Genomic DNA, 70,944 nt, shown 5'->3' on the forward strand with positions numbered 1-70,944 from the left:
CATGACAAGAAGCTCTTTGGAACATTTGGAGTCTATGCAGCTCAAGTGTTGCCATCATTAAAGCAAAAGGGAAGCAATCCAACATTCCACTTGAATTGTTAAGCCGAGATGATCACTCTTTCCGAAACATTCTGTGTTAAATTCAAAACGAGCGCGTGGACCCCACCGGACTCGGACGATTTAAATTACTGTGACAAAGCTGGGAAAGAATCGTCCGGTAAGATAATATATTTTGGCAGCACTTTATATTTTATTTGGCAGCAGATGCAGAGAGATGACAGTAAACATGGCAAGTGAGAGATGAGGAGTGACATGCAGAAAAAGTTCATAAGCCATGACATGATCCAAGGACAGTGTGGTTTATAGTCGGCGCATCAGACCCCAAGGCCAGCAATGCACTCAGCGTCCCCTGAGTTTAATTGACTGAATTAATTGCTCCGTTTTGAATCAACTGTCTCTCCCTACACATTTGTCTGCTTGATCTGTTATTCTAGTGGAAACAGCTACATCTTTGTCTAACAAATATACACATAATCAGCCTTAAAAACCAACATGTGTAATGTTTGTATGCTTTAAGAAAGTGAGTTCCTCTTTATAATTGCATAAAACCTTATATAAGATATAAAACCAGCATCCTTAGTCCCTAGTCATTGCAGGCTTCTTTAGAACAATGGTTGATATTTGTAGGCAAATAACGCAGCCTGAATGTAGCTGATAAAAATCAACGTCTAACCTTGCAAAGTCACCATGAAACAAAAGTCTACATTAACAGAATACTTGAAAATTAAGAGGAATTAGCATCCAAAGCCGGATTCATTATGAAATGCTGCTCAGAATAAATGCGAGGCGCGGAGCTCTGTTGTTGCACTTCGCCTTTCCGACACTAGGATGCGCTCACGTTCCACGAGTGGGTGATCCTCCCCCTGAAGCCATGAAGAACATACCTACTGAAGCATACAGCAGGTTGCATCATGATGTCATTTTTCCTGCGTTCTCCCACCTGATAAAATTACCAGGAATCCCAATTTCACAATGAGCCTCCTGCTCGCTCAGTGTCACTGCCCGTCGAAGGGGGTGAGGAGGAGGGGAGGGGAGGGAGGGGACAGTCACAAGAGCTCATCATCATCATCATCATCATCACCACCACCACTACCTTTAAATTTGGAGTCATCTCTGCCACATGCATGCTGCTGCAGCCTGCAATCCTCCCCCCAGGGGCTGCAGCTAAATCGCTCCAATATAAAATGAAGCTATCTCGAGGCGTTTGGTTCGACTCACACATGGGGCACCCTGCATCACCCTGACCTCATCATGAAAAGGTTTCACAGAGCTTTCGACCCACAGATTGACTCCTTGGCTTTTCTTCTCCAAGCTGAGGCTCGTGAGGTCGTGCTTCGTGGGCCTCGGGGGGGAAGTACTGTCTGTTTGATGCACAACATCTACTGTTGGAGAAGAAGTAAGGAGTCATATTATGCAGCAGCAAAACCAAAGCTGCTCTTTTTTTTCTTTTTTTTTGGAGGGCAGAATTCTGACTGGTCTGTGTTCATGAAATCCCTCAAAAAACTGTCTCAGCCTCAAAGAAAGGCACGTCTGGTTTCATTTTTATAGTCTCATACAAAGGTCTTCAAAAATCAGCCGCATGAAAAACTTGACACGACACAGATGAACCAACGATGCCGAGTGCATTTCCTGAAGAATTTTTCTCAAGTACTGCACAGAAGTACATTTTACTTGTATTTGTCCTTCACTTAGGTATTTTCTTTATTTGCTACTTTGCACTTCTACTTCACTGTGTTTCCAGTCGAAATGTTATGCATTTATTTAAATAGCAAAAGATGAGTTTTTCAAGTGATAAACTAGATTACAATATTTAAAGCAGCAATAACAGATTGTTTTTTTACTGCTTGGTTCAACAGAAGAAGCTTTAAATGACACATGAGCAACAAATCATGTAGGGATTGACTGATATAATTTATTTTCAGGGCCTATACTGATTGTTGGTGATCGAGGAGGCTGTAAGGCAATATTTAAAGGCGATATACTGTACAGTCACAGGGAAAATGAAAATTTGGTGTCAAAATTTAACATGACACAAATTCCATCACAAAATTTTGTTGAAACGCCTTTCTTTCTCTGTGTTGTATGCATGTTTATTCATTAGTTGATAGCCTATAACATGCTCAGACAGTGTCAACTACAGATACTGAGAGGCTATTGTATTAGTAAAATTTTAAATTAGTTTGTTTTATAAGGTGTCAGTTAAAAACAACAACAAAGAACAAAAAGCAGGATTCGGAAAAATGCAAATTTTTGGCACAGTAATTAGCCAGGCTGATTTTTTTTTTATCTCACCCTGACGTTATCTTAGAAATAACTCAACTCAAATCATTACCTTATAAAGTAATTGTAGCTAACATATTAGCAAACAGCTGCTTTTTACACAGCTAGCTGTTTCAGAGCAACACTATTTTTTAATCTTCCAAATTGTATACTGTTGGCCATTTGATGAATTTAAATCTAATATTCACTCCACTTTTTTGCTCCATTTTTGGTCTCCACCAGCTAAGGGAAGTAATCGGTCACTTGCTGTGCCAGAAAACCACAACTAGAAGCAAAAAGGCACTAAAAAACACCTTAGACCTGTAATAGGTCTCCAAAAGTTTTCAACTACATGTGATAACTTTCACATAAACACTTGAATTAACATTGTTTTTTTTTAAAAATAAATATTAAAATATTGAAAAGTGCAGCTTTAAAATCTGCTCCACTTTCGCCAGCTGCAACATTAAAATGCTATTAACCTCAGAGATAATAATCTGATCCTATTTGAATAATATAACACTGACAAGAGCCAAACTGTTGTCTAATGAATACTTTTATTTTCCAATTTTCTCACAATGCTGTACGTTTATTTAAAGCTGCAATTACACTTTTGGGCCATCTCAGGTCAATGGATGTTAGCTGTGAATGCATCACTGACAGCTTTTCAGTCGATATAGTGAAATTTTCAGTAAACTGTTAGATGCAGCAGGAACAGAACAGAATCTTGTTTGTTTTCATCTGATAATACTAAGCCTTTGTTTAGTTCTGTTTTAGGTGTCTCCTATCTTCTGAGGGAAATATCAGGTTCCTCATGTTATTACCAATTAGATTTTCTGGACCCAAAAGCAGAACACAAGCGACACAGGTTGGCAATGATGGAAACTGGTCTATTTGCAAATACTCAAGTTGCAGGCGTGCGGATTGGATTTAACGGAAGAAGAATGAGCTGGCAGGAACAGGACCGAGGACGCAGACGGCTGAACGGGCCGAAGAGGGTTGCAGGCGGAGAGTTTGGAGGAGTGAGTGGTGGGATGAAGGCCGGCTGGCGGAGGACAGGAGGCAGGTGAGGCTGGGAGAGGGTGGTGTGGATGGCTACTGGTAGGAGAGGAAGGCTGGAGGTGGAGTTTGAAGCTAGCAGTGGAGCTGAGCAGAAGCTGAGCACAGGAGAGCAACCTTAGCACAAAGCAAAAACATGAGGAGCAAACTATCAACACTGAGCACAGACGCCTCGGTGTAACTACAGAGTAGCATCTCTGATGGAGAGCCGAGCTGGATCTGCTGCGGCTGATGAGCTGATGAACCACAGGAGCTCATGCTGATTGAAGCATCTACAGCTCACACACAGACAGACCACAAGACAGACACACTGTCCAGAAAAATCCATAAACACTGTGAAAATCGAGCAGCAAGGCTCCCAGATGAAATACATTTGAAAACGGTGGAATACTGTAACGTACAAAAACTGTAAAATGGTGAAACTATCTGCAAATATCTGTAAGGTTATGATAGAGGATTTAAAAGTAGGAAAACAGTGGAATTTCACAGACACATATTGTAAAAGAATAAATTGTGAAAATACTGATTTGTGATGTGGACAATATGAACAGTTTTGGCCTGTTGTAAAAAATAGATTTATACATTTTCAATCTTTAATATGTACAATTTTTTCTTGAAATAAGAGCAAATGTGTGTAAAATAATTATATTTTAAGCTGATTAAAAGACAGTCAACTATGTAATTTTATGGTCACACGCTGTATAAGAAGTAATTCCTTTGCCAAACACTATTTTTTGAAGTGTACAATATTTACAGCTTTGGTTAGTTTTCATTTTTGTTTACAATTAACATGTATTTTTAATGTTTTTTTTCTTTTGCTTATTAAAATGTATCTGCAATTTATCAAAACAGGGAAATCTGTAAATTAACAGTTAAAAACGATTTGCCATTTCTCAGTCCTTAATATCTATAATAGTTATTAGCTGTAACTGTAGCAGGGAAATCTGTCAATAAAGACACAAGGAGAGAGGAAACAGAGGAAGAGAGGAGGATGTACAGTGGAATGCTTCAGCTAATCTCTGTGTCTGCTGCTACATGGCCAGCAGGTAGCCTACAGTTCGCTTTTAGCAAGCAGCAATGTCCAAAACTTAAAAAAATTCCAGAAATTGCAGTTCCTTTAATGGCCACTTGAGGCTGTTTCCAAAAACGAGTCAATGTCCATAGACCCCCATGTTAAAATGCAAAACTTTGCAGCAGAAATAATCATGTTTACAGCTGCGTACAAATCCAGTCTTGGTCTCTATAGCTAATTTCTCATTTCATGTAAACTACACAAGGGAATTTTTGTGATATAACTCATCTATATAATTTGTATTAAGCCAAATGCATAATTAAGGACGTGGCCTTTGAGTGGCAGGTGGGTCACAGGACGGACCATGGCCCGCCTCCACTTCAGTTCCACTTCTTTGTTTATTTTTGGATGAGTTGGGGGTTAGGACTCACTACCGAGACAGCCGGAGCCATGACACTGAGCCTCAGTAGCTCTTCAAGTAACCACGTCAGAGAGGTTTCATCCATCTTTCTGTGCAGTCAGTGGTTTATAGAGCAGTTTTGCTGAGTAGTGCTGCCTCCTGTGACTGGAACAACATTACGAGAGGGGACCAAAACTGTAAAGATGTGAGCCAGCAAATAAACAATGAGCTGAAACTGTCTATAAAGCTGCAGATTCTGGCCTTAATTCTCTCTGTTTATTTCTATGAGCAACAAACACGTTTCACATTTTGTTTATTTTTACACTGGGATACTGTTACCTGAAAACTCCTCCAGAGAAAATGGCCGACTTGAATCTTCATTGAACAGTCCAAAAATATGGCCATGGTGATTATGGAAATACATCATATTTTGGTACATTTTGGGAGGGTTGCCCCGCTCAACAGGTTTCCAGGGATTGTAACAGAAAATGGCACAGGACTTGTTGTACTGGTTGAATGTGGCCTCGGGGGAACTCTGGAGAGCAGCAATCTGCTCAGCCTGTCTGATCATTTTTGTGCTTGAGTAGAACCTGAAGAGGAGGATGCTGCTGCCTGACTAAAATCATTTTGCAGCCTGTGCAGGGCGAGGAAATGCTCCGTTAAAGTGTGGACCTTTAGCTGGAACGACTGCCAAACCAGGCTGGGACACACCGGAGCGCCAGACAGTTTTTACTCCAAATGAGAGGTGTAAGAAGTAAAACCGTCTGACAGCAATTACTCCACCTGTGGGGGATGGTGGGAAAAGCTGCTGGATAGTGTCACGGGCGCTGCTTACCTGGACACTTGTCAAGGAAAATCATATATGATAAAGAAGCCAAAAGCCCTCAGGTTTCCTGATACAGAACATTGGCGCGTGTTAATAATAGATGTAGGAAAAGCTCTGAATGCCACATCTCACAATCTGTATGCAGGAGACTCAGACACGCAGTATGACCAGAAAGTCAATTACATGATGGGAGAGTTTGCATTAACGCATTTGCATTTAGTGAGTAAACACAGTGAACCAAGACAAATTTAATGACCACAAGCTCACACGGGGACCTCCACTCTGACCCGCTGTGGCTGCGAGGAATTAAACAGGTTTCTCCATCTGCAGCTATAAGTTGGCCGAGCATTCATTAACAGGCAGCTCATAGTTAAAGCCATAAATATGTTTACAAGACAGAGCAGTGGAGGAAGCAGCAGGCGTGCTGTCTTTCAGTCTCCGTCCTCTGTTATCTAATTTGTCTCAGTCCTGTCTGATCATGTCCCTGCTCCATCTCAGCTGATGAAAAACAATTGTCTGTATTCATTTTCTGCCTCCACTATTCCCTCGTCCTCTCCTCCGCCTTCCTGTGGGAGCCCAGTTGGCTGCGCTCTAGGCTGGTGAGGGATGCGAACACAGAAAATTAGCAAACACGCCAAAGCCAGTAATTGTTAAATTGCAGCAAATGGACCCCATGTGAACCAAGCAAATAAACTCAGAAATCAACAAAGCCTACCCAGACCCAGTTTATCTAAATTCCAGTAGTATGCTCAGTAATGGAAAAACACTGTAGAAATGCCATTTCAAATAGACCCCAATGTAATCCCCAGCCCACTGGGGTCCATTTAATCAATGCTACAGACATGAGCATAGAGGAGGAACAGTCTGCAAATGGAAGTGGAGTTCTGAGTCAGCTCACAGGAGATTAAAAAGTAGAGGTGGATGAATAATGGAGGAGGAGAATGGTGGGAAAATTGCAGAATGTGGCGAATCATCAATAACGCCTCCTGTGAATAATTCTGAAGGAAAAAGACTTCTGCTGAAAAACTGTCTGTGCCCACTAAAATGAAATTGTTCTTAATTAGTTTTTGCTGTGTATTGCCTCACTTCCTGAATGAGCTCTCATTATTTCACACGCATTTGCGCCTCAGATTACCTGCAACCCTGCAATCTCCAGCTGAAATCCCCCCCCCAGTTTGAAAGTCCTATGAAATAACTGACAGCATTCCACTCATTAGTTTGGGAGATGGCGTTTGGTGAAGCCGCTCTCCACGCCTTCACCTGGAGCTGCAGTGACAGCTTCATGAGCGATTCAGCGAGACAAACATGACCGACTCTCCGAACCAATTCATAATCAATCAGCGGTGCACCGAACAACACGCTGACAGCAGTTTGTGAAAAGCCCAGCGGTGCCTGCACCCTTAAGCACCAGCTAACAGCCAGCTCCCTGTGTGAACATAATCATGTATCATTACAGCCCCAATCAATGAAGCAAAATGCCCCTCCTGCACTATTTCATGTCTTGTTTCGGCAGCGCTCATTTGGACTCTCAGCTCTTTATTTCGGCCTTGTTAGTAAACACACACTGACAATGACAGATATTCAAATGTATGCAGAGTTATGTGAGGAATCTTTGGGCGACGTGTTTTCCTGATTGTTTTTCCCTCATTTTCTGTCAGTGTCGTCCCCCATTAACTTTGTCTCCCAGGGTTTGTTGACGAATCATTTTCTGCTTTTCTCACATCAGAAGCCCTGAAAAAAGTAGATTATGTTTCAGGCGTTTAGTGCCGGAAAAGCTGTGACATCTGTGTGTTTTATGGACCGACTCTTGAGCAACTTTGCCGCAGTACAATCCAAAAGCTGATAAATGAAAAAACTGTTGTATTGAAAAGAAAAACGTGACTTTCTGAGAATTATTCTTGTTTGCTCTCTTGCCAGAAGTGACTGATTGCACAATGTGTTCAAAGTGGCAACGTCTAGGGCTGAAAAATGAAATGCCAAAAACTACAGTTCCTCAAATGACCACTTGAGGCTGACTCCAAAAGCAAGTCAATCCCCATAGACTTCCATGTTAAAATACAGAACTTTAGAGCAGAAATAAACATGTTTACTTCCTGATGCAAAAACTATTTAGGTTACTATAGCTAATTCCCCCTGTCATGACAACTACACACGGGGTGATTTTTTTTATATAACTCACCCATTTACATTGTATTAACCCTGAAAGTTCTGCAAAATTTAGATGGGTGTCATCACAAGACAGTCCATGGCCCAGAGACGTTTGCATGACAAGTCTCAACTTCTGGTATATTCCATGTTTTTGCTAATTATTGGATTAGCCAGAAGATAAGAAGAATCAGCAACCCATGGCAACAGCTGTAGCCACCAACGTTTGCTCAAAATCCGCTGTTCAGGAAACCTTGGTGACATCACAGAAGATTCATTTATCTTCGTATTCAGTCAGTGGTCCGTATATCCATATATATAAATTTAAAAATGTCTCTCATTGCGTTAAAACATGCATAAACAAAGACATGGAAGCAGTTTTTCTATGCTAAAACGCTTAAATGAAATAGCCTAGACTTAGACACAAAATGATAAAATTTTCATACATTATGGGATTTTTGTTATTCATTTGTTCAGAATTTAGGGGGCAAAATTTATTCTTTTCCAGGATTTTAACTCTAAAATCACGCAATTTTTATATTGTATTTAAATCTTAAAAAGTCCTTATTCTACAGCTATTTGATGTTATTTAAAGATTTTTTTTACATTTTTTAAATTTTACACATTACTATGGAGTAGTGAGTGCCAAATTCCAAAAATAAATCTATAAAAGAATAAGCAAATAAAAGTGGAAATAAAAAGACGAATAAATAAAATTTTAAAAAATGATGCTGCTATATAAAGCAATATTAATCAAAAAATTAATCCATAAAAGAAAAGGCTAATAAAAGTAGACATATAAAGACAAATAAATAAAATAATAAAAGAAATAAGAAGAAATGTGCTCATAAATAAAATAAAAATAATGTGTCAATATAAAGTAATATTAATCAAAAAATTAATCCAGTAAAGAAAAAGCTAACAAAAGTAGAAATATAAAGACAAAAAAATACAATTAAAAAATAAGAAGAAATGTGCTTTTCCTTTGCTTTTAAAGTGACATTATAATGTTATAATTTCACTTAATTTACATTTATATTGCCACGGTATTTGTTTTTTATTTTATATGTCTCAATATGTTACATTAAAACAAGCATGAAGGCAGACATGGAATCAGGTTTTCTATTCTAAAATGCTAAAATAAAACAGCCTAAACTTACTCACAATATGATAAAATTATCTTACATTATGGGATTTGTGCTAAATTATCATCCAAATACGATCATTTTTGTACATCTTGCAACTGCTTCCTTCTAAACTGAACCTATCCGACTACCAGCTGTAGCTTCCTATTTAGGTGTACATGAGAGTGCTATGAATCTGGACTCCCAAAATGTCTCACCGTTTCTCCAAATATAGCAGTTATTTTTAATTCATTAGCTAATGACTCCATATGTCAGAATGAGAATATTACCACAGTAGCAAACATGTTAAAAGTCAGTCCATGAAACACAGAATTAGCTCCTCAAGACAACTATTCAGACTGAAGGTCATGTTTAATTGAGTTTCTGCGAACATAACTAAACTTTAATGTTCAGCTGAGGTTCCCGCTTGTCTAGTTGTAAAACATCCTCATCTCCAGATCCATTTAGTGGAGCCACTGATCATAACACAATCATCAGTTTCCATTAAGTAGATGAGCAGTTCTTAAAGAAAAAAAAAAGGAGCAAATTTGACTACAATTCCATCATATCTTTGCAAACCCAGTCTGCAGATGAAGGGCATGAAATGATCAAAGGCTCCATAGCTACTGCAATAAATGATGGTGATAATATACTGTATTGCATCGATTTAATGTTCAAGTTCAGCTTGAGCTTTCATAGATTTAAAGTGGAATAGACGCCAGTTTAATCAGACTATATTGATTGTTCTTTTATGGATTGAAAGAGAATTTATTGTAAAGATTCCTATGATTAGCCTGCTTAATTCATTTGCTCTGCACTGCTTGGTCTTGTTGTAAATTATTCATCCTAAGCATGAATATGGTCTTTAGCTTCTCTCTTCTTTGCATTTTCATTCTCATGCTGGATGTTTTTAGGCACTGCAGTGAAAGAAACATATAGACAGAGCACAAGCTCAGCACGTAAATAAGGAACTGGCTGCATTCATGTAAATTTAATACAAAAATGGCTGCATGTGTTGAACATAAATCTACAAGTCTCGCACACAAAGCTCCATCTGCACATGCATGTTTGTTATACACACTGAGTGCTGGACTGGACAGACTCCATAATTCACAAGTAGTTTGCAAGAGACAGTCTGGCTTTGTGGAGATGTTCTGTCATCCCTTCTTGTCAGCTTAACACTGCTGTCCCACAGAGCTAGTTTTCATTCCCTCCACCTCATCCTTGGCTCTTCATGTCTTCACTCCATGCTCTGTAAAATATGTATTTTTCCCCCAGAGCCTGAGAACTGATTTCTCATCTGCAGCAGGATATAGGAAGACTCTCCAGAGCAGCAATTCTTTTTTCCACCTGTCGCGGCAACAACTGAAGCACACACAATCCCAGTCCAGCCTGTGACTGTAAAGCTTCGGATCTGACGGCCGGTTCATCATGTCTGAGGAGGTGAAAGGTCCAACTGAAACAACACCTGGAGATACAGCACACTGTAAAAAATTTTATTTAAAAAAAAAAAAAAAAAAAGGTTTCTCATGTCCATCCATTATACACTGCTTCAAGATTCAAGATTCAAGATTCAAGACCTTTATTTATCACAAACACAATTATACATAGTATAATGTGCAGTGAAATGTATTGTGGACCTGCACAAACCAAAACAATAAGAATAAAATCCTCATTAGGGTGACGGGGAGGGGCTGGAGTCTTTCCCAGCTGACTTAATGTGAAGGCAGGGGACACCTACGGACAATTTAGAGTTATCAATTAACCTCAGCATGTTTTTGGACTGGGCTGCACAGTGGCTTGGTGTTTAGCACTTTTGCCTTGCAGCTAGACGATCCCTGGTTCACATCCCAACCTTCCTGGAACCTTTCCGCATGGAGTTTGCCTGTTCTCTCTGTGCATGTGTGGGTTTTCTCCAGGTACTCTCCGGCTTCCTCTCACAGTCCAAAAACATGCTGAGGTTAATTGGTAACTCTGAACTGTCCGTAGGTGTGAATACAAGTGTAACTGTTTGTCTCTATATGTAGCCCTGTGATAAACTGGTGACCCGTCCAGGGTGTCCCCTGCCGTCGCCTTAAGTCAACTGGGATAGACTCCAGCGACTCCCCTGTGACCCTAACGAGGATAAAGCAATGGATGGATGTTTTTGGAGTGTGGGAGGAAGCTGGAGTACCTGGAGAATATCCACATATGCACAGGGAGAACATGTAAACTCCACACAGAAAGATCCCAGGCCCGGGCCGGGAAGCAAACCAGGGATCTTCTAGCTGTGAGGCGACAGTGCTAACCACTGAACCACTGTGCAGCCCCAATTTCTAATGTGACTTTAAAAAAAAAAACAACAATCTACTCTTATTTTACAGATTTTTCCTGTTTTGTTAAACTATAAAAAATAAGTAGTAAAATGACAGGGGAAAAATAATTAATATACATATTAGCTTTAAAAAAACTAAACAAAGCAAAAAACAGATTAAAATTTAAATAATGTCCACATCTAAAATCTGTATTTATATGAATGGCACAATTCATGCTTTTACATTCTTTGGCTGTAAAGTTACAATATTTTTATTGTATTGAAATCTGCAAAAATATCATCATTTAAAAATGTTAGCTGCTATATGAAAAAAATTATTACAAAAAATTTTAAAATTTTTAAAAAATTTTCAGATTTGACCACTTTCTGTTAAATTACAGATAATATCTAGTCAATTACACTATTTCTTACTGTAATAAAATATCATTGTTTCACAGCTACTTTATGTTATTTGAAAAAAAATCATATATTTTAAGGATTAAAAAATTATAAACAGCTTTTTACCTGTTATTTTACAGATTTTCCCTGTTTTGGTAAATCACAGATACCACCTCGTACATAATGTCCACATCACAAAGTCTACTACTATTATTTTCAAAAATAGCAATTTGTTCTTTTACAGTGTGTGACTGTAAAACTACATAGTATAACTGTATTTAAATCCCAACCAGATATCATGATTTTACACATATTTACTGTTATTTTCATTGTTTTTACAGTTTTTAAACATTACCGTATTCCACCAGTTTTTTATGTAGTTTTTCTGGCATATTTTACCACCAAATTTTCACCATTTTTTACAGTGAACGGATGAACTTGGCGTGACTGCATCTGCAACTTCTGCATTCAAAGAAGTACAATCAAACTCCACTTTCACTACAGATTAAAAGCAAATGGGCTCAGCACATTCTGCAATCACCATCAGTCAAATGTGGGCTTCTCAGGGTATTTCAAAACAAGAGGAAAATGAGTCTGGCAGTTATATTGGATTTTTTTACCCATTAAAAGGTTGAAATTCCTCACTGCGCCATGTACTTTAAGATACCAGGGGGAATTCAAGGACTGTTGCAAAGCGGAATTTAAAAGCAGATTTTTAAAATTCATCTAAAACACTCTCAGTTGGTCTCTTAGGAGCTTTTAAGAGAAAACGCACAAACAATGCAGTCAATGAGGGGTATTAAAGAAGACATATTAAAAAAGAGCTACACAACAGTCAGTCTTTACGTCACACCCTTCATTATGGAAGCACTGATGCTGCCCTGAAGAACACTGTCTTTTTTGTTGTTTTAGTTTGAATATAACTGGCTAAAAGGAGCTGTCCATCACTGGTTTCAGTAGAAGAGGCTGACCCAAGCCTGCTGGGAACTGAACTGTAGTTAATTAGTACACAAAGCCGCAGGAACAAAAGAAACTTTGGGGAGGTTGGAGGTGATGGAGGAGCCGCTTGAAAAGTGGTGGGTGTGAGTGGGTGAAGATTTGGAGGAGGAAAGGGGGGGAGGTCTTAAGGTTGCAGCACAGTGGGACTTTTGAAGGGGGAGACTTTGCATGTGTGTGTTCCTATGTGGGGCGGCAGGAGGGAGGGGATGAAGCAGTGGGAGCAGACGGATGAATTATCAGTGTGAAGGGGAGCCTTGTCCATGAGCTGAGGGCTACTACCAGCCAGCACACACTCTCCCCGCTGGAGCCCGACGGGGGACAAAGGATCTGGTGGGTCTGCTGGAAAAGGGACCTAAAGGGAGACACTGCAAGACAGAGGCTGCAAAAGGTCAGAGTATGACATGAAGTAATGAGGGTGGGCAGGCCATCTAGACGACACTTTGCTCGGAAGACATCACTTTGATGAGAGTCAACTGTATCTTTTTACATAAGAAATGGAAACAACAACAAGTCCAGTATCCAGCAGTATTACTTTAGGGCAAGGGTGTCAATCTGATTCTAATTCAGGTTCCACATACAGCCAAATTTGATCTCAAGTGGGTCAGACCAGCAAAATCACAGCATAATAACCTATAAATAACCACAACTCCAAATTTCTCCTTTGTTTTAGTGCAAAAAAGTTCACATTTAAGGAATTATCTTTTTACAAAACATTATGAACAACCTGAAATTTCTTAAGAAAAATAAATTCAATTTCAGCAACATTATTACAAACAACACAAAACAAAAGATACAAAATTAGACATAGTTACAAAGCGACAACAAAATTCACAGCCGACAAAGATGAAACAAAATATTACACAAACGACACACAAAACAATGAATAAAGCAAAACACAAGCGAGACAAAGAGGAAACACAAAATGAAAAAAACATGAGACAAATGACCAGTCAGACAAAAAAAGACAAAAACCAACAAAACCGAGACAAAAAACTCCAAATATGAGATACATAATGACAAAAAAAAGAGACAAACGTCACAAAACAAAAAAGAGACAAAATTTACAAAGTGACAAAATGGAGAAATGACAAAAACAAGACACAAAACGACAAATAAAGCGAAACACAAAATGATAAAAATCAGACAAAAAGCACAAGCGAGACAAAAAGGAAACACAAAATGGCAAAACATGAGAGGATGACAAAAGTCATACAAAAAAGACCAAAAAACAACAACAACAAGAGAAAATATTACAAAAATGACACACAAAACAACAAAAGAACAATGAGCAATCTAGTATTTTACTTTATGAACAAAGCAACTTGTCAAGTTCTAGAAATTATTTCAAATGTATAATTTTACAAATTTACTATTTGCAGGTAATATCTTCCTGTGGGCCGAAATGGACGCTCTGGAGGGCCAGCTTTGGCCCGCGGGCCGCATGTTTGACATCTCTGCTTTAGGGGCTTATTAATCATAGATGTGGCACTTAGCATTAAAAGTCTACAGAAAGGCAAGACTTTTATTGTGAAATTGACCAAATTATCCATTGTTATTGTTTATTTTATTAATAAAGAAGTTCCTTGAGATTAAAACCTCAAGGCCAAGAAGGCACACCATCATAAAATCACAAAAAATGGACAAAGTTGAGTATGATAACAACAGACATAGGACAAATGTAAGCACATTAAAAACAAGTCTTTAGCTACACATCTTATGATTAAAGCCGTGGACTCTTCCATGGAGACGAGGAGCTGAAGGGTTATTCTACGACCAGAGTGCAAAATAGTAGAAAACAGCAGAAGGCCGCTCTGCCGAGTTCAGAGCAAATCCTGTACACTCTGTTCAGAAGCCATTTAGATGAGCGAAAATTACAACAATTGTTCATAAGTGATAGAAAATCACACAAATGAGATGGGAGTTTACCCAGTGTCGCCTCCTCAGCCTTACCGAAGGCCACGAAACCAGGTTATAAAGTACACAGTGATGCGTCCTTGACAGTGAGTTGAATATAAAATGTCGAGAGCTGTGATGCACAAAGTTGAAGAGTGGAGTTGGCAGCCTGCATATAAATGTCTCCATAGGCTGAAATATTTAAGAATGTAGCCCGAATAAGTGTTTTCCAAACTGCTAAATGAATGCAGGCCTTATAATGACCATAAAAAGCAGTCAAACCTTCAGTTTTTTTCCACCTAGTGGTAATTAAACACTGTGAAAGAGTTTTTTATCCACCCAAATACCAGGTGGATGTAGGATAGTGGAAGCTGGAAGTTTTCCCCTTTTATTGCTTTTACATAATAAATTATCGTTAATTTAATTTGGCTTTTTGGAGAAGAATTTACCCAAAAAAAAGAGTCTTTCGTGTCAAAGTGAAAACACATTTCTACAAAGTAATGTGAATTAACAATCTAAAATGCAAAATATGTAATTGCAATTGCATTGAAGTGACTCATCTATTTTGATACACAGTCTCTCCCATCATGACCCCGGAAACTTATATCTCCTTCAGGAGAGTCATAGCTGTCTTGGTGGACTTTCTCAATCGACTTTTTCTTGCACGGTCACTCATTTTTTGAGAACAAAATGCTCTAGGCAGATTTACTCATGTACCATACTCCTTCCATGTCCTAATGATCAATTTAACTGCACTCCGAGGCATATTCAGTGAGATGGAAATGTTCTTGTGTTCATGCTCTGACTGGTGTTCTTAAAGAATCTTTTCACAGAGTTGCTTGAAGTGTTTGTTGTCTCCATGGTGTAGTACTCATTCAGAAGTGATGGGACCTTCCAGATACAGGGGGTCCTCAACTTACGTCAGAGTTCCGTTCCTACAGATTGATGTAAGTCGATTTTCGCCATAAGTCAGAACTCCGGCAAAAATGTAAACAACGCCATTAGGTGCATCAAGATATTGATCAGTTCTTCATAAAAGTCATGAATAACAATGATTTTCATGCATGCAGGAGTCATCTTATGAGAAGTTAGCAGAATATATTGCACTGTTTTTACAATTTGATCTACTAATGCCGATGTTCATCTGTGTTTCACCCTGTTCCGAGCATTTTATACCTAATTTCACTTCTTCTCTACTTTTTAAATGCCACAGAGTCAATGTCCTAAGTAATTAACTTCATTTTTGGACTTATTGGTTAAGTTTAAAGGATTTATTTGCATGTATTTATGTTGTTTTATTCGGTTTTTGTTGCAATTTTCACTCTGTAATGTGTATCAAGAGCCACAGTAAAGAAGTCAAGTTTGCTACGACTCACTATTCAATTTGCAAGCACAAGTTTAACTAGATGGACAACTGCAGCTTTTACATTGCAGTGAAGACAGCACACATGGAGATGGCTTTCGTTTTCTTTCAATCTCTGCCATCAGAAGAGTGTGATTTATGCTTGGGGGTCATAATGAAGGGCAAAAAGTTGGTGAATGTAGCACAATCCAAGGTGGCATACAACCGGAGAATGTGAACAAAGCCATTTTATAGCGCCACGTGATGACGTATTCATCCACTCCGCTCGCCAACTAGTTCCACGTAACCAGTTCTGACGTAACAACGAAACGCCGTAGGTCGAGGATGTCGTAAACCGAGGACCCCCTGTATATGTGTCTTTACACTGCATTCACTTCAAATTAATAGTCTAACTGTTTGCACCTATGTTTGCATTAGGTTAGTCATTTTCAAGGGGGGCTCGGTGATTAGCATCATCGCCTCGCAGCTAGAAGTTCCCTGGTTCGCGTCCTGGCCTGGGATCTTTCTGCATGGAGTTTGCATGTTCTCCCTGTGCATGCATGGGTTTTCTCTGGGTATTCCAGCTTCCTCCCACAGTTCAAAAACATGCTGAGGTTAATTGGTGACTCTAAATTGTCTGTAGGTGTGAATGTGAGAGGGCTTGGTTGTCTCTCTATATATTCCCCTAGAATAGACTCCAGCCTCCCACAACCCTTATGAGGATTAAGTGGTGTATAGATAATGGATGATCTTTAAAGGGGGTGAACACTTATGCAGTCACTTATTTTGCACATTTTCACTTTGACGTGAAAGAGTCTTTTTTGGTAGTAAACTGAAAATGTATGAAATTGACTATGACTCAGTGTTGAAAAGTAATAGGAGAAAACTTCCCAGGTGGCTGGATGCTTTTTATAGACATTATACTTGATCAATTAAGTCCCCAGCTGAATTCTAAACGCTAACAGTGTGTAAGATCTGTGAAGCGGCTGTTTAAAAGAGCACTAATTTGGTTTGCTTCATGTTACTATTCAAAGGATCTCCAGCATGCTTAAACTGATGAGGCAAATCTCTGGTGTAACTCAAATCACAGATGTTATTATGCAGTATCAGCCTCAAAGGCCACTCAATAACCCGCGGGAGGCGCTGTCTATCCATTGTTATCAAAGCTCTTATTGACGTCCTCCTCAATGCGGCCGCAGTCCATTTAATGCCGCAATTGATTGGCGCTTAGCGGCGGTGAGCGCAGCGTCCAGGCCGGTGGAAGGAACCTGCTGGTCGGCCGGTCAGAACGGAGCAGAGCGGGCTGGTGGCCGCTTCAGTCCGCTAGAGAACCAACCAGCTCCCTCCTCCTCTCCTCCTCCTCCTCCTCCTCACCCCCTCGTCCCCCCCTCACCTCCCTCCCAGCTGCGTCAAACCAAACAGTCGCATCTAAGAGGGAGTCAGTAAAGATGCCCACGTTTCAAAATAAAAGCATCTGAATGTGCCTGTTTTGTTGGTGAAAACGCAAATTGAGATTTAATGAGCAGTGAACAAGTGGAGCTCATCACCCTCAGCGATGATGTCAGACTTAGTATGACAAACAGCTGTTCTGATGTCAATGGTCAGGATGAGGTCATCCGGTTTCTCGCACCTGCGGCCCCCATTGACTTGTCATCTGTTAACATTCAAATGAGGTGTGAAAAACAACAACAGTGATAATATCAATGTTGCGGAATATAGAAATTTGGTTACATGGCAGAAATGAAACTTCAAATTCATCAGCTTATATTTGCAATAACACGTTGCACTTGCCTTATTCAAGAAGTCCGCAAAGATATATCTTTTCAACGCTGCCTACAGCTCATAATCCCCTTTACTATATGCTCCTTTCTCCACTACATTCACTCATTTCTATATTTTTTTGTGTTCTTACCTACTTTGTAAAGCCTCTTTGAGTGTCACAAAAAGCACTATATTATTATTTGTTATTATTATTGCAATGGATGATGAAGATGTAAGAAGAGTGACAATAATACATAAATGATCAAATAAATGATAAAATAATAGATTTATTAGTTATAAAACACTTCCTGTAAGATTGAGAACAACAAAGCTAAGATCCTTAAATTTCCCTCAGGATTAATAAGGTATCTATCTATCTATCTATCTATCTATCTATCTATCTATCTATCTATCTATCTATCTATCTATCTATCTATCTATCTATCTATCTATCTATCTATCTATCTATCTATCTATCTATCTATCTATCTATCTATCTATCTATCTATCTATCTATCTATCTATCCTGACAAAACAAGAAGGTGCTGGTTAGCCAACCTGACATACTGGTGGTGGACAGGAAGCAGATGAGGGCAGTTGTGGCAGATGACAGTAACATCAGGAGGAAAGAGCGTAAAAAGGTTGAGAAGCACTCGGAGCTGCAGGAACATCTGGAACAGATGTAGAAGTTGAAGGCCAAGATTGTCCCAGTGGTAATAGGAGCATTAGGGGCAGTGACCCCCCAACCAGGAGACGGTGGCTCCAGCGGATTCCAGGTGCAACATCTGAGGTCTCCCTGCAGACGAGTGAAATTACAGGAACATAAAAGATACTGAGCAGAACCTTCAGTCTCCCAGGACTCTGCTAGTGGACCCAGGTTTGAGGAAGACACACACCACCACCACCAGGAAAGCTGTATTCATTAATTCTGTCTTTTTCTTTTTTGTCTCTTCTAGGTTTTTACATGGTAAATCTTTAATATTTCAATGCAGTCTTTCGATCATTTAAGTAATTTGAACAAATATACCAAGCATTTTCTAAATATTACTTCACCAAGAAATGCAGTAGAGTTATGTGACAATCAGCATACATCTGTCTGTCTGTCTGTCTGTCTGTTTAGCAACATTAATCAAAAACGGGATAACGGATTTGGACGAAATTTTCAGGGAAGGTCAGAAACGACACAATGACCACTTGATTAGCTTCTGGCAGTGATGCAGCTTATAGTCTGGATCCACAGATTTGTTAAGGATTTCCATATCATTGCAAGATAGCGTCACAGCGTCACTGTAACTATGACAACAAGTGAATGCTACATCAGCTGCCTGCTGACGATCGCATCATTGTGATCCTACTACAAATCTACCACTGCGGACTTATCAGGACGTATTCATTGGAAATCATACAAGGAACAACTGATTAAACTGTGGGGGTGTTTCTGAGTCCCATCAATTCCCGCCGCCCGCGACAGATTTAGGTCACCTGATTTGGTATCCGTACATAACGTACACATGCATAACACACGCCTGTGTAATTTTTTACTAAAGACTTCATCCGTGGAAAATGACACAAAGACTGAGCAACCTTGGCAGAGCACCACCAAGACATCCATGACTCCTCAACTACACACAATGGCCACTTTATTAAAAGAACACTTTTAAATCTAGCATACACCAGTACACCACCACCCACTATGACCTCAGTAGGAAATTAATTTAGAGTTATCACCTTTTTAACATTTTTGACCTTTGACCTTTTACAGCAGCTGATTTCACTGATTAGTTCCTCCTCCCCGGCTCAAGTCGTGCTAATCAGTGAAACAACCTTGTTCACAGGCGCGTATTTGGGCTCGACAACTCAAGTTATTAGCTGCTGTCACTCAGGCGCCTCTGAACACAAGTACAGAAGAATGCATTTATAAAAAATTTGCTGCTTTTGTACTTAAAACTCTGAATGCAAATGTACGTTTGCTTTGTGCATAAATATTAATTATCACGCCAGAGTAAATGGGATTTCCATTGTCAACAAAAATTGAGGCGGCCACTTATTCCCCTTTATATGAAATGATTTTTACTTTGTGCAGCACTAACTCATCTGTTTATTCCACTTTAGCTCCTCTTTACATAAAAGAACTCTGCTTTAACACATCTTTAACTGACGTAGATGGTTCTCCATTAGGAAATGATCAGTTTATGTGATTAGTACGTGCTTAATGAGTCATCTTTTAATGAGTTTTAATTAATGGTTATGTCACACCTTAATACATAAGCTACCAAATTACCAGGAATCCAGTTTCCAGGAATCCAGTAGGAAGATAATTTTGTTTTTACTTTTTTATATTTAATATTATTTTTACATAAAAATATTAACAATACTACTACTTCTAATAGTAATAATAATTCTGGCCTAGGATCTTTCTGTGTGGAGTTTACATGTTCTCCCTGTGCATGTGTGGGTTTTCTCTGGGTACTCTGGTTTCCTCGCACATTTCAAAAACATGCTGAGATTAACTGATGACTCTAAACTGCCTATAGGTGTGAATGTGAGTGTCCTTGTTTGTCTCCTATGTAGCCCTGTGATAAACTGGTGACCTGTCCAGGCTGTTCCCTGCCTTCACCCTATTATTTTGAAAGTCTGGACATTTTTGACCTCTGACCTTTTGGATTTCAATAGATTTCCGTGGCCTATTTGTGCAGTACTCCACCAAGGCTGCTCAGTAGTTGTATAATTTCTGACAGATAAGTCCCGATAAGTCCGTAGTGGTTGGTTTGTAGTAGGATTGTAATCATGTGATCGTCAGCAGGCAGCCGATGTAGTGTTCACTTGCTGTCATAGTTACAGTGACACTGGGCCGCTATCTCACAATGATACAGAAATCTTTAACAAATTCACAGATCCAGACTATAAGCTGCATCACTGCCAAAATCTAACCACTTGGTCCTTGTGTCATTTCTGATCTTCCCTGAAAATTTCACCCAAATCCATTTGTCCGTTTTGAGTAATGTTGTGCACAGACGTAAGGACAGATTGACAGTAAAACATACACTGATTGTCACATAACTGCACCGTTTTCCTTGGTGGAATAATGATAATAATATTCATCATCATCGATAGATACTTTATGAATCCTAGGAGAAATTCAAGAAAGGTACTGCGTTGGCCAGGAATTGAATCCGGGTCAACTGCTTGGAAGGCAGCTATGCTAACCACTATACCACCAAGGCTGTAGTGTGTCATCATCATCATCATCACCATCATCATCATCAGATTCAAATTCAGAAAACTTTGTTTGTCCCCAGGGGGCAATTAAAAAGGCACGTAGAGCAGGCAGTGCAACAATGATGTAATAAAGAAATAGGGATAAATATATATACAAATCTAGAGCAAGTAATATAGGAATAAAAATAAAAAAGAGAGAAATAAGACAAAAAAACACAGCTTAGTAACATACCAGTGCAAATATGTCATACATAGTGCAAATACGAATGAAAAGTAGGTGCAAAATGGCAATGAGGTAGATACAAGAATATTTCACGATAGATATAAAGCGCAGAGTGCAAAATGGCATAGTTCACAGCGGTCAATGTTAAAGTCTGTGTGTGGTGGTGGTGGGGGGGTGGGGGGGTCATCATAATAACAACAAGATATTTAATAGTATTTTCATAAAAAAATAGTCACAATGATACTACTACTGCTATTGATAATGATGATACTACTACTAATCATAATAATAATTATAATAATAATAGAAAATCTGGTCAGGACATTTTTTTACCTTTGACCTTTTGGATTGCATTAGATTTCAGCTGTGTATATGAAGAAGAAGAAGAGTGTGGTGATATTTTGAAAGTCTGGACAGGAAGTCTTGTGCTACCGTGGTGCCTCTTGACGCTCCCTGAGCCCCCGCCCCGCCCCCCTCCATGTCTGTCTCTGTCCCAGTGTTGCCATTCCGACGCACATCCCTCACAGAGGAGCAACAGCTACAGTGACGGAGTTGGTCTGCGCGGACTTCTCTGGTTCCTCTGCGGGCGGACGACACCTCTCGGCCGGTTACCCGTCGCTTTCCCCCCCCTGGAGGGCAGCAGCCCCGGAGATGCGCCCCTGGACGGAGGCTCGGTGTGGGTAAAGTCACATAAAGAGAATAATGAGACTGAGATCGGGCGCAGTGTAGCGCTTCTTCCTGCAAGCATCGCATTCACTCACAACTCCGGAGGAATAAAAAAAAAGGGGGGAGCTGAGTGAATGCAGCTGCGTCTCCGTGTGCAGGATTTGGGCTGAGCGGGGCGGTGAGAGCCCTGATCACAACTAAAGACATGAGAACCGGGAGAGGAACCAAAAGCTCGGCTGTCTGAGTCTCCATCCATCCGAGGGGGTCCAGTCTGCACACCTATATTCATGTTGCAAAAGCCTGTTTTATGACAATGGATTACTTGCTGTGGGTGTGCAGCCTCGTTGTACCCGTGGTCCTGGCTGTGGAAGGTATGTCGCTTCGTTTGTTTTGTTTATTTATTTATTTTCTACTTTTGCCTCCTGCTCGTGAACAATGGGATGTTTGGATGCGTTAGAATAACAGGGGGGAAAAACACACAATTAGCAGCAAGGAATATATGGGGGCGGGGGTGTGGAAGAAGGAAAGGAGGGAGAGAGGGAGGGAGCACAGTGTGTGTTTTCTTCTCACAATTTGAATCTTATTTACCACATCACTAATTTATGCTGCCATCATAGGAGGAGTTAAATCTGCAGAGCAAGACTGCACTCCTGTTTTTGCCTAATTGGGGGCTGTTAATAAAAAGGCAGCTCTGGTTAAGTGAGCTATTGTGCTGGGTGTGTGTGATCCACATGTACCAGCAGTGAGTGTGTTTGCCGTGTGATGACATCCACAGTGTTTCCATTGCGGCTGAAGGGGCTGCCCTGTTGCTATTGTCCTTGTTTGTCACACCCACAAGATGAGCGAGGATGCCCACCTGCCCCACCTTTCCTCCCCTGGTTAGAGGTTAGATCCAGTCCGGGGAGGCAGCATGATGGAGGTGGAGGTGGAGGTGGGGCGTCCCCTTCACTGTCACTGTATAAAAAAAACGGGGGGGATTTAGAAGAAGCCACCATCGCCGCCGTGGATGCTTAAACACACAGCAGAGCGGATCAATCTCCACCGCCTGATGCTCCACATGTGAAACATATTAGATGACAAGTGTGAATTAAAGGTCAGCGACTTAACAAGTATTCTGCAGCCATCAACAGGGGAGTGTTGCTCCAGGGAGAAACCCACCACCACCACCACCACCACCACAGAGACTCAACCCCAACCGGCTCCCAGCCTCCTCCTCCTCCTCAGTCCAATCTGCCTCGGCTGGACCGTGGCCAGCCCCGATCCCCTCATCAATTCTGGTGTCAGCAAAGTAAATCAATGCAGCGGCAGCAGCAGCTCTCCGAGTCCCAGTGGGCTCTCACGCCGAGATGATCGCCCCCATTTCCCCCCCTGCCGACAAAGCCCCGGCCCCGCTAACTGTTACTCAAAGCTCAGGGGTTAACTAATGTTTGTCCTCTGAGGATAAACATGAAGGGCAGATCATGGGATGGGTTTAAACTGGGGATATGAGGAGGAGCGTTTTATTCTGGCTACTGTTGGATTTCAACACATGGCTTGAATCTGTTGGGTTTTTTTTGTTGTTGTTGTTTCCCACATTGGCAAGTGTTTTGGATGATGGGAGCTGGAATGCAACCTAGGGGTTATTTAGGAAAGCTACACTGATGACTTATCTGCAGCTCGCACCAACAGGCAGTAAAAGCCTCAGCGGACGGTGACGTTTTTATGCTGTAATGCTCTCATTTACAGTCAGCGTTTACTGTACTCTTACTTTTAAAAAGCTCGTAAAGCAGACGGATGTGCGCTCAGGAGGCGTTTTATAAAACAATCTGCAGCATGTATAGGTGGGATTTCTGCTCCAAAAAAAAGCAGGATTTTAATTAACAGAGAGCTTTTCTTGCTTTCCATACATGAGAGTATCAACAAGAATTATTATTTGCTGACCCGTGAAAGCAGACGCAAGCAACCCTGAAGAGAGATTGAATTAGGTCAGCTTGACTTGTTTCAAAAACTGCTCATCAAGCGTCAAGCTGAGCATCCTACTCGATTCTGCAGAGAGAGACACATGCCACGAAGAAGAAGTTTCCTCAGCACCTATTTATAGCTGCACATTTGATCATCCTGATGCCGATGATGATGATGATGATGATGTTTGTCTGTTAATATTTCATATGTTTGCTCGTTGGCAGCCAGTGTCAGGGTAGTACAAGGGGAGGCCTTTCCTTTCATGATGCAGCCGCGCTCTCAAAGTGAATAAAACATTAGCATGTGTGAGCTCCCAAAGCGCCCAGAGAATGCAAAGTTGTGTGGCGTTTTGGCTCCAGCGGGCGATCAAAAAAAAAGTAAAGAAATAAAATAAAGGTAAATGCCATGGGTGGTGATGCTCTAAAGTTCCCACTGCAGCATTGTTTTCTTACCCCAGGGGCCGCATGACTCCACCGCTGCTGTAGTTTTATGGGAGAGGGGGGAGATTTCTGGATTTGAGTTATAGCAGCGATGCGATCTCCGAGGCCCCGTAAATTTAACAGGAGAGGAGGGGAGAGCTGTGGAACAAATGGGATCTTTTTCAACCTTAACTGGTTTCTGGGAGTTGACGGTAACACACTTAGGTGAGGGCGAGCTCGCGAAAAGCTTTTTCATGCCGCAGGTTTTTATTGTTTTTTAGCTCGGATGCTAAGCTCGAGGATGTGCGGCGTGTATTACGCCTTTGCTGTAAGGAAAATGTTTGCAGGCAAGTTTTCTTGCTGCACCCGGAGGTCAGAGGTGAAGCCTGTTCAACCCTAGTGTTGTCCTGCGGGTCAGATTGATCCGTTTTAAAGTTTGAAAATGTGGAAAATATATATATATATATATATATATATATATATATATATATATATATATATATATATATATATATATATATATTCACAGTGATGAAACTTCTGATGTCCACATTTTCAACATTTTTGGGAAATTTTTGAACATTTTTTGATGGAAAAACAAGAAATGTCAAAAAAAAATATCTCTAAAGAACATTGTGAATGTTCTCTGTGAATGTTGTCCTCATTTACGGGCACCAAAAAATACTGTTTTCTTGTCTGAAAAAAATCCAAAAATTCAGCAAAAAAACTCCCCAAATTTTTGAAAATTTGCAAAACCTTCAGGAAGAAAATTCCAATAATTCCTTAAAAGTTTACCTTAAAAGTTTTATTTAAAAAAAAAAAAAAAAAAATCCCACAAATTTGGCAAGAAAATATTTTCAAAAAATGAGTAAAAATCTTCCAAAAAAATCCTAAAAATATCTAAAGTGATTACATATATATCAGTAAAACTTTAATATTTTCTTTAAGAACATTCACATAAAAATCAACCAAAATCCAGCGAAATTCGCTGGATTTTGGTTGATTTTTATGTGAATGTTCTTAAGAAATATTTATAACATTTCTTTTTTTCCACCAAAAAATGTTCAAAGATTTCCCAAAAATGTTGAAAATGAGGATGACTTTTCCGCATTTTCAAATGTTGAAACAGGTCAATTTTGGCCCGCAGGACGACACGAGGGTTAAAGAAAATAGTCAAAGTTTTACTGATATATATGTAATCACTTTAGATATTTTTAGGATTTTTTTTGGAAGATCTTTACTCATTTTTTGAAATATATTTACAAAAATTTTCTTGCCAAAATGGGGAATTTTTAAAAAATAAAACTTTTACGCAGTTATTGGAATTTTCTTCTTGAAGGTTTTGCAAATTTTCAGAAATCTGGGGAGTTTTTTTGCTGAATTTTTAGATTTTTTTCAGACAAGGGAGCAATATTTTTTGGTGCCCGGAGATGAAGACAACAGGAGGGTTAAAGCAGCCTCAGCTCAGACCTGAGGCTGACTGATTCTGTCTCTGATGCCTCTGGGAGAAAAGAGTGGAGGGGGTGGGGTGTGAGGCGACGCAGCGGATCAGATACTCAGGAGGGGGGACTGGATCCATGGATCAGCAGCATCACCCATCTGTGTGCCGCTGAGGGCCGAGTGTGGCCAAGCAAACACAACAGCAGCTGATTTCACTGATTAGTTCCTCCTCCCCGGCTCAAGTCGTGCTAATCAGTGAAACAACCTTGTTCACAGGCATGTATTTGGGCTCGACAACTCAAGTTATTAGCTGCTGTCGCTCAGGCGCCTCTGCACACAAGTACAGAAGAATGCATTTATTTAAAAAAAACAAAAAAAAAAAGGTGCTTTTGTACTTAAAACTCTGAATGTTAATGTACGTTTGCTTTGTGCATAAATACTAATTATCACACCGAGGTAAATGGGTTTTCCATTGTCAACAAAAATTGAGGCAGCCACTTATTCTCCTTTAAATGAAATGATTTTTGCTTTGTGCAGCACTAACTCATCTGTTTATTCCACTTTAGCTCCTCTTTACATAAAAGAACTCTGCTTTAACACATCTTTAACTGACGTAGATGGTTCTCCATTAGGAAATGATCAGTTTATGTGATTAGTACGTGCTTAATGAGTCATCTTTTAATGAGTTTTAATTAATGGTTATGTCACACCTTAATACATAAGCTACCAAATTACCAGGAATCTAGTTTTATGGGAAAGTACCTTTACAGATTTCTCATAGAAAGATGAAGCCACTGTCTCCATGTTGCTGCATGACCCAGCAATTATAGACGCTAGCTGATGGCCCATCAAAAAAATCACGTAAACTCAAAGCAACAGGACTTTGTGATGCGTTAAATCATCGTCAAGCTTTAGCTTCTCTTCCCTGCTTCTGTTCAATATTCACTGTGTACTGGATTTAAAACATGTGATGGAGCTTCATCACATGATTCCACAGAAAGTGTCACACCAGGAGGAAGGCAGTGATTTGTAAAACCCTTGACACCGTTTAAAACTGAGCTACTAATCGATTTCGCAATTTGAAACAATGAAGTTTGGAAATCACAAAGGCAACAGTGGAGAATACACAAGATATGGCTGTTAAATGATGAGACAAATGCTGGAACTCGGGTTTTCTTTGGATTTAAACAGATTGAAACTTTCAGCAGTTGTTGTCCATCCATCAGTGTCCTCTGCATGGTTCAGGTTTGATTTAATACATTTGGCACCGTGTCTGGTCCAGACTTTAAACCGTCGTGTCGTTTATTTTACAAATTTATACTGTCTTATACTTGCATGACTGTCACACCTTTTATGGTATCTCATGAGGTGAATCTATTATCAATTTGTTTTTAAGTCTATAAAATCTCATTTAACGTGACATTTAAAGAGCCATAGTGGTGCTTCTATATGATTTGCATCTCTGTTAACCATTTTTCAGTCATTTTTTTCTTCTTTTTGGAATTTTCAGGGTATTGTTTCCTCCATTCTATCAGTCAGGACTACAAAAGTTAACCAATCCACAACTAAAATGTGAGAAAATGCTGCTTTTACTCCTCCTTTTCCAATTATTTTGATGTTTCATAACATTATGATGGACATTAAGGGCTGCAACTAATGAGGAATTCTATTGCCGACTAATCTGTTGATCATTGTCTGGATTGATCGATTAGTTGTTTGATCTCTAAAATGCCAGAGAGTGGAGAAAAATGTCCACAAATATTTCACAAAGTCCAACATAATGAATGTATTATTTTGTCCACAACCCAAAGATACTCAGTTTACAGTCAAAGAAGAGAAAAGAAACCAGAAAATATCACATTTAAGAAGCTGGAATCAGAGAATAGTACTCAAACTCATCAACTGATAACCATAGTATCAGATGAATTTAATAAAGTAGTGAAAATACAGTGAGCACTGAGCTGATGCTGAACATTAAATATTTAAATCCCAAATCGCAACGTCTATAAAATAGATGTTTCCTCAAAATCATTTCAGACATGCTGCACAACATCCATCCTAAATTGGCGCCTTTGTGATTCACTGATTGCTTTGTTTCGAATAACGATTTTGATTTGAAATCGATTAATTATTCAGCCCTACAGAGCACATCAAACACCAGCTCCTGTATCCTCCTGCACACCGGCAGCTGACGCGTCTGATTACTGGCTTCTGCTCTGTAGAACTCTGGTGCGACCGCGTCCACGTGAGCAGACACGAGTCTATTTATCTGTGTTTTGCAGACTTTAATTAGAATTAAAGCTCTCTTGCTCTTGACTCGTAATGGTGAACAACACAGAGAAGTAATCGAGTCCAGTAATCTATCCTGCTGGATGCACAGATCTCTCTTCATCATCTCCCACCCTCCACAAAGAAGAAAAGCCATTGTGGTTTCTCTAATGAACACACAGCACACACTGTAAACCCCGCTCATATCTCTTGCTCAGCGGCTACAGATGGACGAGTGATCTATCCACTCAATCAAACAACTTCTATTATTGACACACAAAAGCCAAGGACACGCTGTACTGTAGCTGCACTGTCTTCAGTCTGCCACCAGAACAAAGCCTGTGTTTTCTGCGAGAGAGTGTGTTGCTTCTACGCAGGACATGCTATTTGTTTTAGCCTCTCACACCCTCCTTCAGCACCGTTATCAACAACTTGTGAGCAAATGGCGCACAGCAGGCGTCGTGTCACTGAGTCTCCACGAAGAAAGTGTAATTGTTGCAGTAATTATGTGCCGACAACAGCAGAACAATGGGCGCCGGCTCGGCCACAGCTGTATGCCGAGAGCCCCGGAGAGGGTTTTTAGTTCCTCTGAGGTGCGATGAACTCGTCTGACCGCTCAGGCGACATCTCTCTGACAGGCTGACAACACCGCTCATTGATCCTGATGTTTATTCCCCGCTCTCCGTTCCAGGTGAAGAAAACATCTGCCCGGATCACTTGTTAACTCAGATCTCAGCTGAGAGCCTTAAAATGTGTTATATTAAATTTCCCCGTGCTTATATGACCCCACTGAAGCAGCTCTGGTTAATGGAATATTTCCCCTCTGAAGGCATCTTGGAGGATGCTTTGCTATTAGTTCCACAAATGAATATTGAAAGAAGTGCATTTGCGAGTGCCAAACACACACACACACACACACACACACACACACACACACACACACACACACACACACACACGGTGAGAGAAAGCCTTAATTAGGCGGCATCACAGATACGCCGTGATTGTCAGCGCTTTCAAAAATTGAGTGCCTGTGGGTGGAGGTTATGAAAGAGGGAGAGTAAGTTTTACCTGCATCCTTTTGTCAAAGCACTGGGAGCTTTAGTGTGTGTGGCCCTTAATGCGCTGCAACAATTTGGTTTTTCTTTCCTCACACCATTTAATTCCAGTTTGTGAACCTTCCTCCTACTCTTAATTTGCAGAAACCCTTATGGACAGTCGGTGGGCTACCACAGAGCTGGCTTGGACCACGTTCCCAGAGAGTGGGGTGAGTTAATTCGTGCATGTGTTTAGTTTTTGTTTTTGTATGTGTGTGTGTGTGTGTTCTTTCTTTTTCTTTTCTTTTTTTGTCTTTAACAGCATTTGTTCCATTTGCTTGTTAATAGAGCCCAGTCTGCCTTGAACAGCACACCTCCTACTGTTTTATATCTTTGTTTTTGCAGTGTATGTTTGCTTTCTTGGATACTATAAAGCAAATGAGAACCACACTGCAATGTGGTGTACAACATATCAAAGATGTCAGTATTTAGACCACGTAAAAAAACAAAACAAAAAAGTGCACAGAATCCCTGCATATTGTGCTTTAAACATACAAATGAGCAGAAACACAAGACAAATCCCCACAGTGTGTCAGAACTATTAGGTAGGCTTTACCTTGCGTGTCTCCCAGGATAGAGAGGCTGATAATTGAAAGCATGTGCTTGTGTCTTTTATAATACGGGCCCGAGAGCACATTACAGGCAGAAATTAAGGTTTTCAGTTGATACCCCCTATAGGAATTGTGAGAAAATAAAACAACATGAATTTGACCCCAGGGCTAACAGCCTGACAGACCTCCCCCACACCCGGCCAGTGTAATTTGTCTTCGCTACGTGAGCGCAAAGTCAGTCAATGGAAATGGTGGGTTTCCATGGAAACGATCTTCGGCAGGCCCCGGCTCCTTCTTTTCCCTACGAGGGCCAGCTCTGAATGTCCTAGCATCCATGAAGTCATATGTCACGACTGGCGAGGCAGCCCCTCTCCTCAGCACCTGACAAGCCCATACGTTCAGGGGACAGCAATTATCATATTTGTCAGCTAGTGCATCAACGTGTTGCTGGTGATTTACGACGCCTAATGCTGACTCTTGGGCTCATCGTTTGGGAATAAATTGCACAGGAGCTCAGAGACGTGAGATGAGTTATGCATTATTTTCCTCTAGTTGAAATAATCAATTTCGTGGATGCTCATTTGTTATGAAAACGAAATGTTCAGTCCAACAGGGAATTAGGGGAAAAATCAAAAAAAGATTGACTTCTCACAAGGTTATATCCTAATGGACTAAATTTATTAGCCAATGACGCCATTTATCAGAGATTCAAATGTTAGTTACCGCATACAAACACATCGAGAGCTGCACACAAAGACAGAAGTCATTTCTGTGTCACTTTTTTCAGGGCTACATGCTGTGGAAAGGCTTCAGTCTGGCAGCTTTATAAACCACAGCAGATGCAAATATGTGCACTCTTGCTGTATGTGTAGGCATGAAGGATGTAGATAATACAGTCTACATAACGTGAAGTGCTCAGGAGTGCTGCCATGCTGCAATCACACCGAAAGCATTGCATTTAGATGGTCATTTTAATAAATAACTCACTGTTTGCATTATAGATACACGGACAATGTTTCCACTTAAAACGTACAGTTTGTTGCTCTCATCTCTTTTTCAGATTACAAATTCATATGTTATAGAAACCAAATCTCCTCTTGAGGCTGTTTCGATTGCACTGCAACAGACATAGACTAGAGCCCAGTTTTCCTGTCGGTGCATCTGCAGTTTATTTAATAGCTACTAAACTTCAATAAAGCCCCATAACCACCGCATTTGTGAGAATCTCGGCTGCAAAACGTCCCTCTTTTCTTTTCAAGCCTACAACGCGCCATCGGCACACAACTGGTCGTAATGCGTGAAATGTGTTTTAATCGGAAAATGTTTTCTATTAATAGTCCATAATGATTGGAATTTTCTGAATGATTCATGCAATTAGAAGCGTTTTCACTGCTAATTATTCCTCACAGGCCGGGTTGTACGCAGCACACTGTGGGAACGTGTTTTTAGTGTTGTGTTGGGTTTTTATCATCTGTTTGGAGCATCCTCTGTGCTATAGTTTGCATCAGAATGCACTGCATTTAACATTAGTTAATATTAATTAACTGCTTATTAAATGAGGGAGTTCATGCTGAATGATGAATAGAATTGTTTTCACATTAGGAAAAAGCATTGGGCAATCAGTTTTGAGTTTGTATCTTGAACCTATTATTCTGTCTGCGTTGTCTTCATTTGTGCTCACATTTGTTGTTTTTTTTTTCTTTAAAAGCTGTTGCTGTTGTCATCTCTGCCTTTATCACAGTGTGTCCTTGTTGTCTCCACAGTGGGAGGAGGTTAGCGGCTACGACGACTCCATGAGCCCTATCAGAACCTACCAGGTGTGTAATGTCAAACAGCCCAACCAGAACAACTGGCTGAGGACAGACTTTATCCCACGTAAAGGCGTGCTGCGCGTCTACGTGGAGCTCAAGTTCTCGGTCCGCGACTGCGCCAGCATCCCCAACATCCCCGGCTCCTGCAAAGAGACCTTCAACCTGTTTTACTACGAGTCCGAGGGAGACATGGCTACAGACACCAGCCCTCTGTGGAGGGAGAACCCCTACGTGAAGGTGGATACTATAGCTCCAGATGAGAGTTTCTCTCTGAGGGAGGCGGGTAGAATCAACACCAAAGTGCGCAGCTTTGGCCCCCTCTCCAAGGCGGGCTTCTACTTGGCCTTCCAGGACCTGGGAGCCTGCATGTCCCTCATCTCCGTCAGGGTTTTCTTCAAGAAGTGCTCCACCACCATCGCTAATTTCGCCGTCTTCCCTGAGACCGCCACGGGGGCAGAAGCCACCTCCTTAGTGATCGCTCCAGGGGCCTGTGTGACCAACGCCATGGAGGTGTCCGTCCCCTTGAAACTCTACTGCAACGGGGACGGCGAGTGGATGGTTCCTGTGGGCTCGTGCACCTGCGTGGCTGGATTTGAACCTTCTGCAGACAGCACTCAGTGCCAGGGTATGTGTATTTAACAGACATTTAGACTTTTATTTAACCAAAGCTCCTTTATATGCTCAGCGCAAGTCACCTCAGTCTGTGCCCTCTTCTCTGCATTTATTGTGTGGCTCCTGAAAGGGGGTGAAGGAGGGTGGAGGAGAGTATGAATTAATGAGGTGTTGCAGAGAGGAGCCGCATACAAATATTGTGCGAGCAGGACAGGAGGGAGAGAAAGATAGCGGGGGAGAGGCACAAAACAGAGAGCCAATAGATTTTGCACGAGGAAATGCAGATAATAGAAGGGAAAAGACGGAGTCCGGAGAAGAGAGATGTTGCTGAGAAAGAGAGATAGTGCGAGTTAAAAGGCGTGAATTGCCAGAGATGGGACGGAAACAGCAGCGAAGGGGAGAAGAATGAAAAGGGAGGGAGGCTGTAGGGAGTCAAAGAAAGACAAGCGAAGCCTCCTCTCACCTGGCCGTGAGAAATAGTGTCTAACATGCGCTGGAGAGCTCATTCGTTGCCATTTGGCTGCTCAAGGTTAAAAGCTTGCCGCCAATGCCTGATAAAAAGCTCTCCAGGGCTTCAGCCAGCAGTTGCGATGAGGAAGTGTAATTTCCTCCGCGGCCCTCCCGTTAGTTAATCTACAGGCGGCCACACTCATTAACACCATTCAGACCAACGTGAGCCAACACTGCCACGCTAACATTAATCACTCAGACATTTCATTTCTTACCTCTGTCTCACCGCTCGCTCGCAGCCAAACACCGCATGAGATGGAGAGAAGAGGAAGAAGAAGAAGGAAGAAAGAGGACGAGGAGAGACAATAAGAGCATTAGTGTATCAAAAACAGGAAAATCATTGTGCCCTCCAAAGAGGTTAATGGATAGAAGGGGGATGGTGGGGTGATTCAGCACCCTCTCGAAAAAGAGAAGTGAGGAAAACAAACAAATAAAAGAAGATGATGATGATGATGATGCGGCGTGTAACAGGAGAAAAATAAATCAGATCGGAGGGCCCGAAGCTATCAGTGAATTATGAAAGAACAAAAAGTCCATTTTCATCCTGGCTTCTTTGGCTTTTTATTGCACGTTGCTACCGTGGGGCCATTAGTTGTGCTGATTTTCCTAAAAGTGCCATTGTTGGGAATTAGCTGGAACTTGAGTTCAAACTGAAAGACCACTTAGCCTAACTAGTTAATCATGCTCTCTCCCTCGCCGGCTGCGTTTTATGAGCCCTCACGCTGACAGGACAGATGTTTGCCAGAGACCCCCACTTTTTACACCACCGGTTAGGAATGTGGCAAACAGTAAAAATGTGGGGCTCTGGAGCTGATATATCCAGACCTTTTGCTGCTAATCCCCTTTATCTGAATCCTTCTTTAGTCTAGGCTTATGCTGGTTTATCCTTAAGACTCGATATCAGCCAACCTTCAGCACGACACTTTGGAATTCAAATTAATCGCATGGACACATCGTCTGAGATTACCGTACTTTGTATACTTTTCTAATAACTCCGCTCAGCTAATTTACGTCTCGTCTGATGTCCCTTCATTTGAATTGATTTATTGGCTTATTATGGAGCTGTTCTGCATGCGTGTGGAGGCCTTGTTTGTATTCAGCGGCGTGGTTTTGGAGAGCTGAGGACCGAGCCGACACTGATTGATGGGTTTAGGGTGTATCCCTTTTCTCAGAAGCATTCTCCATCCCTGTTTGTCTGACAACAGCAATCTCCTGTCAGCAGTCGGTCTTCATCTTTATCCTCCTTTTCCTCCTCTTCAGCGTGAAACTTTGCTGTCACTCTCGCTCTCTTTTTAGGGAGATTAATGTCACCTAGTTGAGAGTGAAAATGAAAGTGCAGATGCAAATGTACAGATAAGCCCCTAACGCTCAAGTGTTTGCCCATCTCTCACATACATATCAACGTTTTCTCAATAAATACTGGGCTTTTGCAGGTACTTCACAGATACAGTTTGTGTTCTGTGACAGATGTGACAGCCGCTGGTCTTTTGAATCGCTGACAGCCCAGCCAGTTGTTTTTTTATTTCATTTTTTGGTCTTATTGTTTTTTTTATTTTCTCCTCCATCCAGCCTGCATCCCGGGGACCTTCAAATCCAAATTCGGGGAGGGATCATGTGCTCCCTGCCCGTCCAACAGTCGCACCAATGCACGAGGAGCCAATATTTGTCCCTGCCAGAATGGTTTCTACAGAGCTGACAGCGACCCCCCTGACTCTCCCTGCACCAGTAAGTCATCCTCCACCGCTCAGGCCAAAAAAACTACCACATTTTTCATGTTGAGCTGCTTTTGAAAAGTTAGAACGGGCTCAGGTAACGTAGTAAATTGTAATTGTAAAAAATCAGCTTTTTTCCTGTCGTGATGGAGCCAATGGCATTAGTGTTGCGTAGGGAGTCTAAATTTCTGGTTTCATAGTCTGATAATGTCATTTTACGGGAAAAAAATAAGCAGAGGGATGAGAAATTGAAGGAAAAACCAACATGAAGTGTCTTAGTATGGTGCTGCCACCAGAACAGCGTCATTGCATATATTTTGATTCTCAGAATCTCCGGAGCTCTGCTGGAGGGATGATTGCCATTTTAAGATACTCCCACATTTGGGGTTTTGATGATAGTGGTGGAGAACATTGTTTAACATGCTGGTCCAACGTCTCCCATAGTTGGGTTGCGATCCGGTGACAATGAAGGCCGCATCATAGGATTCACATCATTTTCACCAAGCCATTCCGTGACCCCTTGTAGCACTGATATCTTTAAAAAGACCACTGCCATCAGGATAGAAAAGCTTCATCGTGGGATAAAAGTGACCATTCAGAACAACTTTGTCTTGATTTGCGGTGACCCTTCCCTCTAAGGGAACAAAATAGGAGATTCTCAGAATCTCTGGAACTCTAATGTAGGGATGAATGCCATTTTAAAATACTCCTACATTTGGTGTTTTGATGATTGTGGTGGAGAATACGGTCTAACATGCTGGTCCAACATATCCCATAGTCAGGTTGAGACTGTGAAGGTCACATCATATGATTCACATCATTTTTATTGAACCATTCAGCAACCCCTTGTAGCCTATGGATGAGAGCACTGATATCTTTAAAAAAGACCACTCCCATCATGACTCTACCTCACACACACATGTGCCTATGTTCAGCAGCTCAGCACCGACTCATCAACAATTATCACTATTTTTGCACTACAATATTTGCACTATGTGGTGGCCCCCACCACCTGCTGCTACTGGTCACTTTATTCACTTAGTCACTTTTTTGTTGTACAGTGTACTTAGATGTTAGTTTTTATTATAGTAGATGTTAGCTTTTATTATAGTATTTACTTTATCTTTATTTTTATCTCTACTATTTGTTAAATGTTTAATGTAGCAGCATTGCACCGAGTCAAATTCCTCGTTTGTGAACCTCATGAACAATGGCAATAAAACTCATTCTGATTCTGATTCTGATCAGGATAGAAAAGCTTCATCATAGGATAAAAGTGACCATTCAGAACAACTTTGTATTCATTTACAGCGACCCTTTCCTTTAAAGGGACAAGTGGGCCCAAACCCTGCCAGCATAATGCCCCCCACAGTATAAAAAGCCACTGGACCCCCTTACTGTCAGGGTCAATAGTTCAGATCTGTGCTGTTCCCTTACTGTGCACCACACATGGGTCATCCACTTGTCGAGCATATGGTGAAGGATGACTCATCTGACCATATCGTGTTTTGCCACATCTCTGTGGTTCAAGCACCACTCATACCTCAAATATGCATTCATCTTTGTAATAAGGGGCTTTTACACTCCCTCTCTATGTAACTGTCAGCGGACAATCATGTTGACAGTCTGATCACGTCCTGCATTGACATTTTGAGGAAGAGCTGCTTTTGTTTTTGGCACTAATGTGCAAGCATCACGGTCATCAAATGCGCTCCGCTGACCGCAATTTCTAATCCTATTTATGCATGCATTTGTCAGTTTGGTGCCTGTTTCTATTGAAACGGTTGAGCCATCTTTGTAACTGAAGCTCCTGCCATCCGTCCCTAAAAAGGAACTCTCTAACTCCCTTCTTAATGCCATCTTGGTACAAACTCAGAATTAACTGGGTCTGCTCAGCATGAGTGGTTAATAATTACTTAATTCTACTGTGCAGTGCACCAGTGTCCAAGCTTCTCCATCCACTGTGTTCCTCCACTCATTAATTCAGAGTTTCTTTTAATTTGTCACCTGTCTGTATGTGTGGGCAGCTGCTAAAAATGATTTGTAACATCACCTGAATTCTCGTGTATACAGGCTGGTGGGGAGCGCTGCTTGGGTACTGCATGACGCTGCACTTTTTTAATCATGTTTCAGATCATGGAGTGGCATATAGGCTGCTGTGGTTGTGGAACTGTTGGGAGTTTTGATGGTCTGTCTTTTTCCATCATCGGGACAGGTAGTGACTCAGCATAGATGTATTAAGAAACCTGAATGCAGTTTAACCACTCAGCCTTGCTACCAATTTGTCTCAGTGGTCAACAAAAAAGTCCCCCGTGGCCCATTTTCTCCTTCGACCACAGTGGACGTCTATAAAACTTCTGATTGAGTCCTTTCAATGACAAACAAGGACAGTTTTTACTGTTTCTCTTATGAATTTTAAAACTTCCCAGCAGCTTGAAAAGGGAGTTTAATTTTCGTGATGGGAAGTCTACGGACCGAGTGGGAACTTATGGGTGGGGCCAGTGGGGGAAACACTAGAGTGTTTCAATTGGACACATACATGGACTGTATGAAGATGGATAAATCCTCAATGAAAATAAACAAAACAACTGCTGATTAATCCAACAATGAGCATAATCATAGCATGTGAGTGGAGATGAGGTGGTCATAGACTGTTCTATGATAGCACTGATCTGCTACTTAAAGCTTTTACAAGTTTAATTATGCATAACTTTAAGCTTTATATGGGTGAGTTATATAAAAACTCAACCCCGTACAGTTGTCATGAAGATGGAAATTAGCTGTAGATTCCAAAACTGTCTTTTGTGCCAGGCTGTAAACATGTTTACTCCTGCTGTAAAATTTGGCATTTTAACATGGGGGTCTATGAGCATTGACTCGCTTTTGTAGCCAGCCTCAAGTGGCCATTTGAGTAACTGCATTTTTTGGCACTTCACACTGGCTCCATTTTTCAGCCCCGGAGGTTGCTGCTTGGCTGTAAAACACAGAAGCAAAACATTTTTTGGCTGCCAGGCGAGCAATTTTTATTCAAGTGAGCAGGCACTAGGGCTGAATGATTTGCAAAACAAGTCACTTTGCAATTATCTGGACAGATAGTGCGATATGAGGGTCGATTTTAGTGGGAATGGCAATTTTTGTATTTCTTGTGAACAAAAAAAATATCTAAAAATAATGATGTGATTTTTGGTCCGGTCTGGACCAAACAAGCAAGTTCCCTTACATCTGGAGACTATGATTTGTAGGCCAGGACATCTTTGTGGCGCCACAATGCTTCATTTATCATGATTTGTTGTGACAGGTATATCCTTATGTAGAAAACTGCAGCTCCTGCAATGTGTATGCTGCACTTGTGATAGTGATTTTGATGAATTACTGAGCCCTAGCGAGGTCCATCTCTGGTTCCAGTGACCAGTTCTCCCTAACATATCCAGTGAGTTGAAATAACATAAACCAAAAGTAACTTGTCTGACTCAGAGCTAATATCAGAGTTGTTTGATGTTTTAAAGAAATGCTGCCAGACCAACACAATGCAGGAATGATGAAAAACAGGAAAATGTTCATATAACAATGTTCGTAAGCTTCACGGATCTAAGACATGGAATTGACAGCTCTTGTCAGTCAAACACTGGCCCCCTCCAGAGTCCTGAAGAGCACTGTTTCCACAAATACCCAACAACGGTTTCATCTGCTTCTTAAATATGTAAAATTATGCAAAAGAGCTGCAGTATTAAGAGTTGAGAATTCAGATTTCACTTTAGCTTTGACACGATAAATCTGCAGCTGGGTGTCAATATTTCAAATGGAAATTGTGCATTTGGTGGTAGCTGGTCCGGGCTAGTGTGTTGACCACAGTGTCGGGGCTCTGCTCTGCGTGGACAGGCCTCTGAGAGAAGTGCTGATGGAGAGTGACATGTGCTGCGTTCCCTGTGTAAAGTCAAGCCCCAGGGGCCTTTCACCACGTTAAATGACACACATGGCCTGCAACTGTCCTCCCCAGATCCTCGTCACAGGAACACTGTGGACTCTGACACTGACCAGTGCGCACAGACAGTCGGGCAGCGACACAAGCGCCACCTTCCACTAAACACACAAACACACAGGCCTGACAGTTCTGTCCCTGCGGTCTGTCAGAGCTTGTGCCAGGCAGCCTGTGCTTTGTGTTGGAAGCTGTGTGTTGCACAAGAGAGGCTCAGCCAGTCAATAGCCGGCAGCTTGGACTCAGCGTGTGTTTTAGATGGGTGTCCAATTAGAAGAACCTCCACTCTGAACTGTGTCTGCCTAATTAGAAAGGACAGGGCGAATGAAAACCCAGCTCAGGGCGAGCCGGCTGAGGAGCTGGACAGGCAGTTTTGGCCATCAAGAGCTGATAGCCTGAGAAGTTTCCCTTCTCGTCCCTCTCTCTCTCTGCTGTGAGACAGGTTAGACTTCCTGCTGCTGGAAGCTCAGAGCCCTTCTCTTCTCTCGATGTAACAGGATGAAAAGCACATTTGCCGAACTGATCCTTGCTGCCTCCTTGTACGGTTATCATACTTTATCCATGTTTCAAACGCTCAAATCATAGCCCTGCTTAATGGTGGTCTTTGGTTTTACTGACAAGAACATGAATTCATAAAAAGAGTAGATTAAGTTCCATAAGCAGCGAAAGTGGTTATGCATAGAAATGGACTGTAGAGCTGCTTTTCATATTGTGATGGATTCATGCTTTGCAAGTTGCTCTTCTCATCCTTTTTCTGAATATACTGATTTATCTATTTGCACCAGGAATGTTTTTTTCCTCTTGTTGCATTGTTTTCATGCCCTTTCCTCCATCCTAAGGATTTTTTGAAACATGCCAAGCAATTATACACATATATCTGTGTGATAGAGCACAACTGCCATCTTATAGAGATATTAAAACATTTCTTTTACCTCTGGGGAGGATAATATCGGCGCTGCATAGGGAGCATGACTAAAGCCTCACTTGTGTGTTTTTTTTTAATACTCTGCCTGCCCACCTTCTTAAACACCTACGTGTGCGTCTGTGTTTGTGCAGCGATCCCCTCAGCGCCTCGCAACGTTATATCCAGCGTCAACGAGACCTCGCTGTCCTTGGAGTGGGAGGAGCCCGAGGACACGGGTGGGCGGAGCGACCTTGTCTACAACGTGGTGTGCAAGAAGTGCCTGCGAGACCGGAGCCCGTGCACGCGCTGCGACGACAACGTGGACATCGCTCCTCGCCGGCTGGGGCTGCGGCAGAGGAAGGTGGTGGTGAGGAACCTGCAGGCCCACACCCGCTACAGCTTCGAGGTGCAGGCCGTCAACGGGGTCTCCGGGAAGAACCCCACCTCGCCCAGCTACTCCACAGTCAACATCACCACCAACCAGGCCGGTTAGTAGCAGATCCGTCAATGACACCGCACGTGTCCACGGGTTAATTCATAGCACAGCCCCGATCAATACCACTTAACATCACGATGAAACAGGCTGGTTACTGGATCCTACATTCAGTCAATGTCAATGAGCATCTTAATGAGGTTTTGGTATCCGGAGCAACACCAAGAGTAAACAATGTCGAACAAGCTCATTGAGAGCGACAGATGGACCAACTCTCAGCTGCTTTTTCTGCCAGAGTTACAGGAAAAGGCAGACAGTATTCTTTATATTTCCACCGTCAGCATTCAGCACACTGTCAACCGGCCGTCTAATGTTACATCACCGGCAATGTCACCTTTCAACATCGCCACTTAATATTTGCCGCGTCATCATCAACCAAACTGCTCAGCGCCTTTCACAGCCCGTAATTACTCTCCCAGTTAACCTGCACTTAATCCACCTTACTGCAGTTTATGGACCCGCGACAATGACTGTCAATTGAGCCACTTTCAGGCCTCACAAATCAATAAACTGCAGAACAGCGAAGGTGAATCATGCGGCGCTTTTCTTAAACCGTTCAGGTTGGAGGATTTTGAAAAATAATTGTCTTACTGGGCTGCTTTGTGACTTCAAAAGAGAAAATCTTGGCGTCTTGGAGTGACGATGCACCAACTTGAATATGAAGTAACTTTCCCAGTAGCAGTGTAGTAACAGTTTGTCTTCTCTGGTGTCCAACCACAGCACCTTCAGCAGTCCCTACAGTCCATCTGATGCGCTCCACCTCGGACACCCTCAGCCTGTCATGGCTTCCCCCCGAAAAACCCAACGGGGTCATCCTGGACTATGAGATTAAATACCACGAAAGGGTAAGCACTGATTTTGTTGCCCCATGCAGGTCAAAGTGCATGCCTTATCGACCCATACAGAGAGTTATTATTATGGATGCTGATATAATATTTAAATGTGATGTGTGTGGGCTGCTCAGATTGTATGCGTTATCATTAGTATTGATTAACCCCCCGAGGAAAATCCTGCAGATACAATACGACCAGTTTATAACCTTTGATGGTTAAACCGTTGACCTTTCGACCCCTCCAGCACTGTATTAAAAGAATTTAAGGGTCTGCGTTGGCTCCACCGGGGCCAGATTTCAAACCTTCACAGATACAAAAACATTACAGAACATTTTCTCTTCATGTCAGAGAGAATTTCATGAATATTTCACTGCAGCGTCATCGCTCCCTGGTTTAAAATTCCATCTCAGCAGTTGTGATGCAAATGGTAGAATTACTTGATTCATGTGCACAAAGTAATATGCATGCATTTGATTAGCCTTCCTGGATGACTTCATGTGCAACTGTGGCAAAAGTTGAGCTAGGTTCAGCTTTTTGCTGAATGCATTTTGAAATTGATGAGCCTCAGAAGTTCAGTGCAGATATGAATAAGCTCTCAGTTTGACCAAATAGTAGCTGCTATCAATAATAATATGGATTTTTTAGCATTAATTAACAAACTATATAGTCAGCTGCTGTGCCTCTTTGAACTGAACTGGAGGAAAATGTATTTAAATTTGCAACATGATTCATACTTCTAAAAGGGGTTGCATTTTGTCCATGCAGTGCTAATGTTGGTATGAATACTGCCTTAAACCTGGACTTTGTAAGTGACAATTTCAATTATGCTAACATGTATTGTAGCAATATACCAATTGGAAAAGAATCATAGACTTGGAAAGTTGTCTCTGTTTGCAGGATCAATATTGTTCGCTAACATTAGCAGCTTTAGCCACCAGAGGTTACTGTTAATTTTAATTAATGGAAAGCAGCAAAACCCGTCAGACTGTATTAACGAGTAAAGGTGTTTTTTTTTTTTTTTTTTTGTTGCTTGTGAATGTGACTTGAGCTGAATTTGAGTTTTAAAAAGTTAACTTAATTCAAACTAAGCTTGTTAAATGAGACAGTCAGAGTCAGGAGGACTTCATATTTGTGCTACCAGCTATTCCCGCCCTTACTTGTGTGTTTCGGAGCACTAGCGCTAATAACCTTGACTACCAAAGCTAACAGTCCAGACATTTCTTTCTTTGTTTGTTTGTTTGTTTGTTTGTAAAATGGTATAGTGGCGAAAATTGAAATGTACCAGTACTTACCTTTAGAAGTGTAAACTTAAGCTTTCGAATCTTTGCTTGTGGAGTCCGCAATTTTTTCAAAAATCCCACCGTACTGAATCTTGGGGCAGGTTGGCTAGGCTGCATTTGAAGGAGCTCTCACAATGGATCAGCCTTTGTTGCATTCGGCTTTTGCATCCAGACTTAAGCCTTGATTATAAAGTATTCCACGTACTTGTATAATGGAATGCAAAGTTGTTGTGATTATACTACTTTTTTAGTCTGCGTCAGTCCGCTTGGAAGACTCTGTTGCATACATAGGTAATAGGTCGGACCTATGGAAAAACGAAAGCGCCATGATTTACCTCTGCCCAGTGTCCAAATCAAAGCTTTTTATGCTGTCCAAAACCAAAAGTACAGTGCTCTAATTACAACACCACCTTTTAGGCCGTCAAAAGCTGGTATAGCGCCGCTTTTTATGGTGCTCTAGAAAGACGTATCAAGACACCACATTTTATGCCGTCAAAACCTGTAACTACATATACCACACATACACACTACTGCTGAGCATGCACACACTACTGTCCTTGTAGGGTTGACACAAATGGACACACTTTGGGCTGCACAAGTGCGAAGTTGTCCGCCTAAACTCTTGCAAACTTGAAAAGATAGGGAAATTTCCATCGCACAGACATGGATAATATAACACTGGCCTCAGAAAAATGCAAAACAGCTAAAAGCTAAATTTGAATTTCTAGTTTTTGCCAGATGTCTTCCTTAACTTATTAGCACCACAAGTTACTTGTCACTCTAAATTGAAGGAACCTGCAGTGGCAAAACCTCCTTTCATGAATTCATGAATTCAAGTTTATTTGCTTTTTGAAGTTATTTTACATCTAACTTTTGTACAATCAGGCAAACATGCACACAGTGGGCATGAAGTACCCAGTATCATTACACATAGCAGAAAGACAGACATCAAAATAGGAATCTGCCCCTTACAGAGAGTCAAGGCTACAAATAAACAAGCAAACAAGGGACACAGTTTGTGCAAGAAAAAAAAAAAAAAAAAGATACAACATAGCAGCTAAGCTCATATGTTATAGTTCTATAACTGGATCTCATCAAGCAAAACTGAAAATCTCTGTGACACCTTCTGGAAATAGTGTAGTGAATCCCCTTAGCTATAAGAAATCTGTTTTATCTTGGCAACAGAAAGCATCTCGTTGAGCCACATGGAGCTGATGGAGACTTCCAGTTCAGTAACAGTGTTTTTTTTAGCTGCAACCCTGCTTTGAGAGCCTGCTTTTAATGCAAGAGAAGGTGCCTTGTCCTGTCAGAGCAACCATAAATAGCCAAATTACAGTCTGGCTAAAAGTCCGTTCAATACTGTTTGGAAAACCAATGAAATACCAGAAATTTGAGTATTTAAGAGAAAGATTGTGATATTTATTGCATAATGCTAACTGAGGATCAAAAGACCGTGTTGTACCATGTTTAAATCAGCGACAGTGCAGCTTTGACGGTCCTGTGTTTTCCTTCAGGGCCAGGCGATGTCTCACACTGTAACATCCCAGCACAGCTCAGCTAAGGTGGAAGGTCTGAGGCCCGCCACCCCCTACGTGGTGCAGGTCAGAGCTCGAACCGTCGCTGGGTATGGACGCTACAGCAACCCCATGGACTTCAGCACCAGCCTCCACAGTACGGACACATTCCCTCCTGCTTTACAGTCTGTTCTTGATCATCTGCTGCCACGGTTTTCTTAATGAGGGTTCAAGCTTAATAGTTTTTATGGGCGCCTTAATTGGTAGCCATTACACATGCAGTACAAGCCACCCTTTAATCTCTGTGCTGTTATTTATTCATCTGTGCCTGTTATGTGGCCCAGGTGACCCTCAGAAGTCGGTGCAGGACCAGCTGCCTCTCATCATCGGCTCGGCGTCCGCAGGTCTGGTGGTCATTGTTGCCTTGGTGGTTATCGCTGTTGTCTGCCTTAAGTAAGTGCTTGATTTTTATCACTGACAGGCTGAACTACATGTTTCATTTTGTTCGTTAGACTTTGAACAAAGAGCCTCATTAAATTTTAACATGCTTTTAAAGGGATTTTATACTTTTAGCTACTCTAGCAGATTTAGCTCCAAAAAGGAGAAAAAAAAAACAGCTGCTGTGTGAGTTTCTTCTTTGGTCTGTGGCTGTATCTGATAGTGGAGTTAGATGTCGGTTTGATTCGCTGTACCTGCAAAGGGCCGAGACTGATTACGTGAATGTGACTTTGTTCATGTGCTGCTTGTTTACAGGAAGCAGCGCAGCGGGTCAGAGCTGGAGTACACCGAGAAACTGCAGCAATACAGTAAGTCTGTGTGTTCAGCTTGGGAAGCGTCTCCTCTGTGCTCCTTTGGTCATGCCTGCACAGTTAGCCATGATTCAATCAATTATCCAATCACCTGTTTGAGGCAGGAACACATTTTCCTGTTTGCTCAGAGGAAGTCCGACCACGTAGATCAGCTGAGTTGAAAAAATATAAAGCAGATACTTGTACAGCAGGGAGACAAATCAATACTGGAAAAAGAGAAGCTGTCCGTGCACTGAAATGTGAAAGCATCTGCATTTTTGTTAGTGCAACATTTTTGCCTACAAGGTCTTCGCCTGACAACATTTTAGTGTGCAGAAAGCTTCAACATTTCCTTTTTCTTTGTCCGATACCAGCCCTGTGTTAGATGTGCACGCTTTCCTCCTTTGCGCTTTAAATAATTCAGCATTAGCAAACACTGAATTTCAAATTCAATGTTGGAATCACAATAAATATATAGAAATATATCAAGTATTATTTGTTAAAATGTTTGCAAACAAATTCTGATTTAAAACAGGCAGTTTTTGTGGAAGTTGAATGGCCTTGGGGCTGTAATATGAATTTCATAAACACTAGATGTTCTTAGTTTGCATCCTGCCAAGGATCTTTTCTGCATCTCTTCTACCGTCTGCCTCGCTGCTTAATGCTGTCAATAAAGGCCAAAAGACAAAACATTAAATAATGAAACTTCATTTACAGAGGTGGGTAGTAACGAGTTACATTTACTCCGTTACATTTACTTGAGTAGCTTTTCGAAAAAAATGTACTTCTGAGAATAGTTTTACTCTGCCATACTTCTTACTTTTACTTGAGTAGATTTGTGAAGAAGAAACGCTACTCTTACTCAGTTACACTGGGCTACACTCGACTATTTGGATCTCAAAATGAATATTGGGATACCACCACGACGACCGAATATTCGGATATTTTTGTCCAGCCCGAGCTGTAACGTTATTTTCTATCTACTGAGCCTGTACCATTTGGAGGGAAGTGAAATACAGTATATCTTGTCACCGGAAGTAGTTTGCAGTGTTCAAGCACACAAACGTTACCTTACTTCAGGTATTTGTTTCAGAAGCTTCATGTTGTGAAAAACTGATCTTTGGAAATTTGTGTTTCTTGTGCCTTAACTTGTCATTTTGTAAAGATGTTATTTATTTTTGCTATTTTTTAATTTTATTATTTGCAAATACCAGAATTTGCACATTATTTTACATTTTTGTCTGTCTGATCACATCATTCCTAAAAAATAAATTGGACATTACAATCAAACAGTTAGTACTTGAGTAGTCTTTTCGCCAAATACTTTTTTACTCTTACTTGAGTAGTTTTTTGGATGACTACTTTTTACTTCTACTTGAGTGATACTATTTTGAGGTAACATTACTCTTACTTGAGTACAGTTTTTGTCTACTCTACCCACCTCTGTTCATTTATTTCAAATAATATAATGCTAGCATGTATTAGCTTTAGTGATAAGCGGGTCATCAGTCTTTTTTTTTCCTTTAATAAATTGACACTACTTTGTAGAAATCTGTTTTCACTTTGACATGAAAGAGACTTTTTGGTAAATTCTGCTTCAAAAAGGCAAATTAAATTGACCATGATTCATTGCTGGAAAGCAATAAAAATGGAAACCAATCATATCATAGTTCAATCATGAACCTTGAAACAAGTCAGTCATGCCAAATGTTTAGACAATTTCAACCAAAGGTAATTTTCAAAACAAATGAACAAATCTTATCGACAATAAATCTCATTATGCAGTAATTAATTATTTTCGTGTAGAGTGTAGTCTGATTTATTGCATGAAAACGCATCAGTGTTGATTGTACAAAACACTGGCTTGATTGCATGCAAATGTTAAGACATATGCTAACAACATTGCAACGTGGTTAACAGTCCACTGCAATGTTGGCAGGTTTCTGAAGCTGAACTTAAACGCAGCGATGGCTGGAACTAAAGTCAGCATGTAAACGTGCTCACAATGACAATGCCAGCATGCTAATAATCACGATTTTAGTTTAGCATGTGAGCACGCTACATATGCTAATTAGCGATTAAGGAACAGTGCAGCTGTGGCTGATGGAAATGTCCTTATTTTTGCAGGTGTTCTGTTCTCAACCAAAGTATTGGGCCTTAAATTTGGATTTGATCATGGTGTTACATGAAAAACTGGATTTATCCTCTTAAAAGCTTAAATGGCTGTACAGAATTTTATGGCAACACACCCAGCCAGGATTAGCATGGCTGCAAACAGGTCTCATTTATAGCTGGATATTGATTTAAGTTATATTACTTCTATCTTTTAATAAACAGATTCATATCATACACATTAAAGGTGATGATTTCTCTTTTCCCTCTCAGTTTCTCCGGGGGTCAAAGTGTACATCGACCCTTTCACCTACGAGGATCCCAACGATGCCATCCATGAGTTCGCCAAAGAGATAGACATCTCCTGCGTGAAAATAGAAGAAGTCATCGGAGCAGGTAAAAGACGTCGCTGTTTTTGTCCGAGAGGACAGAAAATAATGCAAGTTTATTAATCATTTATTTGAACAGGAGTGTGCCATCAAGCCCCTGGGTCTGCTCTGTAAGAGAGGCCTCTCTGGGAGAAAGAGGGCTGGGATTCAGTGTGTGCATGAGAGCTTTGGGTGGGAGGGATTGAAGAGAAAATCTTCTCTGTAGCTCTTTCCTCCCTAGTCTACTTTTTTTTGCTCTCTCCAGCAGCATGTTGTGTCCTAACTTTACCTCAAATGACAGTCTGCTCCTGCTCGTTCAACCTTCCTCCCTATCTTTTCTTTCTTTCTCCTTCTTTCCCTTGTAAACATTCGCACTCAGACACCAAATACAAAACCCTCAAGTACCTCGCCCGTCCTCTGTCTCCCTGCACTGCTCCCAGGTTGCACAGTCGATCGATGCTGGTTGCTCCCTCCCTCCCCAATATCTTTGACCTCTGACCTCCCGTACCTCCTCGTCTCTTTTCGATATTCTCTCCCACAGTTGAAGCCGACCCTCAACTCTCTCCAATCAGCTCCTTCACTCCCGAATCCGACCAGTAACTCTCCCTGCATTTCCCCCCCTCCACGTCCCCTCCACCTCTTCCTCTTCTTTCCTCTGCTCACTCACCCACCCACCCCTTCCTCCACCCCCCCGCCTTGTTGTTGTGTCGCTCCAGGTGAGTTCGGCGAGGTTTGCCGCGGCCGTCTCAAGCAGCCCGGTCGCAGGGAGATGGTGGTGGCGATAAAGACGCTGAAGGCCGGCTACACCGAGCGCCAGAGGAGGGACTTCCTGGCCGAGGCCTCGATCATGGGCCAGTTCGACCATCCCAACGTGATCCGGCTGGAGGGCGTCCTGACCCGGAGCTGCCCCGTCCTCATCATCACCGAGTTCATGGAGAACGGAGCGCTGGATTCCTTCCTCAGGGTAAGCTCGGCGGGAAGTGTGCGGCGCAGCACCTCTGACAGAGAAGATTACTTTCTGTTTGTATCAAAGCCAAAAAGAACACACACACAGACAGTCGTTCACGATACCTTTGGGTTATCGGAATGTTTTACTCTCTGTAAAACACCCCGAGGCGCTCGCTCGCTGAGTGATAGAGATTAAATGTGCAATATAACGCCTGGAGACAGGCAGAGTGTCTCTGCTTGACGTGGCTGACTGATGCTGACAGGCTTTCCACAATGCACAAACTGCTGGTGGAAATCTGTCACACACACACCTTTGGATAGGTTTGCTTCAGTGTATTAGAGAGTCTTTGTACAACCGGAGAATAAATTACTGATCAAGAGTTTGCGGTTCAGACCACACCACCTACACAAAACACTGAACAAAGGCAGGATGAGAAATGAAGTGTCACAAGGTACATTTCCAGCTGCGTGGTGGCTATTACATGTCATTTACATTCGACGAAATGTGTTTTCTTGCGTGGCTGCGCTGCGAGGAAGTGTACTTACTGCAGCTTTTAGGCTGAACGAGGTTACTCGGGGCTTGTGATGAGTCAATTCTGGGGATTAATAGCAGATTCAGCGAGCAGAAATTGTTGAGAGTATCATCATTGATATTGAAGAGCTCTGATATTAACCAACTTGTCCTGATATGTTGCTGTTTTAGTGGATTTGATGCCCTGTAGCCAAATCTGCAGCACTTGTGCCAACAGATTATGATTTGATAACTTCTGAAATGTTAAAAATTTCCTGACAAAAACTAAAACCAAAATTGGCTAAATGAAGACTGAATCTGCGAATGTATGATTGAATAAACAGTAGATCTGATTATGAATCGATTTCTCGCCAGTTGTCAGTTCAGTGCTAAAAGAGCGGAGGTTCAGGACCCACGTCTGTCATTTCTGCGACAGGAAATTAATTGACAAGCACAAGTTTACCAGCTTTTATCTGTGTTCAGTCCGTCTGTATTTAATATCTCTGGGTTTTGGATTGTTTACAAGAAAAAAATAAGCAATTTGAAGTTGTCCTCTTGGGTTCTGTAAAATGGTAATTGGCATTTTCCCTTATTTTGTGTCATTTCATAGAGCGAGGCTTCAACGATTAATTGAAAAACAAAATGAGCGATTTGTTAGTAATGAAAATGTCAGTTTGCAGCTCTACATGTGAGAGTCCAGATGGAGCTCCTTCCTTCTCTCCTTTTCTCAACGGACAGAAAATTCACCTGTTCTGATAATTATTAAGATAATTATGATAATAATTGTATCATTCATTTATCAAGCAGTATTTTTTTGCTTCTCTCATTTTCTCAAGATTTATTTGCTGCTTTTTTGTGTTGTATCATTTTAAATTAGATATCTTTTGATTTTTAGTTGGACAAAAGAAGTAAAAAATTATTGTCTGTGGTTATTTTTCGCTCCACAATTATTCATTTGTGACTAATATTTAAGCTGCAGTGTAAATTTGAGGCGAAGTTGAGTTTGAACATATTATTAAAGAGTGAGTGAATGAAACTAATCACACATTCACTGCTGAATATTGACACTTAAAAGTTTTTAATATGTGGTGCTGAGGACACAGCGGATGAAGTAATGAGAAGGGATGTCAGTTACAATTCAATTTTGTGACGGTAATTTTGATAACCAATTTATGTTTTAAGTAATTTATGAAGCTAAATTGCTTTGGCTGCTTTCAAAGTATTTAAAAGTGCTGATTTACTAGGTTTTAAAAAATATACTCCTACTATCTTTGTGTTTTGTGCTGTTGCTTGTACCAAACAAACAGGGCTGCATTAAAAATATTTTCTTTATCAATTAAAGCAACAGCAGTCAAATTGATTGGTTGAAGGAATTTCTTTATCCACTGATTTTAATTGTTAAATGTGAATATTTCCTGCTTTCTTTTCTCTTCTATGACAGTAAACTGAATATCTTTGGGTTTTGGAGAAAACAAGACATTTGAGAACATTGCCTCAGACTTTAGGAAACACTGATTGACATGTTTCACCATTTTCCGACTACTACAACCAATTAATTTTAAAAAATAATCAATGGATTTGTCAGCAATGGAGTTAATAATTTCTTGCAGCCCCATTTAGATTGTTGATTTAAAAAGGAATATCCATCATAATGTCATGAAGCATCCAAATAATGTATTGACGGAGTAGAAGTAGAATTGAAAAATCAACCATTTGCTTGAGAAAACAATAGACAGATTAATCAAAAATTTAAAAAAATCATTATTGGAGTTCTGTTGTCATTTATGTCATTTATTTTCTTGTATAATTGATAAATTGTCTGCAAAATGGCAAAAAAGTGGAGCGCGAAACAACATCCTCACACATTTTCAGTTTATTAGCATATAATGTCATACAAAGACGAGAAGAAGCTCATTTTTTCTTTAGTCAACTGTGACAATTCTGACAATCTGTCAATCAGTCGAACAACTATCTGCTTCCCTTTTAAGTGCAAACCAGTTCTTGTAAAGCCTAATGAACACTTTCACTCTATTTTGTTTTATTTCTACCATGATTTATTTCGAGCTTCTAAAAAGATTAATTGAAAATGTAAACCATCATCAGTTGTAGCCCCACATCTGATGGTCCAGCCGGAGCCTCTTCCCTCCTTCTCACCCGCTTCTCTCAGCCTGCTGTCCTACAAATAACAGAAGAAAAAAAAGAGCTGGCTGGTCTGTGCTCTCGTCACCCCCGCTCTGCCGCCGGTGTCACATCGACTGTGACTCAGAGGAACTCAGAGTTCTGCTCTAACGAGGAAACTATAGAGTTAACTCGCAAACACACACACACACACACACACACGCACAAACTGTCTGAGTGTGTCAACCCACATGAGAATATGAACTTGAGCTCCCTGAGGACATGAACACACACTCACACGACGTATACACATGTCGATGCTTTACAGATATATAGAAATAACACACACACATGCATACATGCCATGGTGGCTTTGAAGGCCTGCTGTGAATCATGGCTGTTTATACATCCATCCATCCTGGCTTGTTTGGCTGTCAGGCTTCATTGGAGTGTGCAGACTACAAAGCAGCGTGTTTATGGTTTTGTCATGTCACGTCTTGTGTTCTTTGCCTTCTCGTTGTGAAGTCAAAGAAGGAATTGATTATGTCGAAAATAGCTCTTCCCCCTCCCCCTCCTGATTCTGCTCGTATTAGATATTCAGGTCATGAGAGAAAACCTCGCAGCGTAGCTTCATTCAATTTTGCAGAATTTTCTATCCATTTTTTAATTGTATATTGACATTCCATTGATTCGTCTTAGTTCAGCTCTCACACGGCCCGGTTCACGAGGCTGCACAGGTCGGAGCGAGTGCCGATTTATTATGATTTTGATTTTGTGGTGCGCCTCACAAATGTGGAGAATTGTAAGTTAAACCTTGAGGGCTAATCTAAGCTTTGTTTCATGCTTCTCAGATGTTAACACTCACAAAAAGCAAAATTCTGCAAATCAGGGACTTTCAAATGAGGAAAAATAGCTCTGAGCAACACGCCATTGTAATCTAGTTGACAGCCTGACTTTGCTTTAATGTTTATAAGCAAAAAAAAAAAAAAATGCAAGGAAAGCTTTTAGTGTGAAAGGGTCCATGTTTACAGCCGTGTACAGCCTGTACCCGCCACTAGTTTGTCAGTCAGAGAGTGAAATGGATACCTGCAGAGGCCTGGTTTTGATTTCGGTTTCCGTGTGGAGTCAATATTGAGCCCTAATAACTTTAGTATGACAGTAAAGAGTCTAATTAATCAGCTAATTGGACAGCATGCACGAAAAGGTCAGCTGTCAGTGACTGTCAGGAGCAGCCGTGAAGCATTTTGACAGATGTCATGTTTATGTGGCCTCGGTGACTGATTGGCTCCCTCTGGTGCTCCTCTTATCTCCCGTACTCGTCCCAACCGTCTGCTTCTCCATATTTCAACACATCTTTTCTCATTTTTCACTCCTGTGCGCCCCTCCCTGTTCATTAACCGCCTCCTCCTGCCTCCCTCCTCGTCTCTCCGACTGCGTTCCTGCAGCTGAACGACGGCCGCTTCACCATGACGCAGCTGGTCGGGATGCTGCGCGGCATCGCTGCGGGGATGAAGTACCTGTCAGACATGAACTACGTGCACCGAGACCTCGCCGCCCGGAATATCCTGGTCAACAGCAACTTGGTCTGCAAGGTCTCTGACTTCGGCCTGTCGCGCTTTCTGGACGACACATCCGCTGACCCGACTTACACGAGCTCCCTGGTCAGTGAACTGTGTGTGTGTGGGTTCAAACTGTGCTCCTCAGTGTTTGTATACTCTGTTCGTGCTTAATTAAGCCTGCTAATTTGATCCCCTCCACTTGGTTCTCGTGTGCATATGGATGTATGTGTGAGCGATCATGTGTGCCAATATTTGCCTGCGAGACCGTCTGTGAAATTTGCATTAGCTTTTTTCTGCATGTGTGTGTTGTTCTAGTGTCCTCCAGGGTGTTGATACCATCCCCCACCTCTTTATGTGTGTTTTAGGGAGGGAAGATTCCCATTCGGTGGACGGCACCGGAGGCCATTGCCTTCAGGAAGTTCACGTCTGCCAGTGACGTGTGGAGTTACGGCATCGTCATGTGGGAGGTGGTGTCCTATGGAGAGAGGCCATACTGGGACATGAGCAACCAAGACGTGAGCTTGCTTGACACACATCTACATGCCAAAATGCACATGGAAGGAGTTTTATGTCTAAGTTTAGGGCCAGCTGAGAGTTTCTCTGAGCTGCTGTGGCTTTGATTTCCAGCGTGACATGTTGGACCCGGGCCTGTTCTGCTGTCTTTATCTCCTCGCTGCAGATGCTGGTGCAGCTGTGTGCCTGTGTTCTAGTTTTTACCACCTTATTTACAGCCCCAGTCTGCCCACCCCCCTACAAATCCATACAGCAGAGCCTCCCTCCTCACACTCACAAAGGCATACCCAGGAAAGGCTTCTTCTTCTTTCTTTCTTTCTTTTTTTTTTTATTTTACGGGCGTTGTTACCTGTAGGCTATCTGCACTGCACAGACATTGTAACTACAGCAGTGAGCTGTGAGGAAAGAAAAGAGAAATCTCTCGGTTCCCCCTCCCTGAACAAAGTGCTGAAGCAATGTGTACACCTCCACTTAATTCTCCGAGGAATATTTGCTCTGTATTGTGCTTCAAAAAGAGACTTGTAACGCTGATAGCAATAAAGCAGCCAAAAAGATAGGAGCCAAAATGAAAGATGCCAGTAATGTATGTATAACTTTCAAGACAAAACCCACATGCAGTAATGAAAGCATCAAAGCAGAGGCCTTCTATTGTTCCCAATAGCCTTTGTGCCACAGTTGTCGCTCAATAAGCAACAGAGTCAACAAATACGAGATATAAACAGAGGTACTAGCAGACTAGAAGCACGACATAAAAATCAAAGGACAAGCAGCAGGAGAAGAGGAGTGCAGCAGAAATACTTTATTGTTCCCAAATGGCAATTTTTTTATTGTTGTGGGGAGTTAAAACCCATACAGAGCTTATGGAGGCAAATGCAGTTGCTAGGCAAAATCAAATCAATGAGCCAATGTGTCTCTCCTTAACGTATTGTTCCTTCCATCAATCACTCCAGCTCTGAAGTGACAAATTTGAGAATATTGTTTTTATAGTTTGTAAAGAAAGAGTGGAATATGTGACAGCATGACATAATACAGTCACCGGTGATTACTCTTACACCACGCTAACAAAGGCCAATCAGAACGAGCATAATACGAATGAGTCAGAGCCAAATGGTGGCGCTTTGTGGAGCTGCCACATCAAATCTGCTGAAGTCCTGCGCGACTTTCTGGGTTGATATCTAGTGTAGTAAATGAAATGTAAATGCTCATTCAAATGTGTTCATGTTGCTAGCCAATGCGACGGAAGAACTCTGTGGACGGCAAAGCTAACTTCTATTTTTTTTATTATTGAATTGGTTGCTGTAAATTTTGGTACATTTTATACAGATAATCATCTTTAGAGAATTCACTAAGGATTTCAGTGATTTTTTTGGTACTTTTCTTCTGGTGCCATCATGAAGTTCACAGTTGATTTTGAGTAAAATATAATTTCAGATACCGGATGAAATTAGCCAGAGTTACTCAACACCCTTAGTAGATGACATTTAATAAGCGATTTTCATATTTTTTTCCACTTGACAAATCTGAGTTATAATCAGATACCTGCCAAACTAATGGCCCTCTCATCAGCCTTAAATGCTAGCATGTTAACATACTAAATATGTTTAAATAGCCCAAATCATGTTTTTTGGGTTTCTCTTCTATGAGTGTATTGTAGCTTTTCTGTGCACACCAAAGTTAATTATTCTCTCCCATAGAAAACAAAGCTCCTTACCTGTCTGAAATGCGTCGTTTAAAGTTCGGGTTTTTCTTTTGTTCCATATGGACATCACCATGTAACACATTTACATAACACTACTGTAGAACAATGAAGAATGAGCAGCTTCCTCAACTTGTCCACCATTATTTTATTACTAGAGATGCCTCTGCTAGAGATAAATTTCTCTGCTTTTACTAAGAGATCTGATAGTTACGGTATTAAACTTTCATCAGGCCAACTGACCAATCAGAGCTGACTGGGCTTTACAGGAGGCGGGGCTTAAAGAGACTTTCAGACAGAGAACAAGAAGAGGTGCTGCAGGATGTGCCATGTTGAAGTTGAACGTTAAACCCTGTAAAAACAATCTAGTTAAACCCAAAAAGTAATAATAATATGAAATCTTTAATATTATGTAATTATGACATTATCACTGTGGACATGTTAGCATTTACCTCAAAGCATCACTGTGTCATAACACACTGTCACAAAGATGTTGCATTGCCAAGTCACACTCATGGTAGGTTGCTGAGTGATCCACAAAGGTTTTTCTAATTCACACTGAAAGTAAATGTAAATTTAATGTCCGTTGATTGTCACTTAATTTGGTCATCAATAGCTTCAAAGAAGGATTTAATGCTTTTATTTTGTTGGATAAAGATTTCTTCTTTCCTCTGACCTCTTATCATTTTGCAAAAGTTGCCCACAAGCAGCCCAAGCTAAGTCCCTCCTGCAGACCTTCACCCTGTTAACAATGTCTCGCTGTCCCTCAGGTGATGACGGCAGTAGAGCAGGACTACCGGCTGCCTCCACCCATGGACTGTCCCATGGTGCTGCACCAGCTGATGCTGGAGTGCTGGATGAAGGAAAGAAACCTGAGGCCCAAATTCTCCCGTATCGTCAGCACCTTGGACAAGCTGCTCCGTAACGCTGCCAGCCTCAAGGTGGTGACCAGCACCTACTCAGGGTGAGTCCAAACGCAGTTTAAAGGTGTCGGCAAACCGGTCTCTGTGACACGTCTTCCCGCCAAGAAGACCTGAAGGCAGGTGTGCTTTAAAGGGCTGCAGCTGAAGGTGAAACTGTTGACGAGTTGGCTTCAGATGTGGTGTCTGTAAAAACATTTGTAGTGCTGCACTCGGCTGTGCAAACAAAAAGAAAGTTCCAACTCTGCGTCCTTCCTCTCCTCCAACAACAGTGTGTTTTGTAAAGTTGTTCCATTGTTGGAATGGTTTAAAGGGTGTCTCAGATGCTCCTCAACCTTCCAACGAACACTTCATGTGAAACATATTGACACCTTGAGTCCTCACTGTGAGCCTTAAGTAGCTTTTCCACACATTTTTTGGTTAAAAAAAAAAAAAGAAAGACCAATGTCATAAATTGTGCCTTAGCATTGATCGGAAACTACCTTTCTGGCATTGAAGTGAATGTGGAGAAGCAGCAAAGTGGATGGAAAGGGCCTGCTTTTGGAAAAGTGTTATATCTCAATCTTTTTTAGAAAGCACTGCAATGTTGCCACCTTGGCAAGTTTGCTGCGAGATTTCGCAACTTTACAGAGAAACTTGCTGAATTCAGTTTCTGCAGCAAAATATGTCACAGGGTAGAAAGTTTGACCAAGTGGGCATGTGTCTGCAAAACTGTCCTGCAACTTCTTGTCAATTTAAAGTATCTCAGAGTCGAATTGTTATGATATTTGATAACAAATTTGGAGGAATTCTAATTATAAAGCCATTTCATTTGTCTGTGTTGTGCCTAACTTGGCGCCTTCTGTAGCCGACCTTTGCTGAAAATATATTCATCATGTTATTGGCTTTCTCATACAGGCATCGAATGATTTTCAGATTTTTCTACAATAACAGCAGAAATAGAGCAAATAAAAAAGCAGTGATGCAATCCCTTGTCTTTCACCTTGTGTGAAATTGTCCTCTGTATTGTATATGACGGCTGTGGAGTGCAGGATGAAGACGACTCCTGGTACAGAGACGAGCAGCGTAGCGCCTCTGGGTTGTTGGAATAAGATGTCACGGTGAAAATATTATGGCTGGCCTAAAGAGAAGCACAACAAGGTTCATGCTTGTTTGGTTTGGTTTGTTTTATGCTTTCGGTTGACTTGGGAGGATACCTCTTTGAGCTGAAGGGTTTTGCTGCCAGACAGGCGTCTGCCTCTTTCTCTCTGGCACTTCTCTTGGAAGTGTAGAAGTTGACTTATTCATAGGTAGCTGTCTTCGCCTTGATGAGTTGTTTTCCTGCTTTGTTTCTGAGCGCAGTGACTCCAAATGTTCCAGCGATTTTTTTTTTTTCCTTCACTGACATGTTTGTTGTGAATTTTGTTAGCCTGGCATCCAGTCAACAGTATGATTAGTTCTGGTTTAGATGCTAGATCCTCAGCTCTTTTGTGATGTATAATGAATCAAGCGCACATCCACAACTCTGTGTCTCCAGCGCTGGCGATGGTATCCTCTTTCCGACAGACGCATAAGGCAGAATTCATACATGGAGCATCCGGGTCTGGTGCCAGCTCCTTGGCTCACAGTTCCACTCTAACACCAAGCCCCAAGGGCGATTCCTATGCCAGGATTTGGGCTCAGTGAAGCTAATTGTGTGTGGAAATGTAATGGCTGACCTCGGTTTAATTCCCCCTATACTTGGCTGGATGCTGGAATGTAGGTGATAGGACAGACAGCAGCAAGAGCTGCTGATGTGGAAAAGCAGGAGGTGATGAAGTGTGAGTAATAAGGGAGATTGAGGAGAAGCTAAAAGAGAGGAATGTGTTTAATTAGGTTGCTAATGAGCTTTTTAATGCATCAGGGGAGGGTGCGTCCAATGCTGTGATGGGCGAATAGGAAAGGGATGTGTGTGATGCCTGTGTGTGTGTGTGTGTGTGTGTGTGTGTGTGTGTGTGTGTGTGTATGCATGTTATGTTGTCGTTGTGTGCAGATGACATGCCAATGATTAATTTATGGCCTCATCAGTATGCTGCAGAAGCAGATAGATGGAGAAGGAACAGGAGGAGGAGAAGGAGGGAGAAAGGTTCATGTTGTCAGAGCATGATTTAGTGAGCGTCTCCTGTGTTTGCGTCTGAGGCGGCGAAACGCTCGCTGCTGCTCACCTGCCATTGGCTGCTCAATGATGTTGGGGCAGATAACGGAGGGAGAGAGAGGATATGAGATGCGGCGCTATCTGTGGAGTATCTTCAGCCACGAGGGCCTTAAAAACAAGGACACTGGCCGAGGAACAAAGGACACTCGGAAGCTGCAGCGCTTTTCTTCCCAAGATAGCAGAGAAATATGTTGAACTTTTATTAAATCTGGACATGTGATGAATAGATTTGGCTTGGCGTTTCAGTTGTTTATAGCAGATGAAGCTCCAGATCAGCACTTTTGAGCTTATTCTCCCGCTGCAGTATTTTTATAGTTCATAACCGTGAGATTTAAGCATATAGTCTCTGCAGAATTTAGCTGCACTGACACTTAGATGGATTAGACCTTTATCCACCTTCAATGAGAGCACTTAGTGGAGTAATAATGACTTGTACCTTTTGTTTAAAGTGGCTGTGAACCTGCTGCTGACCTGTGTGGCTTTGTGTTGGCAGGGACCTGCTGCGGCTGGGAGGAACGCTGCCCGGACACAACAGGAAGAGTCCGGACAACAGTCAGGAAATCATTCGGCAACAGATGAGCCAAACTCTCCCCATCAGAGTGTGAGCCGCCGCGCACTGGAGGATACAGAGCGAATGAAAAAACTACCTAGAAACTCTGACCAGAAGAGCCCGATGTAAAATAAAAAGAAGAAAAATAAAAAGATGGAAGCTCCGGCTGCGCAGCGAAAGAGGACCGTTTTGGAGATTTCTTTCCCACTGGAGATTTAATGTCTGTTTAAAGAGAACTTTCCATTGCAGTGTGTGTGTTCATTACTTGACACTTGTGGATTTGTGACTATTGACATAAAGCCAAACTTCTTCTTGCTCCCTCTCAGGTTGTGTTTGCATGTCTGCATGTGTTTTCTGCTGGTTGGGAATCGGTCTTTTCCTTCTCTTCACCCTCACACGGAGGACGGGCGAGCTCACGGAGGCGACCAGATGATGCAACAGTGCCAAGATAAAGCAGACATTTGCTTAAAAACTAACTCTAAGACAGCTTGACCTCTTTAGACCATCAATCAATCGTTTCTTTTTCATTCTTTTTTTCCCAACCCAACCAAATATATTCTTTTATCCTCCTCTTTTTTTGTTTTTGGAAACAAGAAAAAAAACACACTTTTCATCCGCTTCCTCTTAAATACTGTCTTCCACATGTACTGGGAGATTTACGTGTTACAAATCTGTACAAAGCATCCGAGTCTTCACACCGTCTCTCTGCCAGAGGGGAGATGTAACTGACACTGTGCGGGACACGTCATGTGCATGCCAAAGTGGAAACTTTTGTCCATAAGAAAAGTACAAATAAGTTCCACATTAACTGTTGCTTTGGTGGCATTTCGCTGTATGGACTTTAACGTCCATGTTTTCTTAATCTTATTTGATTCATATACGCATTGTTTTGAATGCTAAGTTATTATCTATTACTGCAAAGAGGTGTTTTTTTGTGTTTTTTACGAGTACCTGGGCTTAACTTTTTTATTACGATGCTTGTTTTTTCACACATTAACGAACCAGACAGGCATGAGTGAGTGAATTAAGGTGGAATTGCTCTGCTCAGACAGATTAATTACCTTTAAAAACACTGTAAGATCGCTGTTAGGCCTTTTAATCTGTTTTTTTGTTTTGTTTTTTAAATGAAAAGCGCCCGTGGTAGTGCTGTGTTGTACATTTTTTTTTTCCTTTTGGCAAACGTGTTGCAGATCAGTGGGATTTTAAAAGGTCACTATCCAGATGATAGCTTTATGACCTTAATATTGACCTGACCTACAAACATCCATGTAGAGCAAATCACTCGGTTCACTTTTCCTCACATCTTTTCTTCAGCACGCCAGCTGTCAGTGCAGTTTCCTATTTAAAACAACTGCCTGTATATAATACTATATTTGTATTAGACCAATCCGCTCAGCATTTACAACTATCAGACCCGACTTTGGCCTCTCTATGACCCTCGTTTATATGCTTGTTTGTTTATTGTTGCGGAGCAAACAGACGGAGAAATTACAATTAAACGGTCATTACATATCTGAAACTATATGTCACAATGAAAGAAGAAAAATGTGTCTGTTAGGGCAGACTTCTTTTTTTTCCTCTGCAATTAAAGGTGTATTAGATTGTAAAAAAAAAAAAAAAAAAAATGCCAGAAAACTAGAACAAAAATAAGCATTTCTCTTTCAGTATTTTTACGATAATCATATGCAAATAAATTATTAAACGGATCTCTGGTATTCTCTTTGATTCCTCCACGGGTTCACTAGGCCGAAGTTCCAGGTCTCCTCTCATCCAGCCGAGGGATGAAAAGAGGGAAAAAGCGAGCGAGTTTTACCTCCTCAGTCGGAATATCACAGCAGCTTTGGATGGACTCATTAAGATTTAAGATTAATCAAAGCCCGGTCCACACAGCTCGCCAATTAGCGAGACCACAGGACTATTCTGGGGATTTTCAGCCTCTGTTGCTGCTGGAGAGGCTTTAAGGAGGTAAAGTTAACGATCGGCCACCAAAGGGAAGACTGGCATTGTGTTCTCTGCATGTTCTCTAATCATGCCTGCTGCTCTCAGAGGATGTACACTCACCAGGTCAACACCGAGCCACTTGGCATTTATCACAAGTGTCGCAGCTCTGTGGGGAGATCCTGGATAAATGCTTGGTGGTGCTACGGTTTGTTCTTTCTCTTCATGTATAGCGACTCTTGACCTTGGAGGACACTATTATGCAGGAAGAGGAGGAAATCTTTCACTAACAGTCTGCATTTTTCGAGGGCCTGAGCTTTCAATCACGGTTTCACTGTATTTGCAGTTACATCCGAGATCCGACACAATGTCAAAAGTGAGAGTTTTCGCCCTGTTTACCGCCAAACATTGACATTGAACCGTTTCCAGCTTTGCAGGCCTGCTCTGGCTCGCTGCTCTCCACAGACAACACTCCAACCCTCCATCTCAGCACAGCCGAATGTGTAATATTTTTCACTGCTGCATCTTAAAGATGATGCAAAATGGCAGCAAAGCCAAAGGAAAATATCTCATTATTTTATTACGGACCATTAAGTGATGAGAAATCAGCTGCGACACTTCCTCGCAGAGGTTTTCGTGAGCGGTGGAAGGGAAAGCTGAGGGAGCGATGGCAGCGTGACAGACAGTTTTTATTTCATGGCTGCTGGTTGCTCATCGTTGACCAGACAATCTTCGGTTCAACATCAAATCCCGACATCGCCGCGGTGATCCCAGACGATTACTGCAAGATTAACAGCAGCTCGTCCGTTATACTGCCTGCACATAATCGCTAACACCCGCCAAGACAGATCCCACGGAGGGAAAAATGAAAAAGACTAGCAGCACATTCAAATGCTCAACTATGCCCCCTCCACTCACGCACAGATCTGCTGGATTGGCAGTGATTTGTCAGATTTAGCTGCATCTACTGGTGTACCCTTTCTGAATGCACCAGTCAGTTCTCTTCCAAGCTCAAAGCACTCATTTGCCATCCTGTCCAAAGCGAGTTTAATGCCTCCAATTACAGGGGGTCTGCAAGCAGGCAGATTTGGAGCGAGGAGGCTTGGCAGGAGAGTTTGCTACGCATCAGGGCCTTTTAACAGAGTAGTGATTTGCTGCTGCTGGTGCTGAAGCTGCCTGCGCCGGCTCATCAATGGAAAACTACCCTCTTTATGGTGAAGCGCATGCAGCACTAAGCCGAAACTGTGAGGAGGAGACACAAAAAATCTCGGGCTTTTTAACGAGGTGTTACCGGCTTCTTTTACTCGCTATGCCTGTGTGTGTGCGTGGAGGAATTTCTGCATCTCTGCACCGCAAGCACAAATGGAAATCAAAGTCTTTTCAGCACTAATTTTTATGTAAAATGGCTTCTATTTTAATTGAATATTCCGAGAGATACCGTATGGCGGAGTGTTGAGGGTGGGAAGGAAGCACATGAAGGAAACAGTGCATAGAGACCAGATAGCTGCAGTGTTGCTGAAACGTAGCATGTGACGCTGTGCTTTAATTATATATGACAGTCGAAAGGAAACTTTTTATCTCCAAAATGTTCCAAAAACAGCCTTGATATGGCTTTGACGGTCATGCATTTTTGACTTTATCATTAAAAAGGTCAACTATATTATCTGTGAAGCCTTGTTTGCATAAAGATTTGATTAATCCACATCCCTGTCATTGATTATATCAGTAGGATTATAGATATTTAGAATATATTCAGCTCAGCCTCTACAGGATCACCTTCAGTACTCCACAACTTAATTGCAGCAGCTGTATTCCATTATTATAAGAAAGCAAAGTGTATGTAACAAATTACTTAATTTAATTTTGCTTCCTGACACACTAATTAGCCATTAAGAACCTTTAGAAAATATATACATATATTTTAATTTGCCCATAATTTTACATTTCAATCTGCAATTCCCTACAAAGCCATAAAGTTATGAGACATTCTTCTTCATTTAATCCAAATTAATGGATTACATTTACCATTTCTCGTAACCAGATTATTGTAATCTTGTTAAAGATAATCCGTTACTCTCTCACCCTGGTCTTCAAGTATTATATGTGAACATTTCTGTGAAGCAGCTGGCACTAAATGCAACCGTAATCTTTGCTGCAGCTTCACATCTAATGGAAAATATAAATGGGGGAGCTGCGGAATGTCTCATTACGGAAATACTCAATTTTCCCCTCAAATGATTTGTTCACATTTAATTTTTTAAAAAAGCCACAACACAGGAACACTCTCACATGTCTGCGGTGGTAAATAACACTTTCCAATTTCGCCTTTTTTACCTCCCAGCACTGTCCTCGTAAAAGCCCTCAGTGTTGCAGGGACGGGCCGATTAGCATGACAGTGCATTTTGTGCTCAGAGAGGCTTTGCCCACCTCCTCCTGTTGGTGGCTGGAGCTCTGCAGCGTGTGCGAGCCATTAAATGGCCTCTAAAGTCACGGCCATTGATTAACGGGTGTCAGTACCCTGTTGGATTTGAAGGACGGGATACTGTGCATCAGAAAAGTGGCTGCTAGCTGCTAAACCACCCCTCACTCCATCCCTTCCTCCCCTCCTCCCTCCTCTTCCACGTCCACCATCCTGATACAGTTCTGTTGCTGCCAGGGCTGCTGATCTCTGGGCCACAGCCTCCACAGTTTGAGGAGAATCAGCGGGGACAGAGCAGCGATTGAGGTCAGGAGGACGAAGGGAGCGAGGAAGGAATTAGGAGAGGATGCAAGGATGAGGAGGGATTTGGGATAAAGCACTGCTGCCTGTTAGTTTGGAGCTCTGTTGTATTAAATTGATGCATTTTGGAAAACATACTTATTCACTCTGGGAGAGTTAGATGATTTATAGTACAGATGAAAATATGCCATTTTAGGGCAGTTGTGCATTAAAGTATCTAGCAATCTGGCAAAATAGATATTGTTTATTGAATATTTTTGTTTATGTATGTTTCGTAAGCTGCAGACAATCTTGGGTGAAAAGTCACAGCAGGCAAAAGATGAATGAGTCCAGAGGTTGTGGTTAGTCCAGAAATTGTCATACGAGTTGCTGTTTGTTTTTTTTTAGTAAATCCCACTGAATAATCATTCAAAGCCCCTCTCTGGTCTTTGATTAAACCTCTAAAATCCCATCTCTGTGTATTAAAGTTACACTTTCGGAAGTTTTTGGTTCAGCAGTATGCTGCAGTTTCAAAGAGTTTTTGTTTTTTTTACTCACAATGTGTTTTCCAGCATACACAAACACCATATGGACAGTTAATAAGGTAAAAAAAAAGATTTTCACTGGAATGAGTCTTTCGCTTTTCAAGTTGCTTATAGAGAGTGATGAAATGAACACCAGAATGTGTAAAAATGAACCACTGAACATGCTTTATTTTTAGAAGGAGTTGAAAGAACTTGAACTCAGTCATGTGGCACATAACTGCAACTTGCATTTACACTTCACATTTTTGCACGGATTACTCAAACAAGGTCTAACTTGTCGTTTAGGGAACGTTAGGGGTGGCGGGAGTCTTATTTGTAAAGAACCAAACTGGGTTGTCTTCTTGTTATCAATGTTTAGCTTAACACAGACACACTTTGCATTCAAATTCTCTTCTCTTATTCTCTGCTGAATTGCTCTTAAAGTATTTACTGCAGCGAGGTGTAACCATCAAATGAAACCGCATGACTTGACCTTTCTAAAAATACCAGCTGGTTGCCTGTGTGACAAAGTGCTGGTGGGAAAAATAAGACTGAATCTACATCATATTTAATCATAGTTACCATCCGCATATAGCTCTGCATCCATCTCCACACCCATTACTCTACGTAATGCAATCCCTGCATTGCTGCATAGATATTAACATCTCTATGTAATGTTATGTTAATGTCATATCGCTATAAAGAGGCGAGCAAGACCTTCGTAATCATTACATATGTGTACACACTAAAATAATACCATAAACATGAAGCCCTGATAGTTTATTAATGCAACACATATCAAAATAAAAAGCAGACATCTATCATCCTGGTTCAAGTTTCAGCAAAAAGCAAGTAGACTTCTATTTCTTTGGTTCTTGAAGACCTCCTCCTATTGGTTGTCTGTTGGATGAAAGGTAAAATGTCTTCAAGAAGCATTCTCAAGACTCAAAAGAGAGAAGTCCAGTTGCTACAAACTCCAGCTCTCAGGATAAACAGTAGAACTGACTCTGTTGGATGAAGCTAGATGCTTCCTGTGCGACAGCGTTGTCGAGTAATCCGGTTTTGAAATTACAGCAAATTTCAGCATAGTTTCTGACACTTGAAAATGAAACACAAAATAATGGATTTACTTTTCAAAATCATACCAATCTCTTCTACACAAGTATGAAAAGACTCCTCCACTGCCAGCATTTTATGGTAAGATACATGAAAACATTTCCTTGAGAAGAAGGCTAATGTAAAATCTGCACGTATTATCATATCAAATCATGTAAGATACCCAGACTGCTCTGGAAAAAAATACAAGATACAGGAAGTATGGCTTGTCCTTATAATGACCAAGATAGGAGCTTTAAAGTGAAGGTAATGAAATTACCCTGAAAGTAGCCCAGAGCTCATAGAGCTGAGCTAACTGGATACCTGCTCCAGTTTCGTATTTGCCTCGCAGACATACAGTGATATCAATCTTCTTATCTAACTCTTTGCAAGAAAGTGTACTTCCTGAAATGTCACACTAATTGTTGGCTGCTAAACATGACTCTGACAAGACGAGGACGTGACATTTCACAGTTGAGTTTTGCGCCTGCTTTGCCCAGGAGGCCATGACTGCGCTGTCATGTTGCCATGAAGGGTGGACCGTCACAGAAAACACTGTAACACTGTCCATTGTAGGAAATATAACAAAATCCAGCCTGATGCAGAGTCTAAAAGAGCACAGCCTGTCTGCCAGGGTGCGTTTCAAAGCCCCAAAGCAGTGAGCTCTGAGTGAAAAGAGGGGCCAACAGAGATCATTAGCATGCATGTGAATGGGATGGAAAGAAAGAGCAGATTATGCATTTGTATGTTTGCTGATGAGATAGAGGGGTTTAGGTCCCTCAGCCCAGTTTGAATCACAAATCCTCACCAGGGGAGGGGAAAGGCCATGGATAGAGAGGGGCAGGAAGAGACAGACTTTAGGCTTTTGAGCAAACGTAGTGGGGGCGTGTGATGCCGTGGTCTCAGAGCAGATGTCCCAAACTGGCAAAGAAAAGAAAAGGAGACCAAAGGGGGATTGGTGGATCCTGAGCTTAACTCCTATCTCTCTAAATCTGCAAAGTATCTGTGTGGAGCATCGGGGCGGATCGCAACCACCAGGCTGCCAGTCAAAGTTTTGAGAGCTTGTTTTCAGAGCCTCCTTTGTTGTGGCCTGTGGGGCGTGTTAGTAACAAGGCCGTGAGTGAGAAGGCTGGCTGGCTGGCTTCAGGGACTCTTCTCTACATGTGGAGGGCTTTACAGTTCGCTGGCAAGATGAGGAGAGACAAGGAGCAAAAACACTTCCTCGCAGTCCGAGTCGAGAGCAGGGGCGAGCCAGTGTGTCGCACTGTCTGGTCCTGTTACCGAGGTCAGCGGCGCCGATGCTGACAGTGATATGTGTCACTGCAGGTTTGTAATTAAATGGGAAGAGGCTGTATGGCTGGAATTCAGTCTGATCTTTTTTTGTCTACATCACAAAGTGACACACACGCACGCACACAGGCTGATTCTTATCGCCTGAAACTACCTGTATATTCGAAATAAATGGCCTGCCAAGCATTTGATGGGTTGGCTAGAAATCCCAAATGCTTATACTGCCTTGGCTGCTTTCAAGTAATCATCCCCATGGTAACACCTGACACCAGCTATTCATCATGCGGCCCATATAAACTCCAGCATATTCACAACAACAAGTCACACTCTCAACTTATTAGACCCGCTGCTGACAAGTAGCCACACAAAACATGTCAGTGCATCATGATGCATTCAAAATCAAGTCTCCTTGTTAGAGCTTTGCTGCATGTCAGCCGCGTGCGTCCGCGTGCACGAGCCACGTTGCATCGTGCTCTTCCCCCCACTATAATTGTCAGTCTTTAGTGTTAATCTGGCAGGTGAAAGTGAATTTATTAAGATGCTACTGACTTTAATGCGTTGTGCAGTTTATATCAGTCAGCCGCACGTGCCGCAGCGCAACTGTATGAATATTCAGGAATCAGAGCCTCATTTAGCATCGACACAAATGGAAATACTGGGGCTTTAAATGAAACTAGATGAGGAATTACACACGGCACAAATAGTCCTACTGTATGTAGCTGTTAGATTTTTTTCTCCTCACTCTTGCCGTGTTTCAACCATCTGTCAGTGATATTGATGTTTCTCACAGAGGGCTACAGGGCACAGGATGACGGAAAGGAGAGAGAGTGAGGAAATATTTGTGGGATGTAGTCATACACATCTTCTCATCACTCCTTCACACTCCCAGTCTGGGGACAGATATAGAAACCTGAAGGTTTGTCTTCATGCTGGACAGTTTTAGCTGGTGTTGAGAGAAGCAGTCACAGTTTTTTTATTGAAGTAAAAGCAGCACCACAGTGGTATAAAAATCATGCAGTGGTCACAGTTGATGTATGTTAAATCTTAATCTGCAAATAGCCAAGTTAGATTTCATCGCTTGTTAGCAACACAAATGGTGTGGCTTTAACAAGCAGCAACCTCCGGCGCTGAAAAACGAAGCCAACACAGAGGTGCCAAAAACTGCAGTTACTCAAATGACAACAAAAGTGATTTAATCCCCATAGACCCCGACGTTAAACAGCCCAACTTACAGCAGAAGTAAACATGTTTACAGCCTGGAAGAAGGAACTGTTTTGGTCTCTGTAGCTTATTTCCTCATTCATGACAACCGTCCAGGGGGTGAATTTTTATATAAATCTCCCATTTAAATTGTATTAAGGCTTAAAGTTACGCACAAATAGTAATAAATAAAGTTGTGGCCATTTTGAGTGACAGGTGGGTGCCGTCACAGGACACTCCATGACCCACCTCAGCTTTACATCTTTGCTCCTTTTTGGATTAACTGGGAGATAAAACCAATTCATGCTTGTAGCAGACCAACGCTAGTCTGACTCAGAGGATGGATGATAAACCAACCATTGGTAGCTCATTTCAGTCAGCTTTGTCTGTTTTTTTCTTTACAGGAAACAACAAGAAGAATCTCCAAGCAGCTATGGAGTCACAGGAATGCCACAATAAAATATAAATAAGTAAATAAATAAATAAATAAATGTGGAAATATAAAGAGAAATGAATAACTAAATAAATGTGGAAATATAAAGAGAAACAAATAAATAAATAAATGTGGAAATATAAAGATAAATAAATAAATAAATATGGAACTATAAAGAGAAACAAATAAATAAATAAATGTGGAAATATAAAGAGAAATAAATAAATAAGTAAATAAACAAATAAATAAATAAATAAATAAATAAATAAATAAATAAATAAATAAATAAAAAGGAAAATTTTGTCTTTGCTTTTCCCTTTTCGCTTTTTTCCTTTTATTTTTCCATTTTATCATTGTCTTTTCCGTTTTGCATTTGCTTTTTCACTTTGTCATTCCTCAGTCCACCAAGTAAAAGCAGACAAAGCCTTTGCTTTTAATTGGTGGACTGAACTGTCAATCAAATGGCTCTGGGCGGGGCTTTTTGTCTAGGGTGGGTAGTCATACCCATAGAAATGAATCAGTAGATAGGACACGCCCCTTTGAGCTGCGTGTCTACGGCGAGGCTAAGCTAGTGGGGACAAAGTTTCAGTGCATTCAGTTGATGTAGACGGCGTGGAAACGGAAACAGCAAGTATGCCGGCTCACTGTGCTGCATACAATTACACACTACGTCGTAAGATTGAGACAAGGAAACCTGGAATGACTTTTCATAGGTAAGAGTAGTTTTTGGCTCTTTTTTCAGTATTAAATCTTGTTGAGAGCTTCCGGTCTATGAGAGCTAACTAGTTATCCACTAGCAAAACACCAGGAACAAAGTAAAAGATAATCAATACTAAAAAAAACTCTTCCTGTTCACCTCTTAAAACCAAAAACACACCGCAGTAGCACCCTAAACTAAAACTACCAATGGGTTCCCTGTTTTCCTTTCTGAACAATTCAAAGGTCCCTCTCTATCTCCCCACACATCCACCAAACACTGGAACACATCTCCAAAGTTCTGCCGGGCCAGCTCAGCTTCCCCTCAGAAGAAGTTCCGCCACCTGACAGATGAAGGAGCCTGTTGAGAGGCAGCTGGCATCGTGATTGGACTGTACTTTGGTCTGTTCCAGTCCAGCTTCAGCTCCAGAGACGGCAGGCGGGACGAGTCAACGGAGGCCTGGTGGACGAAGGCATGCAGCTGAGTACAATCCAGAAAACAACAGAGGAGGAATGCAGGGCCAGAACAAACAGAGTAGTCAAAGTCAAAGTTAGCTTTATTGTCCATTCTTCAATATGTACATGACATACCAAGAATCGAAATTACGTTACGTTATGAGTAGCATAGTATGTCTCTTAGAAAACATTATAGTATAGCCTTTGGTATGAAAAAACGCCATCATATACATCGTATATTGTACAAATAACAAGTCAAAGGAAAGAGACATACGTTGTAGAATTGTAGTAATTGTGGGCTGACTGATTTACTGATTATCAGTATTTTATTTTTTACTGATTTACAGTAATAAATACATTTAAAAATGGTGGTACTTTGGCTCTGAACCTTTATCTACCTGTGGTCGCTCTGTCTTCTGGAGTGATTTGATTGGTTATACATCACGAATAAAACTCCTTTAACTTAACATCTGTAAACAAAACAAAAATGTATCAACAAAGTTTTCTGTTAGAGTTTGTGTTCTTCAAAGTTTAACTCCAAGATTTTAAATACTTTCATTTACTGCAAATGAATATCTACTCCAAATGTGTCACTAATAATCATTATCAGCCTTAAAAACCCACAAAACACCCCTTTATACTCCACCACACTTAGTACAGTCCGGTTCCCCCTTCTATAAATCTGCTTGGAATCTTCCACTTCCTGTTTGTCAAAGTGGCCTTCTACCTGGACAGGTTTTGTTGGAGCTCATGCAACAAACATTTTGGGTAACTGCACTTTAATATGGATGGATGACACTGAATTAGAGTCTGTTTTAATGAGACTGAGTTAAGATGTGTAGCTCTGTCGTTAAATAGTAAATTATTTCTCAGAATTCACAGAGAAAAGTCTGAAATGTTTGCTAGGTTAGCGTCCCACATGTTCTTTGGCTCAGCTAAAGCTAACTCTCTCCAACTTCTGGATCTCTTGAGTTGCTTGTTAAAATATCTTGCTAGAGGTGCTGAAGCTCAGAAAGTCTGAGATGTTTGTTCAAAATAAGCTCATTCTCAAGTCTTATCCGAACTGTCCTCTTTTGTTTGAACTTTCCCTAAACTTAGGAGTTAATGACAGAGCAGCACATCCAGACTCAGTCTCATTTATGTAGAGATTAAACTTCAGTGTCATTCATTGATGTTAAAGTGCAGTTTTTCAAATGTTTGTTGCACATGCTCCCGACCAAACCAGTCCAGGTGGAAGACGATGTGAAGAGAAAGCTCCAGAGGATGAATATCACACATTTACGTTGGAAATAAATGTCCTTTAATTAGACATTGTCATGCAAAAGTTGGATTTCCCTTTAATGAAGTTCAAATCTTTGTTTTGTTGATGTTGGTTTCTAAATGTTTTTTGACACTCGACCCCAAAGATTAAAACCTTCTACGGTTCACAAGCTGCGACAATTCACATATTATCGACTATCTTTCTGACGAAACTCAGATAAAAAGTGAAAAACTGCCTGATTCCTGCATCATGAATGTAAATCTTTTTGGTTTTTATGACAGTAAACTGAATTTATTTTGACATTTTAAACCAAAACAAGAAATGAATTACTGGAGAAAAAAATCAACACATTAATGGACAAAGAAAATGTGTTTTCCAACATATATGGCTGAATTACTCCAACATTACAAGATACATACAATTTTAATTCAGTTTTATTTATATAACGCCAATTACAGGTCAAATTGTCTCAAGACGCTTTATTTTTATATTTTTTTGTCATATTTAAAATCTGACAAAGTAAGAAATTTAAACCTCTTGACTAATCCAATTTATTACTTGGTTTTTAAGAGACTAATCGACAACTAAAATAACTTTCTCCTCTAAAACTAATAAACATGAGGTCAAATAGAAGGAAGAGTTTTAAATACTGCAGTCCCACGACGACAAGAATAAAGTTTGTCAACAAAAACTAAATCTGCTGGTGGATTCCATTAAAGTCCTAATAAATGATAATAAAGTGTGATACTAAAGGTTTGTGGTGCTGAAAATGTCAAAGTAAAGATATCAAGTTGAACATCTGGATGGAGGCAGATAAAAGTTGACCTCCCTTCATTTCTCTGGAACCGACTCCATGGATTTTATGGATGGTGGTTAAAGACCTGCTCTTCTAGTGGTCTTCCTTCTAGTCGCTGTAAAAAGTAAGTCCATCCTGGCCGATTTCAACACCTCTTCATGACTTGTCCTGCCTCGGACCTCGTGGAAACTCCAGAAACTCGGGAAAACCTGTGGAGACTCAAAGAACTCGTGGAGACTCGAAGAACTCGTCGGGCGGGGGAAGGTGTGGTGGGTGGTGGTGGGAGGCGGGGGAGTAGAGGGGGGGAGGCCGCCACCCACCTCCCCACCTACTCTCCGCCCTGGCTCCACCCAGACTCCGCCTTGGCCCTGCCCATGTGGTCACTTGAGGAACTACGATGTCAAAGGGACGACGAATTTATTTCATATCATCTGATCTGTAGCTCAGTGAGTTAAGGATTTGCCTATGGAGCTGCAGGTCGCTGGTTCAAGACCAGACCCTTCTTAAGTTTTTTGAAAAGCCTGACAAAGACAAAGAAAGAAAAAGGCCAGTGTCGGGTCTCGAACCTGCGACCTACCGCTTGGTAGTCTGTCTCTTATCCCCCTGAGCTACTCGCTCAGATACAAATTCTTCTTTTTTTTGCGCATTTATCATCTATTTTTTGTCGTTTTCGAGTTTTTTTTTAACTCGAGTCTCGACTCGACCGTTTTTCTCAGGAGGTTGGACTTCAGCCTTTGTGCTGGAGGGTGGAACCCTCAGTTCCAAGACTTTCCAAAGCCTCCACACCTCCCGAGTCCTCAGGACCTGAGCTTTCACACAGTCTGAGGGCTGAAATTTTCTAAGTCCCACAGTAGTTCTCTGTTAGTTTGAACCTTCAGACAGTCCAAGGACTGATATCTTCTAAGTTCCTGAGTAGTTCTCTGTTAGTTTGAACCTTCAGACAGTCCAAGGACTGATATCTTCTAAGTTCCTGAGTAGTTCTCTGTTAGTTTGAACCATTCCACAGTCTGAGGACTGAAATCTTAAAGTTCTTGAGTAGTTCTCTGTTAGTTTGAACCTTCAGACAGTCTGAGGACTGAAATTTTAAAAGTTTCTCAGTATTTCTCTGTTAGTTTGAACTTTCTGGTTAACAGAAGCCTTAAAACTTGTGACCATGAGTCTTGATTTCACATTTAGACCATCCATCTGAGTTCTTCTCAGACCTTCACCTGTGGGTTTTTTAGAAATCCTCAACAAACTTTGATTCTCTTCACTGAACAG

General features: G+C 41.3%; 1 protein-coding gene across 1 annotated transcript; it reads left to right on the plus strand.

The window, feature by feature from the left end:
• The first annotated feature begins 21,511 nt into the window (after nt 1-21,511).
• On the plus strand, nt 21,512-59,003 carry ephb3a (eph receptor B3a). The gene is made up of 15 exons (XM_023294885.3): nt 21,512-22,051; nt 28,951-29,015; nt 31,160-31,832; nt 33,899-34,054; nt 39,074-39,409; nt 40,135-40,259; nt 43,042-43,198; nt 43,386-43,494; nt 43,795-43,847; nt 46,215-46,337; nt 47,026-47,273; nt 51,332-51,547; nt 51,811-51,960; nt 54,425-54,618; nt 57,241-59,003. The coding sequence occupies exons 1-15, from the start codon at nt 21,988-21,990 to the stop codon at nt 57,350-57,352; spliced, it is 2,781 nt and encodes a 926-aa protein (XP_023150653.1). The 5' UTR covers nt 21,512-21,987; the 3' UTR covers nt 57,353-59,003.
• The last annotated feature ends 11,941 nt before the right edge of the window (nt 59,004-70,944 follow it).

This window comes from Amphiprion ocellaris, chromosome 10, assembly GCF_022539595.1.
Source record: "Amphiprion ocellaris isolate individual 3 ecotype Okinawa chromosome 10, ASM2253959v1, whole genome shotgun sequence".
Lineage (NCBI taxonomy): Eukaryota > Metazoa > Chordata > Actinopteri > Pomacentridae > Amphiprion > Amphiprion ocellaris.

What these genes read in the sequence shown, in the direction of transcription:
- ephb3a (XM_023294885.3), top strand. Translation starts at nt 21,988, where the DNA reads ATGACAATGGATTACTTGCTGTGGGTGTGCAGCCTCGTTGTACCCGTG. An exon ending in CCCTGACTCTCCCTGCACCA is followed by an intron (nt 34,055 to 39,073) that starts GTAAGTCATCCT and finishes GTGTTTGTGCAG; the next exon opens with CGATCCCCTCAGCGCCTCGC. An exon ending in CTTCAGCACCAGCCTCCACA is followed by an intron (nt 43,199 to 43,385) that starts GTACGGACACAT and finishes TATGTGGCCCAG; the next exon opens with GTGACCCTCAGAAGTCGGTG.